The sequence below is a fragment of the Saccoglossus kowalevskii genome, chromosome 3, assembly GCF_978046115.1.
Source record: "Saccoglossus kowalevskii chromosome 3, keSacKowa6.1, whole genome shotgun sequence".
In the NCBI taxonomy this organism is placed as follows: Eukaryota; Metazoa; Hemichordata; class Enteropneusta; family Harrimaniidae; genus Saccoglossus; species Saccoglossus kowalevskii.
The window spans coordinates 30,296,046-30,368,134 of record NC_140643.1 but is presented as its reverse complement, the minus strand read 5'-3'; the positions used below and the strand labels follow the sequence as shown (position 1 = coordinate 30,368,134).

The 72,089-nt window shown below is 34.2% G+C and overlaps 4 protein-coding genes and 1 long non-coding RNA gene across 6 annotated transcripts in view; 2 read left to right on the top strand and 3 right to left on the bottom strand.

The window, feature by feature from the left end:
• LOC144358454 (uncharacterized) overlaps nucleotides 1-8,089 on the bottom strand; it is an 8,397-nt gene extending 308 nt beyond the window's left edge. The window contains exons 1-2 of the long non-coding RNA XR_014928981.1: nucleotides 7,843-8,089; nucleotides 1-1,066 (exon numbers count right to left, since the gene is read on the bottom strand). The exon at nucleotides 1-1,066 is cut by the window's left edge and continues 308 nt beyond it. This is a non-coding gene — a long non-coding RNA (uncharacterized LOC144358454). The remainder of the gene's footprint in view (nucleotides 1,067-7,842) is intronic.
• A 4,455-nt stretch (nucleotides 8,090-12,544) lies between these two features.
• On the bottom strand, nucleotides 12,545-32,669 carry LOC100366318 (splicing factor 45-like). 2 transcript variants are annotated; one of them, XM_085497032.1, is made up of 12 exons: nucleotides 32,518-32,669; nucleotides 31,009-31,116; nucleotides 27,457-27,641; nucleotides 26,471-26,673; nucleotides 25,879-26,111; nucleotides 25,436-25,522; nucleotides 24,782-24,995; nucleotides 24,393-24,541; nucleotides 23,780-23,916; nucleotides 22,853-22,951; nucleotides 20,719-20,791; nucleotides 12,545-13,017 (listed from the first exon to the last, which is right to left on the bottom strand). In XM_085497032.1, exons 2-12 carry the CDS (start codon nucleotides 31,085-31,087, stop codon nucleotides 12,917-12,919), a joined length of 1,560 nt encoding a protein of 519 aa, XP_085353158.1. In that variant the 5' UTR covers nucleotides 31,088-31,116; nucleotides 32,518-32,669; the 3' UTR covers nucleotides 12,545-12,916. The 2 variants fall into 2 exon arrangements, with proteins under 2 accessions (XP_085353158.1, XP_006820703.1); XM_006820640.3 differs by having other exon boundaries at nucleotides 31,009-31,266; nucleotides 32,518-32,665.
• On the top strand, nucleotides 32,605-38,224 carry LOC102805552 (ribonuclease P protein subunit p14-like). The gene is made up of 5 exons (XM_006820643.3): nucleotides 32,605-32,756; nucleotides 33,578-33,675; nucleotides 34,459-34,617; nucleotides 34,718-34,796; nucleotides 35,561-38,224. Exons 2-5 carry the CDS (start codon nucleotides 33,617-33,619, stop codon nucleotides 35,615-35,617), a joined length of 354 nt encoding a protein of 117 aa, XP_006820706.2. The 5' UTR covers nucleotides 32,605-32,756; nucleotides 33,578-33,616; the 3' UTR covers nucleotides 35,618-38,224.
• LOC100366471 (cyclin-Q-like) lies at nucleotides 37,201-42,962 on the bottom strand. The gene is made up of 3 exons (XM_002738132.4): nucleotides 42,440-42,962; nucleotides 39,787-40,147; nucleotides 37,201-39,405 (listed from the first exon to the last, which is right to left on the bottom strand). The coding sequence occupies exons 1-3, from the start codon at nucleotides 42,712-42,714 to the stop codon at nucleotides 39,319-39,321; spliced, it is 723 nt and encodes a 240-aa protein (XP_002738178.1). The 5' UTR covers nucleotides 42,715-42,962; the 3' UTR covers nucleotides 37,201-39,318.
• A 71-nt stretch (nucleotides 42,963-43,033) lies between these two features.
• LOC100378584 (uncharacterized) lies at nucleotides 43,034-56,996 on the top strand. Its single transcript, XM_002738127.4, has 13 exons — nucleotides 43,034-43,158; nucleotides 43,509-43,593; nucleotides 44,208-44,287; nucleotides 44,446-44,537; nucleotides 44,839-44,947; nucleotides 45,259-45,437; nucleotides 46,186-46,301; nucleotides 47,880-48,013; nucleotides 48,841-48,909; nucleotides 49,927-50,082; nucleotides 51,790-51,876; nucleotides 52,565-52,765; nucleotides 56,409-56,996. The coding sequence occupies exons 1-13, from the start codon at nucleotides 43,144-43,146 to the stop codon at nucleotides 56,511-56,513; spliced, it is 1,428 nt and encodes a 475-aa protein (XP_002738173.1). The 5' UTR covers nucleotides 43,034-43,143; the 3' UTR covers nucleotides 56,514-56,996.
• The last annotated feature ends 15,093 nt before the right edge of the window (nucleotides 56,997-72,089 follow it).

Genomic DNA, 72,089 nt, shown 5'->3' with positions numbered 1-72,089 from the left:
TGATTACAATCACACATATCGACATACAAACTAGCATGGATACTATGAAAAAAAACAATCATTTTTGTTTGAATCTTGTAAAAATGACATTCACCAGTAACCAGTAAGTATGCATGATCATTTATATCACCCTGTCCATCTCTGAGAAACAGTTTAGACAAACTAGACAAAATGGCTGTAATTTCCAGAAATTTGATCAAATTACAAAATAACACAGCCTTCTTTTTTTTTTAGCAATGAGTATAGTAGTTGTGTGCGAACAAATATATAAGTAAAGTGAGTAAAATGAAAATCGCTATCAATCGGCCATTTTCTCCTAAATTTTGTAACAAAAACACCTGTAAACCAATAAGCATTATCACGATACAAATTTTAATAATTTAGCAATTTTTAGCACCAATAATTTCATATACTGATCATTGTTATATGAATATTTTTTTTGTAATACAATCACAACAATAAAGGTATGTACGACTTTGACTGACATAACATGCTGGCATATAATAATTAACAAACTGTCTGCTGAAAGCGTCCACAAATAGCCGATATGAATCGTATATAACAAAGTCAATAGGTGGTGTGTAACATATTATCAAATACAATTATTATAACTGTGACATATGGATATCTTCTTTTTGTTATTTTTCTTCTCTTGTTGATTCTTCTAAGCATGTTACCAATATTATACTGTGGCAGCTGCAATGGCTGAAGTACTGAATAATCCCAAGGCTTGTAGAGCGGATAGCGATGTTGTGATCAGCGTACAGATGTTGGGATCCCTACACATCTGTTGTAGTGACGTTATCAGCTGTATAAGTACGTTAGTGATCGACTCAACAATTACTTTTCCTAGTGCATACGTCTTGTGGATTAGCTCGAGAGCCACATACTGTAATTTCTGAATAAATTCTATAGCAACGCTTCCTAGGGTTTCGATAAGGCACACTGTGACACGGTCAACAACCTGCAGCAGACTTTCGCCTAAGATGACAAGCGTAGATGACGGTACATGTATATGGCCTCCATGATAGCTAGAAATATCCATTCTTGAGCAGGAATGCCTGATCTGTAAATAAAGTAAACAAATTTATTAGTATGTGTAAAATTTCAGTTAGCACTCAGATGTTATACACAGGGTATTACGGAAGTGTGAATTTGTTTTATGGTCATTTATAAATATTGATAAAAAACATTTAACCCGAAAGATTCTCATGCTTCATTCAAATCCAAATAAGATGCTTTAATTTGCTGTACCATTTAACGCCAATTACCCATGAGCCTTTCAATCATTGGCCGATTTAATGCTTGAAATTACAGTGATATAAATTTAAATGAATGCAAGTACAAGTAGTACCTTTACTACCTTTATTATAAGAGAGCCAGTATCAAAGAAGAGGTTAACTGACTGCAATGGAGTTCTATACAAGTTGTATTCATCCACTAAAGCATATGATTGGTCAAGTTACTTTTTAATCGCCATTTGAAATTTATAAACATTTTAAATAAAACAAATCCAGCCATGAAAGCTGGTATTGTAGTGTAATAAGATATTAATAACTTAAGACTTTAAAGTACCTGTGAAATGCCCACCCACACGTTTCCCATTTAAGATCCGTTTCCCACTGAAATGGACAGTTATTGATTTTTGTTGTTGAAAATGATTACTCATATCCAAGTAAATTTGAGATATTTCTTGTGCTGTAGCTACGCCCTACTATCCTGAAACGTTTGACTGATTCCAGATTCCCGTTAAAGCGCGCCACCAAATGCCAAAATATGAGAGGAGGCCATACTCTTGAGTCATACTTTTATAACACGGCGTCATTCAACATACTTTTAAACGATATACATTTTTTGATCAGCGTTTTTATTTTCTCCTTACAATGTCATATGTAGTGTCCACTTTGTCTTAGATTCTTTTTTCAAAAAACTGTCCTTGTCAGGGATTTTTTTAAACAAGGGAACAGGGGCGCAGCGCCCTCATGCCATGGCCATGCGCTCCCATACCCTAGGCAGCAGGTCCTATGGCAACCATAAAATTCTAATTTACCAGGGATCACATGCGGCCAGTCTTCAACTGTGACCTGTCTGATAGTAATTTTGGCCCCAAGGAAGCCATAGAATGCTCCATTTTAACCTAGAATTATCAAAAACTCCACACCCTGGTAGGGAGCACCCTATATCCTCCACTTGGTGCGTCACTGAATTGCAGTGCTCCCTCTTGCAGTTTTTTTTGTCCAGTAAAACCCCTGCTCATGAAAGAATAACTAGGTATTAAAGAGAAGCACCGACAACTTAAACCTGGCACAATACCAACACCTTTTGAAAAAATAGATTCCGGACCAGCCCATGTTCACCGAGGCAGATTTCAGAAGAGAGAGAGAGAGACGTCGGGTAAGTGTTTCAAATGATTTGACTTTTTTTGTGATCCTGAAATAAGCTTTATAGAAACAATTTAGTTCGTGTTATGTATGAGGAAGTATTAATTTTGATAGTGACACGAAAACGAAGCAACGGACAAATAGGAAATTATGTAGCACTGCTAATAGTTTTTCTTTTCGCAGGCTAAAAGTTTCTGAATTGTTCGGTGATTGGTGTTGATTGACGAATTCACACCTCTGTTACCTTTACTTGCAGCTTGATCTGCGTAATAATTTATGGAATAAGAATCGTAGCTTTGGCTGTCAATGTGTTTTACCAAGTAAATTTTTAATATGTTATAATTATGACAATCACGCTAAATCCACTCTGAATTTGTCAGTATATGTGTCGCTCTCAATTATTTTTGTTATCCAATCAAACGACATGACACGTTTAACAGAATGTAAATTCATTTCCAGGCGGCTGTCGCTTATTTAGTAACTTTTTAAAAATTATTTCTCTATTTTATTGATCAGTTGATTAGTTAAATGTTTAGAATGTCAAAATACGTTCTCTTTTTTTATTCTTTATTATTTTTTTACTCAGACAATCGATGAAATAAAACATTGTGTAGTGACATGCTTAGTAATCTGCTCAATCTGATTAAAATAAGATCCTAGTTTGGGCTTTTTTTTTTTTTTTTTTTTGGTTAATATAATATTCATATTTTTTTTATATATTTTACTATTTTTTTTAAAATTTATTTGCTGTTTTTTTTTTATTTTTTTTTTAAAAATAGTAAAATATATGAAAAACATATGAATGATATTATATTAACACAAAAAAAAAAAAAAAAGCCCAAACTAGGATCTTATTTTAATCAGATTGTAACCTGCTTGATAACGAGATAAATCAAATTTGATTTTGACAAACTTAGCGATGATCGTTATAGGCGTAGAGAGTTCCATGGAAATAGAAGTTGACACTTTGACTGACTACCACATAAGTAATTGTGCAGTCCAGACCAACCCGTTGTAGTCCAGCAACAATGTAGAAACGTGTGCCGGTGACGGTGAAGATCACGGTAACATGCTATGCCAGAAAGGACATATTTCACATCTAATATTATGGCCCATTCTTCCTTGACGAATAAGTACATAAGTGGCAATTTAGTCAAAGATGAGAAAACTTAACAAGAAATGTGTCTTATTTACACGTATCAGCATGCAAGCTTCCCAGCAAGTTCCCCTTCTAAACGTCACAAGGGGTATTTCTGTATGCAAATGAGAACCTAATGAGGAGCCTCGTTTTAAAATACACAAAAATGAAGTTGCCGTAGTCAGAGTTTAAAACCCATTTTTTTTCAAATATTTTATGCTTAGAAACAGAAAATGAATGATTTTAGGCAAGAAAATAGCAGCCATTCCACAGGCACTTGTAAATAAATAAGGGTGCAAATAAATATTGTGAAGTAATGACATGCAATTCACTGATTAGCATTTATGTCAACATACCCACAAGAACAAAACACTCCAGCCAGATTTTTGTGTAATATTAAAATGATTAATATTAAAAATCATTACAACACATGAAATCCAGCTAGATATTCACAAGATCTTGATATGATATTGGATTGATATTGATCTTTGGATTAAATCCAACTGCAGGAGTAGCTAAAAATACAACACATTAAAAAATCCTTCAAATGAAGTACTTAAATACTGGGAAAGGGGGACACATGCGCCCCCAAACATATACTTAACTGGGCGGAGGATGGGAGGAGGATCTTCACTGCTCCTTGATGAGAAAAAGTAGCGAAAATGAGCAGATTATAAAATCATGAAATTTTACCAATGAACCAAAGCTTTTGATTGGTTGTTAACTGAAGTGGTAAGACCCTTGTTTTGATTGGTCCATATATTCATAGCAGAAAAGATAAATTACAGGCACTGTAAAGTATGTTTTTTGCCTTGTGGATTCTTCCATAAATTGCTGAAGGGTAGTTGTGTCTCCCTGAAACCCTATTTATATGCTGTCTGTTTCTTACATACTAATATCATTGGACAATTGTAAGTCACCAAGTGGTACATGATTTATTTGCTTGGCTAGATTTGTATCATAAAAGAAAGTCAGCAGAAAGGCCATTGTGTAATTAAAGGATGGTAGTCGTCGCATAGATTTATGGGTCTCATATAATGTTAAGGATGGTGGAATAAGAAAAAGAATATGCAAACTAAGAATAAGTGACCATCTCTTAATGATTGAGAAAGGCAGGCACTTAAGGTAGCGGGACTATTATTTGCATACTTGTTTTCATCCTCTAATTGTGATAAAATGACTACAAATAGACCCAGGAAAGTATATATTTTTAGAATCGCCAGACTTCAAGCTTTCACAAGTGTATTTTGCATGCCCGTATCTGCATTCTACGACGCGTTACTCAACCAAAGGTGAAAAATTACTTTTTCTGTAAAAAAAATAATTACGCATTTATGCTGGCGATAAGAAGTATTTTTTTCACTTTTCCTATTTGTTCAATAATCTGGTAAATTGAATGTGTCTGGTCAGTTTTATTCAAGCAACGCGTTTTAAAAAATAGTGTGCTAAATTTCAATTACTGTTTTAGTCGCATTGCCCCCAACTCAAACCACAACTCGTTGGTAAATAATCGATGAAATAGTTTGTCTGGACACATTCAAGTTCCTCTCACTGTCACCTTAAAGCTGTGAAAATTTGGTGTTAATCCAACGACAATAAGTATATGTTATTTTTTGTTAAAAACCTTGTATTTTGAAAAACATAAACTCCTAGAAAACGTCCATGAAGGAACAGCAAAGATTTTCAAGCTTGTTTATCGGCACAATCAATTTGTTTTCTCGTCAAGGTCTGTTTTAACATGTGTAGGGACATCCAAATGTGTAAGGCTATTGGAAACCAAAAAAATAAAGGAATGGGATAGCTATAATTGGATAAATTCGGCATATGAAAACACCAAAATCAATGATTTTTTTCAGTGGCTGTGTGACCTTGGGTCTGACACATTCATATGCAAATGACTAATCTGTGAAACAAATAGGGGCGGAGACAAACCACTAAAATGTTTGGAAACACTAATTGTGTGTCAGATAGCTACTGATAACACATCCTAACATTGCTTTGTCTTGAGTTTCTTTGAAACTTATAGGCACACAGATTAAACCTGTGTTGTTGATTTTGGAAAACACTACTGAGGCTGCCTTGCTTCCCTTCAGAAAAACTACATTTTAACCAACTTACATGACATTCTATGTTATGTTGACTTTATCACATGAAAGTTTATAGTGCATTTCATCAATTAATAAATAAATGTGAAAATCGTAATTTTCAACACAAATAATAGTCTCGCTACCTTAAGGCCAAAGGTTAAAGTTGAACACAGGATTTGTACAAGATGCAACACAAATTCAATTGAGGATGAATTCCATTATGTTATGAAATGCCCACAACATATTACAATTAGGAGCAAGTTGTTTGACTCAAATAAAAATAAAACTGTTAATTTCCATTTGATGGATGAAGATTCAATATTTAAATACATTATGGGCAACACTTCCACATTAATACAGCTTGGTATTTTTATAAAAGAAAGTATGGTAATGTGATACAGTAATTATCAATTCCCTGATTTTTTCAAGCCCTTTTGTTAAACTGTTTTAGAATGTTTTTGTTTTATGTATTTAGGAATTGTTATCTAGTTATAGATTGGACTATGTTCTATTCAAAATAAATAATGTCAATAAAGTTAATGACGACATTGACTGTTGCGCAGATCTTCGAGTACAAACTGAGAAGCTTTAATTGAGCATTTTTTAGGTGATTGGAAGGTACAGAAGGAGTCACCAGCAGTAATTTGTGCAAGTCGCGCACAGGTCAAACCTCATACCTGTGATTTCCGTTAGAAGAGCACATTGGATTGTGGGAGAATCAATGTTTATCAATACAAATGTTGCACAGGCGCAGTGCGATGACCACAGCCCTTTACAAACAGTTTAATACACTAAAGACCATGCCATATAACATTCTGTTGTTTGTTATAAAATGAGTAAAAAGATTAGTTATGGTGTATGACATAGAATATACGAGCCAGTCTGTCATCTTTGACCGAATCACGAAAACAACGCACGTGCGCATATGTATCAGTTTAGGGTATCCATGGGGCCCGGGGTATCAAGAGCGTGTCCGAGATAAAGTTTCGGACGCACGTACAGACACACGCAATGAGACTAAACCATAAACACTTCGTTATACATATGTCCCATGTAGACCATGAGCAGGGGCTACACATGTAGTATTAGTCTTCTGTAATCACTGCTCACGTCAAAACACACAGGGAACAACAACCGACCTCGAAATGTCGTCGTAACCGTGCCAGCTAGGCACACGCGCTGTTAGCTGCGGTTCCGTAGCTCTTTGGTGCGACCTACAATCGAATTTCGCCCTAACAATTTCATTTGGACGTCTTTTTTTTAATTTTGTAGTTGTACGTCGAACATAGAGCTACGGGATCTATCACAGTTTAAAAACAGAAATCTGGCATACGTAAATTAAATCGCTTTTGCTTTCGATTACTATGGTGTGACGTACCTTTATTGTGAATTGATTGCTGGATGAATAACATACAAACTTTTGTTTGCAATTTGTGTTTATAAATAAGCAATAATTTGTGATATTTTACAATTACCGCGGAAACCAAGCAAATTACGAGAAAACGGCAGCCATTGACATCCCACACTCCCTAGCACAGAATAAATGTAATCTCGTTTGGCGGTCATGTGATACAGTGGTGGAAGAATAAAATTCACTCTTCCCGTTATTCTAATTGTTCCAAGAAAGCAATCACATACAGTATTTATAATTGTATGATTTTTGTTTAATAATAGAAACTAGTTGCATAAACGCAATTTATCTACTGATTTCGGTCACGTGGTACAAAATTATAGGTCTCGCGTAATTTGCTATAAACTCTGGAATACAAAATGGCGTCTTTCGTCTTGTTATTTTTCTGCGACTCGGTGTACGGTAAATAAAGTCAATTTTTTATGACCACCGTCATCATTTCACAGCGCAAATAGGTTCTGGTCATTGTTTGGAAGTAAATAAACATAGTGAGTACTTTCGAAGGTCTTAAAATGTGATTTTCGCGACGACCAAATTTGGCATGTGGATTTTAACCGGTATTCAGTCGCACAAGGCCCCATGGGCCGGCCAGAGTCAGTCACGTAAATAATGCGGTCGGCAACATAGGGCTATGATTCCACAGCTAACGCGCTGTGTACCAGGGGCGACAACACTCAAGTCAAGTCTATCTGAATCCTGCAACGTAAATTATAATCCTAGCTACATTATGAAGTTATTTCGTCAACAATTATGCATGACCATGATGATAATAAGTAGATAGGCCCATGCCATTTTACAGATACAGTTCAAACGAAAAGTGCTTACCTAAACTCGTGGAGATTGCAGCGTGTTTGAGAAAAGATAACGTACTACCTTATAGTTGAGAAATAACATTCAAGATAGTGCCAAAGCTGACTCTAGTTGCAATTCTGAAGATTCAGCTCGATCCAATTGCATACAAAGGAACGGCACGAAATGTGACAGTCAGAAATAGAAATAGTGACGAGTGGGAAATTCAACTCAAAGGTCGGGGATTTCCAAGAACTTTGCACAATCGCTCTCACGTGACGGATCATTGGATTTGATTTACAGGAACACGTGAGATACCCGATATATCGACTCACAGGCACTCGACAAAGGGAATTTAAACAAAATGGGAAAAAAAAAATCGTGAAATAATGTATTGAAATGATTCTATGGCGTGAAGTTGTACCGGGCTGAAACATGCCGCCAGTTAATGTTGTCGCCAGTGAAAACCAATTTCGTATCAAGTTTTTGAAGTACCGTAGTAACAGTATAATGGGGAGAAAGAAATATAATATTCAAATAGTTCTGGATTTATTATCATTATGAACAACTTTTTTTCCTATTATACTGTTGCTACTTTAATATCTTGTAATTAAAATTTTCACTCACGGCAGGTGACTGGCGGCATGCTTCAGCCCAGTTGAAGTTGTATGTGTTGTGGAAAACAGTGAAAAAAAACTTTTTGTTCTGAATTATTTCATAAATATGAGATTTAAAAAAAAAAGTCAACAAATACAATTTTTCTTATCTTTAACTTTGTGTTCTATGGAATGCTATTCCATGGTGCCATAGGACTATAGCTCAGTGATTTTACATAATAAACCAATGAACATTGTCAATCAATTTAGGACCAATTTACGAGTAAAGTTTCCACTTAATTTTTTTGTTGTTGCAGATATATAACATACAAAGATGATGATGGCATTAAAGTCACTTGTCTGTTCTTTTTGATAAATTGAAATACTGATTTGACTATGTGGAAATATATAACTTATCTGAGGCAATGATATCTCAACAAAATCCCTAATCAAAGATGTGAATGTGGGTTACTGTAGTTTCTTGTTAGGTGTGTCACAAAATACACCTACATGTATAATGGGTCTGTGAAGCAAGTTTGAGAGATATCACTTAGATGTTTTCATTATAAAACAAGAAATTAAATACTGATACTGAAATATGATCCAAAACTCATCCAACTTGTTTGTAAATGTAAAATACTAAGCTAATGACAAACTAAACAGTAACTGTTACTTAAAAATAACTTTCCTATTGGAAAGCATCAACCAGAAGCAGTTAATTAAAACAGGAAGCGAGATAAAGTATTTACAAATTAATCAATTGTAACTGTATAAATGGCAACAGGAAGATAACAATGGTAATCATTCTGTTTAAAATAATCAAAATTTTTCTGTAATATTCTGGTGTAATTGTCATTGGTGTGCATAAGGAATATATTTTTGTTTTGGAATATTTTTTAATATATTTCTCAATTTTCTTGTCAAAATCAGCCGTTTTCATTTTTTTTTTATTAGAGGGACCAGGGAACTCTACAAATTGCTTAAGCCTGACCATATTAAGCCAAAATACCCAAATCTAGTCTGATGACTAGCAAACTGTTTAACCATGTCCACAGTTGCTTTGCTTGCAGCTGCCTATTATTAGTCAACATCACTTTAACAGGAACCGACCCAGAAAATAGTTTTGAGCCACAAAAGGAGTACCGTAAAATCTGTATTAGAAGCCGCATCCCTAATAAAAGTCGCACCCATTTTTTTTTAACAATTGAGAACGAAAAAAATCACATTTTCTTATTACCGGGTAGATGTTCTAATAGAAGCCGCATCCCCTCTGTTGCATTGTACCATTTTAAGAGAAACCGTGGCTTCTAATGCAGATTTTACAGTAGATTTTATAACGAGATGTTCGGGAAATCATTTGCTTCACCTACTGACATGTTATCATTGGCCGTTTTCTTTTCACAGATTTCTCACAATGTACATGCAAGACCAGTACCAATACAATGTGCATGTGAATACCACTTTCTTACAATGTACATGTGAATACTAAAATGTTACAAAGTACATTTCATCCTGCGTGCGTGTGTGTGAAATATTCTCTTGTATTTAGTAGCAATTCAAAGGCAATCTAAATGCCTACAATACAACAATCACTGTTTGGTGCAAGACCCAGGGAGTTAACAGAATGTATGTTGGATTCTGGACAGTCAATACAAACGGGTCAATTGATTTGACCTTATTATTATTTAATTTATATTTTCACACTTGAAATAACATTCATTCAACATTCAATATTCAATATTATGAAGACATTTTTTATTTTGATATTTTCAACAAAAAATCTTCTGTGGCAAATAGATTACTGTTGACAAAAAAAAAGGTGTACTGTAGTTCCGAGGGGGCAAACAGAAAAGGCAAAACAATGTTATTTAAAATGTTATCTTGAGATACAATAAACATTTACATGTACCTGATATTACAGTTGCAACAAAAACCAGTGAGCCATCATGGCTACAACATTTCCCTTCCATAACATAACATCCAAGAACCACGTGATAGCCAAGCCATCTTTAGTGTTATTTTAAGGCATGTCAATGATTTTTCTGAAAGTTATGTCAAACAACTATAATGGCCTACTGCACAAGTACAATTTACTGATTGTTCGTTTCTGAAAAGTATGTTACTATCAGTAATTATTGAACACAATGAAGGATCTAATGACGAATGAGTACAGCACCGTTTCTAGTGTGGTACACAAATTTCCTTGATGGGTTTTTTAAAAATTTGCAAAACTCAATGCACAAGGAATACCAAATATAAAATAAGCTGCATTGATTGATTGAAATTTAGCCACAACACAAAAATCATACCGAAACATTTGGTGTTTTGGGAAATCTGCCAATTATATACTTAAACACAAAAGGTGTTGAGCATTGTCAGTCTTGAGTTCAATAATTATTGCAGTGCAAATCCATAAATACCATTCAACTACAGGTCAAAACTAAAATAATCATTACTCATTTAAAAAAAAAAAAAAAAAAAAACAGTATGAAGATGGTTGACCAGTTAAATAAAGCATTCAACATAACTATGTACAATTCTGGAAGATACACCTACACTTCTGAAATAATAAAGTAACAATTGCGAATACTTTGGCAGTTTGATTTGAGATTTGAACTGCTAGACATATCAGAATGTATATGCGTTCTCAAAAAGATAACTGTACATCCCTGGGTTCAAACAGTATTTGTTGTGTCTACGTAGAAAGAGTGATGCCTTGTACAGTAATTCGTATAAGGTGTGTGAAATTAGCAAAGGACTAAGCTAAAAATGAGACATGGAGGTGAATAACACAATATTGATAACAGGTGTACAGCATGCATCTTTAGACATATTTCGACATTGCAACAGAGCGATACCAAACCTTTCATTTTTGGTATGTTTACTGGCATTATATGGTTGTCGTTAGTAGCTACAAGTTAAAATAATAATGCCCTTGGGCTCTCTTGACTAAACACATTTTGTACATTTGAAGAGTTTGAGAAAAAACTTAAATGCTTTTCAAATACCTTGTTTGTTCTATTAGAAGTGCATTTTTTATAGAAGCCAACAAAATATAAAAATTGCTATAATTGTATGTTGGATCATTAAAATAAAATCTGTCCTTTAAATAAACGAATGCGCTATTATTAGAGCAAATAAGGTAAATGAAATACAAATGACTATGAAATCCAACAGCATACTCACCCAATCCATTGCAATAATAATTTTAGTGCAAGAATTCTTATGCAAAACTTGTTAATACTTACCTGTCCATCATTCTGTTGTATATTTCAACCAACCAACAGAGTTTTTAAGGATGTAGTAGAGATTTTCAGAAAGCAAAATTCACATGAATTTATTTTCATTAGATTGTTTTAAACCATATCTAACTAAATATATTATGAAAGCTCATAATTTCATTAAAAATCAATGTTACATTAATTAAGTGGTCATGCGACTGCAAAGTAAATAAAGTACTGTTAAGAAATTTAAAGAGATACTATTTTTTATTGAAAAATGTAGAACCTAACAGTCACTGCAATTTTGGATAACTTTTTCATATTTTCAAATTTATATTTAAACCAGAAAATGTTGTTTAATTTTACATTCAGATAGTGAATTCAACAAAAATCGCTATGACTTATGTTCATATATATTACATCTACAATTTCGGAAAAACTTCTGAAAAAGATCTGATGAGTGCCTATTTGATTGTCAGAATTAAAACAGATATACACTAATTTGCATATGAATAAATGAATAGTTGGGTTGCTGCATTGTTTATGAAATCTTCTGTGACTAATGTTTTGATGCCCGGTGAATTGTAGAACAGGATGTGCAAATTTAGTCATTACAACAATGCAGGTTGGTAATTTGGACCACCTTTTTAAACATGTTAACATTTTTCGTCGTATAATTAAATATACTTGCAGATTCTATAAAATATAAAAAGTTCACTTTGAATAACATGTGCCAAAAAACTCTACTACATCCTTAAATTTGACATCTGTGACACTATCCAACAGTGAGCACATAACACATGTTAGACCCCCCCCCCCCCCAGCAGAGCACACAGTAGTGTCGCCCCCTCCCCAAACACCCCAATAATGTAAAGAGACCCCCCTTCATAAGAAAAATTGTATTGGATAGAGTTCATGTCATTACTTTACAAATCATTTTAGTTTTAATATCACAACATCCTTTTTTTTTCAATACAGTAAATTTGAAAGTGAAGGAAACTGCCCAATATGATATATATATATAATTTTACGTACACACTGCATTTTGATGAATTTGGGTATGCACGATTCCTGCGTATGACTACACAGTCTTGGAAAAAGTCTTTAGGAACGGTGGCAGTAGCGTAAAATGATTAATGATGCAACAACTTGAAATTTGCATGTGTAATGAAGTGATGATGAATGTCTTCCATACTGGATCATCTCTTTCCACAGTCCATCCAACTAGGAATTCACAAGTTATTGTTTATTTTAAATCTCTGCTGAGCAAATTGTATATCACCCACACGCCTCTTAGCTTGGAGCCAAATCATATCTTTTGAATCTATCAGGATCAAAGAAGCCTGCTTTTACAGTCCGTCCTCCAAAATATCTTCCATTAAGATCCACCACAGCTGTCAAAGAGAAAACAGTGAAAGACAAATGAGTATTGTAGACTTTAGAATGTCCGCTGAGCTGGCCACATGTGAGTTCATTGAATGGTCATCATGGCCTCAATGTTTCAACGGTTACTCCAGTGAACCTTAACCACAGCTGCCACATGGCAGTTGGGTTATGGTGTCAGCCAGGTCTAGCCAAACACACCAGCAAACCTCAACCCCGGCTGCCACAGAACGATTGTGGGTTTACCAGGTCAGGCTAAAGACACCAGTAAACCTCAAACACTGCTACCCATATCCGAGGTATGTAAATGTTCGGTAAAACAGCCAGCGTCGCTGCAAATTCGCAATGGCGAAAAAACAGGCGATTGCGATTTCGCAATGGCAAAAAAACTGACGATTGAGAGTTCGCAATGCCACAAAAACAGTCGACTGAGAGTTCACAGTAACACATAAAACGAAAGACCGATTTATATTGTTGAGCATTGCCGCAGTGGAAAATAGAAAACAGTTTTGAAACGTGAACCATCAGAGGTATGCCGACAGTCAACCAATGGTAGATGTGGATTTATGCAACCCTGCTGTTACATTGTACCAAACATGAAGCGGAGAGATTTGACACGGCATAATAAAAGTCAAACTCTCTTGCGAGGACGTTTCATTTGGTGAATTATTTGAGGAAAAAACGTTGTGACAGGATGTAATTCACAGCGTTCGACAGAACCATTGTATCCATAGTTTGAATTACAAAACAACCCCGAACGTGGCGTACAGTCTGCAGACAGCGGTACGTTTCACCGGCAAACTGCACTGCAATCTGAATCATCACAAATATAAAAACCTGGGCGTCATTTTATTTTTGTTAGAAATAAATGATTTGTACACATTTCCCTGAGATCACACGTAATTGTAATGAGTGGCCCTACTAAGTACTCCAATATACGACATTCATCTCCGATGCGTCTTTTTTACGAAATTGATAATTTTAAGCAGTCTAGAGCTTGATGCAGAAATGGGATTTCCCAAGCGGTTCAATTCATTTGCGAATGCAAGCGGAAACGTGTCGTCGCCATTTGTCTCAGCAAATTTACCCTCTGGTAAGTTTTGATACCATGTACAAATTTCTACGTTCCGGCCCTGGTTTGGTCGATCCAGCCTTGGTATAAATTATATTCGATACGTGTTCGTATCTAATGTTAATATATTAAATGTACAAATGTTTGACTATCTTGTTTAACAACTTATTTTTTGTCTTTTGCATTTTTCATGATTTAACACCGTGTTTGACAGTGCATGGAGCTCCATGGACAGTGCAATAGATGTATGTTCATGTATTCGCCGCCGCCTGCGTGAACCGCAGACATTAGAATATACTATACATCTAATACAATCTGTTCGAATGTCAGGGTTCGAATGCACATTCATGGTGTGTCGCGTAATGAATGTTAATACATTAAAAAAACAACGAATGTATCGTACACATCTTCCGTTCGGGCATGATGCAAAGTACACACAATCATTGAAATGGTAATGAGGAGTGTAGCAAACAGGTCACTTGACTCCAGTGGTATCATCAGTCACGTACTTAACACCTTCTTTGGGCCGTGAATTTTTACCTTTAAACAATGATCTGCCGTCATTGTTTGTAATTTTGCGTATAAAGTACGAGAAGTCAGCCGTGCATTTAACAAGGCGACAAAGTGAGGCATCTTGCTACATTGTTACATTCCGACTTCTGTTCTTAATTTATTTACGCAATTCCCCGTGGAAACACATTCAAACGAACCACAAAAATACAGACCTTGAGCATTTGAGCATTTGTAAAAATATGTTCAAGCAGCAATTTTATAGCTCAGTAAAGATGATAAAACTCTATTTTGAAATGCAGAGGGAGACTTTCACCTGCTTACTCAGAGAGTATCTAATACGTATAATATTTTAACCTTTATTTTAAAAAGTTACTGCCATGACCGTAGACTACATTGTTTTGTAATTTGGAAGACCATGTTTCAATGTGTGTCAATTCTGTGGTAATTATTCTTTTGAAAATGCCTGTTGTCACAAATAGAAACTTTGTTGCCTGGCCCATTTATTTTATGTCACCCATGATACAAACTGCAAGCTCGAACGAACTGTAAATGAACTACTGTAAATATTAAGGCAGCTGGTGTAACAAAATGAGGAGAGTGTCCGCTCGCTGATAAAGACGTCAGGTCCTAAAACTGAATACAGCAGCGTAGAACACGTCACTCTAGACGAAACTGAATATACCCGACTTGGAATTCGGATTCTCACAAGTTGCCTTGTCGCCAGAAATGACTTGTTTATTTTACTTCACGCAGTTTAAACACACAAACAATAAGCGTGCATGCTGACTACTGTAGAATACTTTATTTTCGCTTGGAATTTATTTTCGTTATTTTCGCTGAATGGATGATTCCGTGAAAATAAAATCCAGCGAATGTACTTTTTTTCCTATATTTCACATTAAATTCATCAAACATCAGTGAAAATAAGTTCCATACAAAACGCCCAAAAAGTCTTTTCAGCGAAAATTAATTCCAGCGAAAATAAAGTATTCCACAGTATCTGTGCACAGAGAATGTTTGCTGTACTTGAATAATCAGTCGAATTAAAAAAAAAACTAAGGTTCGCCCATACCACGGGAGGTAAATGTAGATCAATTCCAAAGGTAGCTTTGATGTTTCCTGTTCAGTTTTTGTGTCATGACGAATGCACATAGTCCTATATGATCTGTTTCTGAAACTTGAAGTACGTAGTTGGTAAACACCCAACAACTATCTCATCGAAAAAAGATCGATCGCGGGCCATATGCAGAAAACAATCGTTGAAAAAAAAACTATATGCTAAAAAAAAAACTTATCAACTGGGCATGGGATCTCGCCAACGCGTCAAGTGATTATCCAATCACAGACGTGAATTCACGTAGTAGGCGATGAACCCCCCGATGAACTCAACTTGGTCTTTTGATGTGTAGCTTTCTAACAGTATTTTTCACGAAACATCGTCTCAAATATATATTATCTTTACTATTTCTACGCATCAGTTGTAGCATTTATGTCGCCAGTAAGTAATGTTACAATTTCGAGGTTGCGACCGAGAGTGAAGAGTTTGCTTATTGTTTACCGTAGCGAACACACCAGCGTGCATATATTACCGGTCATCGTCGTGGCATCGTAGTTCAACAATACAAGGATGGCAAATATATAGGATACGTAACAGGATACGTATTAGCTCCGTTATAAGTTCTGTCGTTACGAAGTGTCTCGTAGCTCTGATCAATATTCTATTGAAGCATCCCTGACTGGACCGCTATACACATTGACGCTTCTGGCGATTAGTGATAGCTGTAAATAAATAAACTACGAGGATTTCTGCAACATATGCAAGTGATTAGTAACACCTCAAATAAACAACTACCCCGGGAACTGAATTGACTCAATTTTTCGCGACAATCGTAGATTAGACCATGGAACAACGGGAGAACAAAAATAAAATCACGCCCAGGTTTTTATATTTGTAATGATTCAGATTGCAGTGCAGTTTGCCGGAGAAACGTACCGCTGTCTGCAGACTGCATGTACGCCACCGTTTGGGGTCGTTTTGTAATTCGAACTATGGATACAATGGCTTTGCGGAACGTTTTTTCCTCAAATAATTCACCAAATGAAACGTCCTCGCAAGAGAGTTTGACTTTTATTATGCTGTGTCAAATCTCTCTGCTTCATGTTTGGTACAATGTAACAGCAGAGTTGCGTGAATCCACATCTACCATTGGTTGACTGTCGGCATACCTTTGATGGTTCACACAACGTTTCAAAACTGTTTTCTATTTTCCACTGCAACACTCAACAATATAAATCAGCCTTTTGTTTTATGTGTTACTGTGAACTCTCAGTCGACTGTTTTTGTGGCATTGCGAACTCTCAATCATCAGTTTTTTTGCCATTGCGAACTCGCAATCGCCAGTTTTTTCGCCATTGCGAATTCGCAGCGACGCTCGCAATGGCTGTTTTATAGTACATTTACATACCTGCATATCCCCATCGTTTATAAAGCATGTATCACACAAAACAGAATATAAAACTCGTTCAAAAAAATCTACATTTGTTTTCTCTCAATATCATAACCACCTTAAGGTAGCGAGAAGGGAAATTTTCATTTTTTTCTTGATTTTTCAAAAATTGATAAAACGGTTACTTTAGACCTTGATACATCACCCCAGGTTTACAAAAGATCGAAATTGCGAAATAACGTTGCTTAAATTAGTGTTTTAAAACACTAGCAGAAAAGACTACACCTGCCGTTTCGTGGATATTTGCATAGTGTTTATCTTTGGAAGGAATTAAATGATAACATCTTATCTGTAACTCTGTTGTTGACGATTCTGATATAACGGGTGATAAGCTTCCAGTTGCAAACAATGTGTGTTTATCTAACGTCCATTGTTAGCATTATTGTCAGTCGAGACTTCGTCGGAGAAACATGGTCACACAGTACTCATTTCGCCCAACCTTCCGCTTTTACATCGACCGCTTATCGCTTAATTTCCGACCACGCAGTCTTGTCCGACCGGAAACCGACCGCATTTTAATCGCATTTTTTTTTTCGCTCGCTCACTCATTGAAAACATTGACCGCTCGCCCAAACACTGAAAACTGGCACATGGGTGGTCGAAATGGTGGTTTTGATAGTAAAGTGTGAACATACAACTAGTATTAACTATTATTACATTCTGAACGACACTTCAAATCTAATAGCTGTATTACACTTGTATCGTGAAAGCAACTGAACTGGGACCTCTTGTTACGTGTTTTGGGTGCTTGTTCTAGATGTAATATTTTTATTTTTATTTTAATGAGACAGTTACGTGAAAAAAGCCTAGGTAACTCCTTTTGACAGAGCAGAGAAACGAGGAAATGTTAGTGATTAATTTCAAAAATAACGATATCGAATTCACATCGGTCCATGTCTGGTAAAATTTGACATTCAATTTTTAAAATTAAGTCACGATCATTGAATGAGCTCGGTCTATACCGTATACGTACCGCAAAAGTGTTCCCACAAAAAATATTTTCGACTAAAAACGGCCACATGCCCTGAAAAAATCGAACAGAGCTTGACATGTATGAATAATTTATTGGGCTTAAAAGAAAAACGTGTCAAATTTAGTTATAGCCATAACTATTTGGTGGCCAGTCGATGAACAATTCAAAGTCCTTCAGGGCTGAAAATCATCGACGCTACTCTGGTTTACTTTATTTCACAACTTGCAGAGAAAACTGATTCGCGTGAGCTCTAATGTATCTTAGCCTAGTATTTTCTTTTTGAACTAAGGTCAAATTCCATCAGTTTGTCAAAATATATGTTTTTCAGCGAATAATTTTGAAGCCTGTCACAGCACAAACAACTATGTGAATCGACGCCGGTGATTGGATTGTACGACGACCCTTCAATTAGCGTCAAATATGCTTTGTTACAACATCATTGATTGGCTGAGAGAGTCACCTGATCGGAGCACGAACTGGGTCACAGAACCATATTTGTCCGTATTATAAACAGGACTTTGCAAAATAACCACACCCACATTTTCAATCTTTTTTAGCGCGGAAGTTGCCAACAAATGTAAAAAAAAATCGTGAATTTCATGGATTCGAATAAAATAAAGCAAGCGATTGATAAGGATGATTATTAATATTTTCCCCGATGCTCTTCGAATTTTTATTTTTTTTATTTCAAGGTAAGAAATGTAAAATAAAATATATATTAAAATAATAATACTTGATTAATTATTTGGGGTTTCAGCCCACAAATTACGGACATGATCTCCATGAATTACGGTCAATGTTTGTCTTCTCTCAGCTGATTGTCACGGTGTTGATCGACGCCCTTCCTAAACTCAGTATGGAGAAACCAACGGGGATTGACATTCCAAACAAACAATCGAAATTATCAACGAAAGACGAGATTTTTCTAGATATTTACAAACATACTGTCATGACAAACATATGTAAAATTAACAAATACACAAAGAGGTGTAATATTAGGTTTTATTTTAGGCTTAGAAATATTTTCTTTCACTCAGCCCATGCATGTAACTGCCATTTAGCTTTAAGGTCCTTCAGCATCGGGGGAAAACAACAATAATTATACAAAACACATTGCGAAGACTCAACAATCAGGAAAGAAACCCCAGACAACCCTGTCGTACTTGTGTTGAAATACATTTTGTATTTCACGTCAGAATATTGTTTAAAATAAAATATTCAGTCCAAGCCAAATCGAGGTCAAAGGGTCAGGTTGCGTGCATATAATTATATATAGTTAAAACAAAAAGTATTTGAACTTTTGTCAGCTGTTCAACATCTATAAAAACCAGAAAGACAATTATAAGGCAATGTGAACCTCGTAAATTATTCTGTTAGTCCGAATTTTAAATGCGCGCGAGCGAGCAGGTGGGCGGTGATATTTCGGGGTTTGCACGGTCGAAAATAAAGCGGAAATTGTCCGGTCGAATTCAACAAGCGGTCGCAAAAGCGAGAGAAAAAGGTGATTGGAAAGCGGAAGCAGGCGGGAGGTTGTGCGAAAGGAGTACTGTAACTTTGCACAACTTTTTTTTAAATCGTTTTATTTTCCAAGTCAATATTCTATTTTACTAATACATTTTTTTTCTAACGCAATGGCGAAGAAAAGAAAGAAAGCGTCGCACTCTGACACAGCAATTTTTTTTCAAACATCGGCCATTTTGTTTCACCATGAAAACCGTTTTATTAGATGTCTTATCTGAGACACTTGAAGGATTAGCTTGTTTGTAAACTGTCAGCGTGTACAGTGAGACAGTAATGTTTGTCAGAGGATCATCCTTCGTTGTTCGTTTGCATAACAATGGAAAACCCGAACGTTCCTGGAGTACTGACTCAAATGCCAGCAGTTTTCTTCATTTTTCGCGCTCGAGCTTGAAATTATTCATTATCTGACACTCTTTATGAGTTCTATGATATCAGTGGTTAATATGTTTGGCCATTTTTAGTGTATATTTATAATAATGCAGCAAATCTACAGTGTTTTATTAACCAAAACTGTTTTTCGCGTTTTTCTCGAGTTGAAGTTTTGATCGAGAACGACTCATTGGGACCGCCGCCAAATCAAGTGCGTTCGGACTTGGACATTCAAACTCGCAGTTATCGTTCAAAAGATAATGATGGTGCGAAATATGTCTGGGTTTTTAAAGAAAATGCTTTGTCACAGAATAATAGTCTGTTAAAGGTGCCAAGTATGAAATAATTTGGGGACAAAAAAACAAACCTGCATAGAAATCGGAACAATAGGTCTTTTGATTATCGGAGACGCATTTCAATGGACTTGATTACGGACAATGCATAACTTAAATTTCACCAGGAAATTCCGCAGTGTGCTCTCGCAATCGCGTACTTAGTCATTTTTACAAGGTTCGCCATTTTTGATGTCACGTGATAATTATGTAAACAATGTCTGTCCAGTTTGTGCGAACTTGCACCTCTATACTTAGTCTTTTGATATATATAACCTAAATTACTGTTCTGAACGAGACAACAGACAGAGAATGTTTTATTTAAAAACGTCACAAAACCTTCTCGCTACCTTAAGCAGTGCACTGAAAATGATCCAAATAACTGTGACTCAAATAAGACAAAGCCAATGACACCCTGCGCTTACCTTTGATGGCAGATTCTAATCTTTCAAATTCCACAAATATTCTCACTGCTTCATCTGGTGCTCCTCCAGGAATCTGCACAAAAGAATAATTATAAAATAAAGGAGGCAAATTACAGTAAAATCAATTGCAGGAATACTTTTCTCTACGCATCTGTATGTAGCCTTCATTGATTAAAAGTTATCAGTCAACAAGTCATTGTCAATGACACGTCCCCGTTCCGTTCATATTTGAGTGACATATACATTCAAAGCAGATCATGACCGAAATGCACCTGCATATGTACAACACATTGTGCTAAATCTGAACAAAATCCATCCATGCATGACTGAGATCTGGTTCTGGAATTGTGAAAATACGTGATTTTGATGCATTTTCGGCCTTAAAATGGCCATCATTTCGCTATTGTTAAGCAGATCATGAAACAAAGGCACATATCTATTTGTGACATGATGTACCATGTGTGTGTGAAGTTTGAACTTGATCAATCCAGACATGTCTTGGATACGGATCCAGAACTGAATTCTTTAACAAAATGGCCGCCAGTCGGCCATTTCGAACTTGATCCGAAAAAAAAAAGACGTGCATCAAGGTCCTATTATGTTTAATGTATGTACCAAATTTGAACAAAATCCATCCATGCATAACTGAGATACGGGTCCGGAATGGTGAAAATGTGCGATTTCAATGCATTTTCGACCTTAAAGCGGCCGCCATTTGGCTATCGTTAATGAGATCATGATACAAATGCACATACATATTTGTGACATGATGTACCTTGTGTGTGTGAAGTTTGAACTCGATCAATCCAAGCATGTCTCGGATACGGATCCAGAACTGAATTCTTTAAAACAAAATGGCCGCCAGTCGGCTATTTCGAACTTGATCCGAAAAAAAAAATGACGTGCATCAAGGTCCTATTATGTTTAATGTATGTACCAAGTTTGAATGAAATCCGTCCATGCATAACTGAGATCCGGGTCAGGAATGGTGAAAATGTGCGATTTCAATGCAGTTTCGGCCTTAAAGCGGCCGCCATTTGGCTATCGTTAATGAGATCATGAAACAAATACACATACATATTTGTGACATGATGTACCTTGTGTGTGTGAAGTTTGAACTTGATCAATCCAGACATGTCTCGGATACGGATCCAGAACTGAATTCTTTAAAACAAAATGGCCGCCAGTCGGCTATTTCGAACTTGATCCGAAAAAAAAAATGACGTGCATCAAGGTCCTATTATGTTTAATGTATGTACCAAATTTGAATGAAATCCGTCCATGCATAACTGAGATCCGGGTCCGGAATGGTGAAAATGTGCGATTTCAATGCATTTTCGGCCTTAAAGCGGCCGCCATTTGGCTATCGTTAATGAGATCATGAAACAAATGCACATACATATTTGTGACATGATGTACCTTGTGTGTGTGAAGTTTGAACTCGATCAATCCAAGCATGTCTCAGATACGGATCCAGAACTGAATTCTTTAAAACAAAATGGCCGCCAGTCGGCCATTTCGAACCCGATCCAAAAAAAAAAATGACGTGCATCAAGGTCCTATTATGTTTAATGTATGTACCAAATTTGAACAAAATCCGTCCATGCATAACTGAGATCCGGGTCCGGAATGGTGAAAATGTGCGATTTTGATGCATTTTCGGCCTTAAAATGGCCGCTATTCGGCTATCGTTAATCGGATCATGAAAAAAATGCATGTGCATATGTCCCATATAATGTGTGATGTATGAGTGAAGTTTGAACTCAATCGGTCCATGCATGTTCGAGATACAGGTGATCACGGACGCACGGACGCACGGAAGCACGGACGCACGGACGCACGGACGGACGGACGCACACAGGGCAAAACATAAGTCCCCGTTTTCGGACTGCGTCCGAACGGGGACTAATAACTGCAACATATTATAGTACAGTTGTGGTCAGAAGGTTATTAACACAAGATGGTGACCACAACTGTGGCCTCGACATATATGCTCAAACTTATGTAATTTGTATACTTATTGCAGGAGCATTCATCAATAACATTAATAGAGTTTTGGCAAAAACATCAACTTTACAACAATGTTACAGCAGCCCACCCCACCCCATCCCCAACTAAAATCAGGGAAGCTTACCTCAAATATAAGAACTCTTGTTACTTTACCATATTTAGTACATTCTTCAGCTGTTTCTGGTTCTAGATCATCGTCCACTTCACCAGGACCAACCATATTCTGATAAAAAAAAATTTAATTTACTCATCAACTTTGTGCACATATATATACTGTGAAATACTTTATTTTAGCTGGAATTAATTTTCGCTGACAAGACTTTTTGGGTGTTTTGTATGGAATTTATTATCACTGATTTTTAATGAGTTGAATGTGAGACAGGAAATTTGTTATTTTCAATGAAACATCCCTTCAGCGAAAATAAATTCAAAGCGAAGATAAAGTATTCTACAGTACAAAGCAGCCGATACACATGAGATGGCAAAACAGAAAGTGTGTTAGACAAGAATGATTCTCAAGTTTCCAGATTTATGGCGTAATTATATGAGAAATGAATTTAATTTGAGAAATCTGTCCAGGGCTCAAAATTAATATTTCTTAAAGCATGGCTTGACTGCATGTTCAAAATGTCATAATCCCAGGGTAATATTGAGTAATATACATCTATTTTAGTTGGTGCTAGCAGCCATGCAAAAAATTGTGCATAGGATTTCTCAATTTAAATGGGGTGTCCATAATTTTTTATGAATTTTAAGTACTGTGGTTGCCCATTTCCAATAGAAGTGCATATGCTAACAATTAATTTGGGAAAATATTAGCCCTCGTACAAGAATTTGTAGTCAGTGTGCAGGTTACTATTAATTTCGAGAATGGTGGCCGAAAAATTGGTAATCTGTGTAGCTTGGGATAGCATTTAATTTTGAGCGCTGGTCACGTTGATATCGAACTCCTCGCATACAATGTTTGTCACCCTGGTAATAAGGTCCTGGGTCATAGCTTGAAATAACAAATCACTGCCATTGTTACCAAAAAATTAATTATTCTACTTACTCTGAGTAGTACAACTTTACTAGGATTTCTCATTGCTTCCGTGAGTGCTGTTGCAGCTATTTGTGATTTTGGTGGACCCATTTGATCAGCTGATTGAGGCGGTGGTGGCGGTGGTGGAAGAGGTTCTACTGGCATAACTTAATAAAACATAGTCATATATATAGGATATACTATTTTTTATTTAGAAATAAAAAAAAAAAAACAATCTGGAACAAAAACTATACATGTCTCTGTACAAAGCATTAATAAAACCATGCAAGAATTGTTTAAAAGTATCTGTATGTCAACAAATATGTCAAGCAGTACGTCAATATATATGCATGGTGTCAATAAGATGAATATTAAGTATTGCCTCTAATTGTAATTTTCTTTAAAGTCACACAAAACTAATTTTATCAATTCACCTTTCCTGTTGACAACCAGTTATTCCATCCATCTTACCGTACTGACATTCAGTTATCCCCACTCACCTTATCTGCCGACAACCAGTTATGCCATCCATCTTACCATACTGACATTAAGTTATCCCCACTCACCTTATCTGCAGACACCCAGTTATCTCACTCACATTACCCTGTCTCAAATCCCCTAACCGAACCAGTGCAGTACTCACCAGGTTTGTCACCAGCGATAATTTTGCCACCTCTTTTACTCGTTTTCTCGACTTGTAACGCAGAACTCATGCCCTGTTCTGATTTTCCTAGACCTTGGCCTTCTTTAAAACCATATTTAGCCATAATTTTGGCTGCAACTGACCCAGCACTAAATGCACAAAAATGGGGAAGATAAAGTATAAAGATATGATATAAGGTAGAGTATGTAAATTCAAATCAAACAAGTTACAGAATGTAAATCACATCTGTGATGTAAAATTATTGATACCGTTAATAGCAACGGGATGTATATCCTAATATCTACTAATAAAAAAATAATTTTAACAATCCTGGCATAATTATTTATTCATTGTCAGATTAATAATCAAGTGACTTGATGTAAACTTACCCTAAGCCTATAGGTGCTTGGAATGTACTGACTTGTTGTGGTCGTGGTGGTTCTATAGGGCTAACAATGGAAGGAGGAGGGGGTGACATATTTCCAAATGAACTACCAGGTGGTGGTGTCGTAGCTCTCTCTGGATCAGCATCATAACTCGGTACTAATGATTTTGGTGCTAATGGTTTTGGTCTTTCAAGTAATGGTTTACTTGGAGGTATAACTGGAAAATGAAAAAGATGCATGTTATATATAGCCTCTGATATTCACTACTGCAATGATATAAACAGTCAAGTTTTATACAATGAGAACTATGAGAATCTGCATTCGCAAAATACAATTTTTGAAGTTGAGTAGCCTGGGCACTACAAATTCGGATCAGTATGGTAGCATACATCGTTATAGCAACCACTGGGTCAAAATAAGAAACTAGACTATTCCAAAATATCAATCTATATTTGAGAGAAAAATACTGGCTTACTGGCGTTTTTGCTTACTTGTTTAAAGTTCAAACAGGTTTGAAAATGATTAGATAAAAACTAGTTATTGAAACCACAAAAAAAAAGTTAACACCAAAGACGACGGCATTTCTTCTTTGTATACCTTTTTTTATTCGTCTAGAGTTAGGGTTAGATAACAACGCATAAATAATGGACAACTTACATCTGTCTTCGTTGTCATTATTTGCTTGAAAATCTTCTTGTATTAGTGAAGCTGGTGGTGCTATGGCTGCTCCATGTGATGGTAAACCTTAAAGAGTGACAACAATTACCGGGTAGGTGAGTGATACAATTTATTTTCACTGGTGAACAGTTGTGGTAATTAGAAGTCTTACCATAAGGAACAGTATCTTTAATTACATAATATGCAATATTTTAGAATTATAGAGGTCTGAACAAGGAACTAGGGTTAGAGATTGATATCAAACATAGTTCAAATATTTAAAAAATAAAGGCGTATATATATGGTACAATTCTGCTTGGTTATTGCAGAGCTACGTCTTGTTACCATGGCGACACTGTTCAGAGAGTAAGATTTAAAGTGCGCCCTCTATGGCAATAAGTATCAAGTTTGCAAAACTGAAGAATCATGCGATTCAGACAAACCTGAGCGTCTTCGTTCTCGTGCCTTGTCACGTTCTTCAAAGTCATATTCGTCTTCACTGTCTGGTTTTCTTGAAAATCCCTTTGGTGATCTGTCTCTAAAATCCATCTCCAAATCTCTGTGTCTATCTTGATCCCTATCTCTTCTGTCTCTGTTTCGATCTCTGTCACGATCCCTACCCCTTTCTCTATCGCGATCCCGATCTCTGTCACGGTCTTTCTCTCTCCTCCTGCCACTGTGAATGATAAGAAAATATATGTCAGAATCAAAAGAAAAAGTCCATTTTTTTTTTTACCAGAAAATGTTGAAGACATCTTTCACACATATAATGAAATTTCATTGATTTTAGGAAAACGTAACCCTGCCCTGCAATCTGTAGATTGCTATGTTTAGAATAATTATAAAACAATAGATGTTACTTCTATTATTTCAGTCAAATCAGCAATGACTTCACTCAAACCTCAAGATAAATAAATAATCAACACCGGATACGAATAGTTGATAATTTGAAAAATTAACCAAAAATGTGTTAATCGTTTTTTGTGTGTGTATTTACTGTACTGTTTTTTTGCTAATAAAAGGTTGGATCAATACCTGTCTCTGTCTTCCACGTCTCTGGATTGTCTTTCAAGTTCTCGCTCTTTTTGTCTTCGTTCCCGCTTGGCTTTTATAATTTTCTCATATTCATTTGGCCATAATGGATTGTACTCGTCATTGGCATCAGGGTATGATTGTTCTCCTCCAGTTATAAAGGGGGAGGGCTTAGAGAATTGAACCTCTTCTTCAACAACAGGCGGCTATATAAACATAGTAAATGTTTACACAATGTAACCCACAGTCAAATACTTACAATGTATTTTGATCACTGCATGATGTATTTGGTGTCATTCCAATCTGATTTAATTCACATGTAGAAGAAGCTCAAATTTTTCTTTTCATAGTTCGTATTAATTGCTATGTTTAATACATTTTTCATATCAGGCGAATGCTGTACAATATTAAATATTGCAAAAATGATGGATAAAAAGCAACCCCCCCCCCCCCCCAATTTTGGAGCCATGACCTGCATCAATATATTTAATCACTATGGGTGTTGCCTCTGCCAATCTACAAAGCTGATGAGAAGAGCTACAGCTGCACAAACATTCGTTGTAGAGTTGTGGACATTACAATAAAGCAGTAACTTCATTTAAAATGCTAAATGAAATTTTAAATTTTAGATGGTATTATTCTAACATTCAGTTATCCCACTCACATATATTTGCTTGTTACAATCACTATTTCACTGACATTTTTTTAAAACTTAACTTGGTAATGGAATTGTAGTTTTCTGTAAATTCAATCATGATGATAACTATTCAAACAATGGGAGACACATAAGCACCAGTACAGTGCTTAGCATGTTCCCCTTGCATCAGGGAGGTTCTAGGTACAATTATCAAAGCTAACTGTGTATCCAGAAGTATAAAACAGTGTACAGTCTGCCGTGCTGTTCAAACAGGCGACCATCAGGTGCGGGGTAAAAATAAAAAATAAAATTAAAAAAAATTAAAAAAAAAATTAGGAAGTCTAATACCTACCTTGGGTGGTTTACTGTACACAAGCTGAGGAGGTGGCATAAAGTCACTTTTTTCTTCATTACTTTTCTTTAAATCCACCACAGGTGGTAGAGTGGTGTGACGTATTCTACGTTGTGCCTCAGTGAGAGCTGCTTTCTTTATCCTCAACTGAGACTGCATTAACCGTATACCAGTTGACCAACCAGCTAAAATGTACAAATACACAGAAGGGTTCAGATATTCTTCAGTCATGTCTCAAGTAAGAAACAGGGGAACAACAAAGTTCCTAAGCAAGCTTCTATAACAAACTATATATCATCTGAAATTTTAGATATAGCCAAATATTGTAGTGCATATACTGCACCAATAGTCTTTTAGATGCTGTATTCTCAGGGGCAGAGCTAAATCACAGAATGTTCTATGTTGCTAGGACGCGCAACACTGCACAATGCATTTCTAATGACTATGTGAGCTGCTGTGGAACGACAGTCAAAGAGGTACTGGAAACAGCTTACGGTAAGTAAAGTAATTATGTTTAATCCACTTTTCAGGAGAGTCTCAACAACTAGCCATAAACTAAAGTTTGAGAGTTTCAACTGTTTTCACTAGTTGTAGTTGTCAGGCGGTGAAAAAGCCCAAATAGAAAAATAATAGAAAGTACCGGTATACTAAAACATTGTCTCCTTATCACATAATTGGCCCACAGAAAACAAAAAAAGTTTTTGGTCAATTTGCATGTTTTTATAAAATGAAAGTTTTCATTAAAGGGTGACGTACACAACATATGTAAAATACATTGTTTACATGAAATTTGAACATACGATGCAGAACGCCACCACACTTTTGATTTTTCATGCACATGAATATTTTTTTTTTGTTTACCTAAAATTTTGCCAAAAACAACAAAAAAAGCTGTGTTGAGCATGTTTGCAACTGTGAGTGAAATGATTAGAAATATGGGCCTAAGTCATGCCAGCACATATCGATTAAATTATGCCATACATATATACAGATACATTCATGAATGCAGTTGGGCTCTCTAGACCTGGAACACTTATCAGTCCAAAACAATACAATGCACATTTCTAGTACACACATTTAACACTTTGATCTAAACTATGACAGAGCTTGAGATTTCACAAAACAAAATGGCTACTACCTATAGTCACATGACCAAAACAAGCAGCCTATCGGCTGAGATAGCTCCGCTGTTAGCAATGCACATTTCAATTAAAGAACTGAAGACATCATTAGAAAATGAACAATATGTATGGTATCAAAGCAATCGGACTTACAGTTTTTAACAAGAAGTCGAAAATATCACTTTCTACCAAAAATGACAAAAATTTTCACCAAAATTAGAGAATTTAAGATATCATCAAGAAATGAACAAATCTGAGAGAGGTCTACATGTAGTATCTATATATGTAATATCAAAGCAATTGAACTTTTGGTTTTTAACAAGAAGTCGAAAATATCACTTTTTACCAAAAATGACAAAAATATTCACCAAAATTAGAAAATTGAAGATACCACAAAATGAACAAATCTGAGAGAGGTCCACATGTAGTACCTATATATGTAATATCAAAGCAATCGGACTTACAGTTTTTAACAAGAAGTCTAAAATATCACTTTTTACCAAAAATGACAAAAATATTCACCAAAATTAAAGAATCTAAGATATCATCACGAAATGAACAAATCTGAGAAAAGTCTACATCTAGTATCTATATACATAATATCAAAGCAATTGAACTATTGGTTTTTAACAAGAAGTCGAAAATATCACTTTTTACCAAAAATGACAAAAATATTCACCAAAATTAGAGAATTGAAGACATCATCACAAAATGAACAAATCTGAGAGAGGTACACATGTAGTACCTATATATGTAATATCAAAGCAATTGAACTTGCGATTTTCAACAAGAAATCAAAAATATCACTTTTTACCAAAAATGACAAAAATATTCACCAAAATTAGAGAATTGAAGATATCATCATGAAATGAACAAATCTGAGAGAGGTCTACCCAAGGTACATACATATACACCAAGTATCAAAGCATTCAGGCTTGTAGTTTTCAAGAAGAGGTCGAAAAAGTAAAACATTGACACGGACGACGACGGACGACACCGGACAATCACTCATATGATAAGCTCCGCTCGACAAAGTCGACAGCGAAGCTAAAAATATCATGATTGCTAAAAACAGGCACTGCAAATGGAATGTGTTTTTTTCTCCATCAGATCGCATTCTGGAATGCAAAAGGAGTCCAAGTCACGTCATTCACTGCACCAAACAAGTGCCAGCCAGATGTAACGCTTGAAGAAAAGTGATTTAGCATACAACAAAACTGGCAATCTGAATTAAAATGATGAGAGAGGACAATCAATCTGTTTAGATCCAGTCATTCAACTTAGCTGTCAGTAAAGCAGAGAACAAAGTAACTGATGTTGCATATTATTCTAATAACTCAGCAAAAACTTTTGAAAGATGACATCAATCACTACCATACAATAAAAATGCATTAATTGACAAAACATGTACACTCAATACTTACATACATGTAGTTTAGTAAAGTTAACAGACCAATTTTGATTATATAGGTAAAATAATACTGAGTACTATCTACTCTACTCTACAATCATTTATATATGGGTATCTCTAGAGGCAATTTGCAAGTTTTTCTGCGACTTTTGGTGACTCGAAGGAAAACTTGCAAAGAGGCATGACTCGTCTCGCAAAGTACCTCTTGAGATACCCATACATAGCTCGAACAATCCATAATCATGCCAACACAATTGCCAGGTTTACATGGTAGCATTGAATCAGAGCCAAATTATTGCTCCTTTCTCAAATTAAGATGAGATTATGGGTACATGTGGTCCAAAATTCAGCCTGGTACATTAGAATCAAGATGGAATGATGTGAGTTTTGGCTCTGATAAAATGCTGTTTAAACGAGGTACGTGTTTATATACACATGTATGGGATGGAATGGTACAGTCACAAGTAATATTAATTAACAGCAATACTACTTAAGATAAAATTAATTCATATCACAAATCATAATAAATTATAAAAGTTGACATTTTTTGGAAATGTGTAATAAATCACTAAAGTGCACCAATATGCTACTTGAAACAACACAACACAAACTTTCTGTAATGCACTGCACTACATTACACTACATTACATTACACTACACTACACTACACTACACTACACTACACTACACTACACTACACTACACTACATTTTCTAAGCATGCTTTGCACACAAAAATATTGATTTTTATTAACATAATGCCTGCTGAAAAGCCTCGGCAGATAGTCAAAATAAATGCGAGAAAAACTGTGTCATCAGGCATTGTGTTACACTCCTCTTTAAAGAGTAGATTTCAATGGATGGATAATAAAAGTTTTGATTAATATGCAGTGGATTTTTTTTTATATTCTAAACTGCATATTGATATATGAATGTGTTCTCCTTACAAATAATCATAATGATACTTTACACACAAACCTTACTATAAATTCAATTCACAAAACAAAAACAAATTACTCACCAAGATCGGATTTCTTTGCATCAGGTGTGTCTTCCTTCTTGGGGCCTGTATCTAGCCCCAATCCATCATACAATGACATGATGGCTACTCAGTCTCTGTTATAAAACACTGAACATGTGGAACAATGGTGAAATCTCTCTACAAAATCATGGCATGTATGAAACATTCTTTGCTACACAAATCAACACAAATCGGCAACTACATCATTGTAATACTATGAATGTGGATCTATCGCCAGCGATGACCAGTCTCATATATCTGCATGGAAAAATGGAATTCAAAGAGATGGAGCAGGGGCGGAAATTATAGGGACTGGTAATAGTACACTACATTCGTGTACATGTATGAATGACAGTATAACATAAACAAATCGCAAATTTGACAAAAAAGAAGGAAGTCAAGTAAATTTTCATCAAAGTGCATTTGTAACCCACTACCTGTGAAGTTCATGTACTTTTAAATTGTCCTGAATAAATAATTGATTACAATTGATTACAATTGATTGGGGTGAAGTGGCATTTTCCAAGACGAAAAACGGCCACTATTCAAATTTCATCAAAACCAACCAACAAGCATTCATTCATTTCGTTGTATCAGTCAAATGGGAAATTATGCCCATTTGATCCAAAATTAACAAATAAATAAAAAAAACAATACATGCAAGGGTACAAAATCTTACATCAAAATGTTGACATTCAAATAGTTGATAATGAATCACTGCTCTGTAGTTACTCAAGAACATGTGAACTACCAGTATATCATAGTTGAACTTGTTTGTTGTAGGTGATCCGATAAATGTTTCTCAGGGCCCCTCACCCACAACTCTAATTCCTTGCCCTTCTCCCATTTTAATTACATGTGCCCCTCTTCAAGTCACATATAGTTATCTGGAGGGGCATATACAATTACACTGGGAGCTGTAGTGTTAGAGTTAGGGTTCAGGTTAGTGGTGGGGGCCTAAAATTAAATCTTCACACTGTTCGAATGAAGTAGCCAAGGGTCAGCGAGCGAACATTTGCGATGACGTAACATCAATATATTTTCACCAATTTCATTGTGGAAGTCGTGGTGTTAGTGTCTGATACATTGATAAGATTATATGATTGATAAAATTGCTCTTGTTTGCAGTTATCAAACAATACCAACTGCAGATTTATTGTGATCGCTTTACAGTAGCTGGATAACTCTTGGGGCAAGTTGTTTGTATGTGCATTTCCAAAACAGTTCTATCGTATGCTCTAAACGACTGGTTCATACAAATGATTGATCATTTGAAAGGATAGTATCAATATCCTCAAATCGATAATTTCCGCAACGTGATAAAACCAGGAATACATTTTGACAGAAGCGTGCGTTTTCCGAAACAAATTAGCGCCACCATTCACCATGCATTGAAACGCGAGTTCGTTGTCGCTGTCGTTCGCTGTGCATATCAGGTTTGTTTTCGCCGATTTTACTGGATTTATTTCCACACTATATCTCCTGGGTACACAGTTAACCTATACTTACGGTTGAGTCGACTCGAAATCTGAAAATATAGTCGTAAATAACAGCAAACTCTTGCAACCTTCTTTTATAGTAACCAACTTTGGCAGACACACAGACACTGATCAAACTGCACATGCTCAGAAGAAAGTTTAGCTTCCGGGTTATGTTTACACGTGTGCTGGAGAGGTCACGAAAGTATTGGGAAAACTGTCGATAATACTCAGGATTCCGCATATAAGTTCTTTCCAAGGAACACTCCGGTATTGATGTAGATGATCATATTACGTTATAGTAATAACTAGTTTTATTGATATGAAGAAGTGTAACATTTTCTCTAAATCTGAAACTAGTGTTCTAATATTTAGGTTTTGAATGTTTGATGAAGTTTACTTTTAGGATACCCTGTGTGTTACCAAGACAACTGCTTGGCAGACTGAGCTATACCTGCTCGGATATATAACATATATTTGTTATACGCTCATAGGCTACTAGTATGCTAGAAAGAGTTATCCTTGTAAATGGGAAGGTGGTAGTTGTCAGCAAAATGTTAATTATAGCCACAGTCCCTATATCGCTGGTGTGCAACACAATTCTGAATAATAAAAAAGCTACAATATATATATACATGTACTACAAATATTTTTATATAATCCTGTGATATTTTCTCTTAGTTTGACACCATCAGATCACAAGCGATCACTGTCAGGCTCGGATTGATACAAAATTCTGGTGGTAATCACTGATGTCTGCTGGCGTCAACCTGAGAGAAAATATTGTGGGAATATATATTTATCCCATGTATATTTCCACAGTATGAAATAGTGAAGTTGCAGAGTGCTGACAATGGAACTAATTCTGAAATAACACTGAATATAAATATATCGTTGCACGTACCTTGTCGTTATTGTTGAAGCTATAGTGTTCTTTTCCAGCGAACGCCTTGCTGCACTTCTCGCCCTTTATTTTTATATAGATAACCGTCTAAGTTTATGGAATGTCCTGATATTGTGTTAAAATAACTATAGTTTTTGGTAACTTTTTATCATACTGACATTGTTTATATTTTACAAATTTTTTGAAGGATATGACTTAATGCAGTACTATAGATGTACTACGCTTGATGATGGAGAGAATTGTTAGCAAGGGCCCGGCTGAATACTTCTACATCAAGACAACTCTGTAAGTTCCACATTTTTTTAATTCTTTTTACACAACACTGACTTTGGAAAGTACAGCAGAAATAAGGTCCCTACCGTACAAGTTGAACAATATTGTATACACAAGCATCTAATTACAAAGTTACATTTACAAATAACAAAATTCACCAGTAATTAGACATGCGAAAATACATAATATTGCATCTATAAATATAGCTGCTTCACAGTTATGACTAGCTTTGACAAAGGTCATGGTTCTTGTTTGCTAGGGGCAACTTTATAACATCGCTTCCGAAAACATGGATTTATATTATATTCCAAGTATAAGCTTGGTTGGAAGATATTTAGAAAGCTAGAAGTAAATGTGCATCTACAATCGCATAATTATATATGGGCATAATTAATTAGGTTATCTGACCAGCTAATTGATTCATGTCTGCTTCAGTGTTTTCAATTTTGAAATTCATATCAATCATATCTCTTGTCAGATCGATACCTTCATTATAGCACTGGTTGTCCATAATTGTTAATTACAATTTGTCCCAAAAATGAAACACAAATTTCAAGTGGCAATTCCCTGTATTAATGTTTTGCCTTTCATTATATATTACATATTGGGAGTATGGCAAACTATAAAAAAAAATGCAATAATTTTCGTAGACAATCTATCCTATAGTCTGTTAATTATTTAAATTGCATTCAGCTTTACTACCCAGAATTATTTTCACAATTTTATTAACAACACCGTAACTACACAGTGTTCTTTTTATTCCAATTAATTCTTCATATTTTTTACTCTTTCTAGAGAGTTCAAAGATGAAAATACCAGTATAGATGTATTGTTATTTAAAGCTATTATTGTCAAGGCCTTACTATCTCTCTATGGTGAGGTAGGAGCAGCAATTACAGTGGATGTCTTGAAATTTAATGACAGATTGGAGGCTATTTTACGAGTACATAACAGGTAGGTATATATATATAATAAATATAAATATATAAAAATGGGAAAAAAATTTAATCTGCCATTCACATTCAAATTTTGTTTCACATACTTTTGCTTTCAGTGGTTTCCGTAAATTATGGAGTGCTTTAACCCTGTATAGTTGTTATGGCGACAAGCAGTGTGTATTTCGAGTACATCAGGTAGGCATGACTGAGAGTCAGTCATCTCAAATATGTCATCTGTTTTCAACTGAAAATTCATATTGGAGCTAGAATATATCTATGTATATTTCATGATAGACAAGACACATCAGAATATTTAGATATTTGGTCATTATGTCCAATGTATGTACCAAGTTTGAACAAATCTGTCCATGCAAGACTGGAATTTTGTTTTGAAATAGATCATTTATCCCTCTATAGAGGGACTGTGATTTTATATATTACACTACATAGTATAATGTACCAGTATTGCACATGAGTTAAATTTACAGAGATGAAAGACAGTTCCTTTCACATAGAATTTTTTTATTTCAAAATGCATAGACTGGTTCACAGAAAATCAAAAGTGGAGCAATGTTCAGAAGTCTAATTTAATGGTTTGCTACATTGATTACAATGCAAAGATGAACTTTGTTTTTTTCTGTTACTCAGAGTATGCTATATCCTGCTGTCCTATATTCAACTCTGCAACCTCATGGATGGACTTCAATGGAAATCTTCTATAAATTTCCATAAACAAATATTCACACCACTCTGAATATAATTGTATGGCAACCATTTACCAGAGTGTTTTTTTTCTGTTACTCAGAGTATGCTATATCCTGCTGTCCTATATTCAACTCTGCAACCTCATGATGGACTTCAATGGAAATCTTCTATAAATTTCCATAAACAAATATTCACACCACTCTGAATACAATTGTATGGCAACCATTTACCAGAGTGTTTTTTTTTTTTTGTAGGTATCATCCTGTCTCATGGCACTGGCCGTCAACACAAGACAAGATGCCATTCTCTGATCAACATTTATTTGATACTTTACATAAATTGCTTTTTGAACGGTGAACAAATGCAACTACTGTTGATTTGTTGTATGGGGAATCAGGGTTAATGATGTTTATGTTGGGGTGGCTAATCATGTACCTCTTTTGGTCATGTGACATTCATTCCAGTAAATCAACACATCTCTGCCTTTCATTTTTATTGTAAACCAGCTACATTTGTATTGATATGTGTAATTGATACAGATAACTGTACCTTACACCTTGGCTATTACTGTACAGATTTACTTCAAGTGCAACATTAACAAGGAGATTGGGTTACTGTAAAGGGGGTAATTATTCACTGGGTTTTAATTTAGCTTATTTCGCTGACTGGAAAAATGCGCTAAATTAAAACACAGTGAATATGTAAAATTTAGCATAGAACACATTATCTAAATGATAAAACCGTGAATTTAAAACCCACTAAATATGCCTGAAATGGTAAATCAGTGAAATTTAAACCCAGTGAAAATTAGTCATTTTACAGTATTCCTCAACTATTGGAAAACTTGGGCAAGAGTGTTGTGCAAACTCACTACATCAACCATAGTATGTAGTTTCTTAGAGACAACGTCAAAAGGTCGATGTCGGATAAAAAACTAATTTGCTTTAGTTTGGGGGTGGGGGGTTTTCACCTCAAAAAGTTTCCATCCTACAAAAATGATTTTATTTTTTAATGAAGTCAAAACAATCTTGGAGTATTTGTAGTTCGTTTTTTTTTCTATCCAATCATGGACAAAAATAACAGAAAATAGCCAAGACTGTAAATATGTGTGTCAAATGAGGTCAATTTCAGGGCATGGACCTAGTTTACACCCACCCGACAAGCAACTGCTATGCCATACTACTGTCCGATTATCAATTTGTATTTGTATTTAATGGTGAATGTAGTCTGACGACGTGATCAATATTTATTAAGTTTCAGTGGGGGTTGGGGCGGTTTGGGAAAAAACTAAAGGAATTAAGTTTTTTATCCTACATTGAACTTTTGATGTTGTCCCTTACCATTTAGTTATTGTAGATTCCAATAGAAGTTCTTGATAAATAGATGTATTAGAATGGTCATTTCAATGTCATGAGGTGAGCTATGATTATTTATGATCAAATGACAAAGGCTACAATAGAAACTTCATATTAATGTGAATTAATCTCTGTTCTTCTTTGTGCACAGAACAATGAACCAGCTTGCATAATCATTGCATAATCATTCGTCCAAAACACTAACATGATTTTTATTTCAAAGTTGAGTTAATTGCATAGGGCACCACACAGTGTTTCTAATACAAAGTGTCACCCCAGGAAATTTTGTCAAGTTTAACATGTAGTACTGTGGAATACTTTATTTTCGCAGGAATTAATTTTTGCTGAAAAGGCTTTTTGGGCGTTTTGTATGGAATTTATTTTCACTGATTTTTGATTAGTTTAAAGTGAAATATAGGAAAAAAAGAATATCCGCTGGATTTTATTTTCACAGAATCATCCCTTCAGCGAAAATAGCGAAAAAAAAGTATTCTACAGTATGTGTACAGGCTTTTATTGTTTATTGACATCAAGATAAATTGTCATAGAAATATTTATTTATTTAGCACTAAATCATAACAATCACTGAACAGGTAAATCAGTGATAATAAAAATTTGACTCAACTCAAATTGTGGTTTTCAGTGAAAGGATTAATTACAGTGAAGTATCATGCTTAAAAGATTCGGCTAAAGTCTTTGTACGTCAAATTTAACCCAATAAAACAATCTGTGACTAGTTCAAAATCGTCTGTGCCACTAAGGGCGCTGTAGCAACATAACTGGATTACAGTTCATCACTAGGTGGCAGTATTTAAAGACTTGAAAACCAGTCTATTTTACACACAACTGCATAGCAGCTGCTGTGTTGTTACTAAGTCTAAACAAATGAAGTTACCGGTAATTGTTTTCTGGAATTACCTGAGAATTTTAAACAATTGATTTCTTTTGCTACGAAACAAAACTTGATAGTAGAGCTGATTGATACAATGTACTGTAAAGTGACTAATTTTCACTGGGTTCAGATTTCACTGATCTACCATTTCAGGCATATTCAGCGGGTTTTAAATTCATGGTTTTATAATTTAGATGATGTGTTCTATGCTAAATTTTACATATTCACTGGGTTTTAATTTAGCCCATTTTCCAATCAGCGAAATAAGCAAAATTAAAACCTAGCGAATAATTAACCCTTTTACAGTACATGGAATGTCATAGACACACACCACTACGAGTATCAACCAGCTGTACAAATAACAACTATTACTTTTGTATCATATACCGGTATATTCTAATTGTCAAAAACATTGCTATATATTGTTGTTTTAAAGGGTGATGGTCATTGTGCAGCATCCTGTTCAAAATGGGACAATGTACACAACATTGTAAAATACATTGTTTACATGAAATTCAAACACGCACTGCGCGACGACAACCGCTCTCTAAAACTAAGATATTGAATCATAATACATTGCTCCTAAAAAAATTGGGGCCATGCATATTATTTGTGGCAGAGTTGTACAGAAATTTTTTTTTTTTGGAAAATAAATTTTTTTTCAACATTAATATATAGTACCATTTTATTATTTTGAGCAGATATTATTTGTTTTAAAACAATTCTGCCATCATATGATTTGATTGTTTTCCTTGCACTGTTAAAACACACAATTTTTTTTTGTCATCGAGGCAACATACTGAGCCAAAAGGAACTGTGTGATAACAAATGAGTAAACACTAGAAAGTTTTCATTTAAAGGGGAACCTTCCAAGCCCAGGGATTGCACCAAAGAATCATGGGACACTAGTGTTTACGTTATTTACAAAGTTAATCTATCTTTTGTTATCAATTGTAATTTTAATACAGAAAATAAATTTGTTGTGAGATTAGGCTTAACTGGAAGTGCTTCTTTAACAGGTTTTATCACACAGAATTAGAAATGATATTTTACAACTGAAAATTATATACACCATAGTGTGTGATAGATGTGATACTATCAAATACATATACATCACCATCTACCTTAGTATTGATGTGCTGTTCCCATTTATACACCACTCAAATAATGTCTAGGAACAATGCTAGTAATATCTCATTGCAGTCAGCTTTGAACCTCAAATTGTGTTGCTTGAATGATAAAAATGTTGTCAACATAACTTTTTCAATCATCTGAAAATCATAGTCATGTAGAACCGCAATGGCGCTATATTTAAACTGGCCAATGAGTATTAAAATTGAATTAAAATATCTTCAAAGTTATATGGATTACCTCAATTTCCTGGGTCTTGATAGTGGAGTACAGTGATCACTCGCCTCAGAAAGTAAGCTCTGGATATCCGATGGTGTGTGACATTAAGCATAAATTGAAATTGTAATGAGATATCACTAGCATTGTACCTAGGCATTAGTGGAGTGGAATGCATTCGCAATGCCAAACAGCGCAAGGAACATTCTAGACTAATCAACTCCTGATTGACAGTTCTTCGAGCTGGAAATATTACACAACTATGTCATTCAACGCAGAGAAAGGCTGAAAAACTGAGATGAACACAAATTTTGACTTCTTATACATTTCAAAAATGATGTAAACATACAATGTCTCAAAATATCACATAATTGTGTGTGGACTACATGTACTGGAGTCTTAGTATTTCCATATCAGGTCACACATTCATTTCCATAGCATACATGTTAATAAGTTCAACTATGATAGATTGAATTTTACTTTCCACGATGTCTTCGCAAAATACCTAAAAGAAACAAAAATAACCCAGTATTAGACTAACAAATAAAATTGTATCTTGTTCGTGTGTACCTGTGATAGTAACTATTAAAAGTAGCTGTTATTGATGTGAAGAATGCCAAGTGGCTGTCTCATATATTTAGTTCTATCATTTTTATCCAATGAGCATGCATGTATTAAAATCCAACTGCAGTCTGCATGTATGAACACCATGTCATTTCACTTGTTGCATTTGATACGCGCCCCACGCAACGTATACAACACATGTGAAAATCATGTGTACACTTTGATGCACTGCTTTAATTTCGAACTAAAGTGACAAAATTACAGTGTTATAAAAGTCAGCGAGCGAAAAAATAAAACACGTATATTACAGTTATGTTTGTACCTGCCACCACTGTTTGTCAGCATCGTCATTGAAAGGAACTCCAACACCATTGCATTGTAGTGAAAAATAAAGTACGGTCACAGCAAGATGTTGCGGCTTCACTCTAAGACACAAATCACTGTGATAACTGTCGCGTAACAACGCCCAGGCAGTTTTGGCAATCGGTGTATCCGCCCACACTGAAGGACTCAGCCAGTCTTTCAGTGAAACCAGATAATGAAGTAAATATTTATGAGGTAGCTCAAATGCTATTTGAAATTTCAGAACTCTTAACATTAGTAGTTCACAGTTGGCGAGGCTTTCCCTCAGCTCCCAGTACTCATCGTTGATTTCCAGTGGAGGCCTGTCTGTATGCAATGTCCTGTAATAAAAATGCATTAATTAGCAACAGACAGATATCTCATCACATTGTAATCTAAAGGGTGGTGGTCATCATGTCCATATCATGCTTGATATGAAACCCACAAGAATGTAAACAATCCATGTGAAATACATTGTTTGTTTACATGAAATTCAAACACAGCATTGCACAACAACAAATGCCCTTAAATTAGGATTATTATAAAAGCAATTATTGAAGCATGGAGCTCATAATGCATGCAATTGCACTGTCCACCTTACTCTTTATTAACCTTAACCATTCAATTGCATTGGATAAACATTTTTTCTTTTATTTTTGCAAAACAAGACAGGAATGTCATAGTTCTTGTAAATGTAATTTGAGAGAGAACTATAATTTATATTTAGCAAAGAATATCTTTATTAATAATATGCTTTTATACAGCCACCTTGTGTAACAGCCAAAATTTAGTCTGCAATTGCATTAGCTAATATATTTTTGTTTTACATTTATAAAGAATTTTTTTTAATATGAAATATAATTTAAAACATGTTTAGCACTGAACAGAAAACAACAAGAACATATGGAAAACACTGACAAAATAGTAGTAACATAATATCCACTATATGGGACCAAAACATAAACCCTAAAAACCTTAAAATCACATCGCAAGCAATTTATAATAGTTGTGAAAGTAGGATTTAGGAACTAACTCAAAAACAAGCACAGTTCACATGCTTCAACATTCTATGGTTACATCAGTGATATTACACACTGTAAGCGGTATTATGAGTGAATTTCACTAAATTAAATCTGTGTGATCATAAAACTCATTAAAGGCCTTCGCGAAATCAGAGCGAAATGCCATGGGCAGAATTATTGAGGTGTGGCTATTCAAATTCAGGTTGCTAATTCACTATCTGCTAAAACATCAAGACTGTGTACAAGTAAATAACAAAAACCTAACAGTAATTACTGTGGTAACTTTACTTTTTCTTCTTGAATCTAACCAGGTTTTCAAGGAAATCTTGACCAATGCTCAAGTAATCATTATAAATTTGACAAACCCGTACAATCAGTATTCTGATATTCATAGTTGTAAATTGCTGAAAATAAACAGGCATGTTTTCTTTATCTTTTGTCAGTGATTTTGCAAAAGCATGTACACTGATTAAGGTAGATCCATTATGATAGCCTTTGTTCTGGGTCCCTTAAATAGTCATAATGGGGATTTAATTTACTGGCCAATTGTGGTAATTTACTTGTTCTATATATCATAATCCCTTAAAGAAATTGATGCAAAATTTCCGCAACTGGTATGTTGTGCCATGCCCTCTATAGTTGTCACCACGATTTTGAGGTGATAAATATGCTAATGAGGACCGGGAATTGTAAACTGCCAACCAATAAGAGAGGCAGCTTTTGATCTGACTTGTTCTAAGCAACTACAATGCATGCATGACCTGATACATAGAATCTTCTGCGCAAGTGTACATTTACTTTCCTTATTTGGAAGTGTTCCACGTCCCTGCATATACTAAATAATAGCAATTAAGGTAGAAGCCTAGTCATAATTTTTGATAAAATTGGTCATAAATCGCATGACAATGTTCATTATTTTATTATGTACAAACATGAAGCTAATGTCTCATGATACAATGAAATAGCATTATTTTGTGTGTTGCAGTTATTCTTTTTGAGAAACGTGTCCTAATATTTTTTGAAAATTGCTATTTTTAGAACAATTCCATAGAACACAATGTTCAAGAAAAATTGCATTTTTTGACACCTTTCAAAACCCAGATTTTTAAATAATTCAGAACAACAACAAGTACTCCATCATTAACAATATATGATTTTTTCAGCCTATGTCACCAGGCTAAATTTTGAGATATTGCATAATATCTCTGCCATAGAAACCTATGGTAAAAGTGTTATAATAGTGTCAAAATGGCGACTTTCCACTAAAATACAACCATCAATTTCTCGAAAAAAAGGCTGGTGACCCCCAACTTTTTTAGGTCAATATCCTTATATTGCCTTGGAGTACATTTTATTACAATTTATGAGTAGGCTTCTACCTTAATATGCCTCAGAACAGACCATGGACCACAATTTAAGAAAAGGTAAAAAAGACTACAAAATTGGCATGGCTGGGCCAGTCTATGATCTACTATACAAATGTAATTATTTGAATCATGGAACTAAAAAATGCGTTTTTATTTTTCATGTTTGAATTAACAGACTTCAAGCATACTAGTATTAGTAATAGTGTGTACATGATTCAAGTGACTGTGCGATGGATATACCGACCTATAGCAAACATTGAGTATATCTCGCAGTCGGATTTGTTGTTCACATACTTTAGCAGCAAGATATATAGATGACGATGCTATGAGGTAAGGATCGTGGTTTTCCAACAAACACTCCTTGAAGAAACGGTGATAAATTAGACAAGCAGTTGCCATGGGAACAGAGTCCATCTGAAGTTTGGTGCCAGACTCCAGCATATAAGTTATGACTTTAAAATGAGTTCTGGTTTCTCGTGATGTAGACCTTGCCACCGTCATAGATCGACATTCCGCCATTTCTGGGTTCTGGGTGAAGCAAATGTGGTAACCGATGGCGCGCGGTGACTTTGCGTCAAGGAGTTATTTACCGTACACCAAAACACCTCTTTCACGACATTTCCAACTATAATTTTCCACTCAACACTTGTTTTAAAATGTGTGAACGCGTACATCAGAAGCTACCAGACAGCAATTAAAACATGTGAACGAGCTGAGAATCTTTAAAACAAAGAAAATTCGCGAAACTCGTTTTCTCCACCGTGGGCTGACATCTTGAATTTAAAACGAGGCTCTGCACATGCGCATAGGTAGGACCGCCATTTTCAACAGATCTAAAGTTTTGCTATGCTGCGTGTCTGTTTTGATTTTTAAGTCGTGGTATTGTGTACAAATTTTCAACTGACGTGTGCATTTATTAACAGATAGGAAGTCAGGAATTGATTCAAGATGGCCACAGTACTTGTAAGTAGACGCTTAATTAGCATTTCCCATTTATTCTTGAACTACCATTCAAAACTTGCGTTTGACATCTTGTTTCTACATGTCGTAACCCGAAATAGCGTTGTTGGACTGTGTCTAGATCATGTTATTCGACAGATAGCTGCTTTAACTGAAACATATAGCATCTGAAATTGTTCGTAAAACTCGAGATTGATATGGTGAGTAGTATCAAGTAGATTAAATTATTTTTTTCTCGTGATGGATATGTACCACACGAATGATGCTTAGAATGAGATCTGTGATTGTTGTTTTCCCCGAAGTACACCCAGTTTTGGAAAGTTTAAAACCATTGATTTTTATGTTGTTTTCAGGAGGATCCAACACTAGAAAGGATGTTCAAAGGACACCGTGATACCGTGACGAGTGTGGATTTCAATCCTAATATGAAACAGCTCGGTAAGTACTTTTGATATTTCGTTCACCTAACCCTAAATGAGTTTGAACAAAATAGATGGGACACTTCGGTTACTGAACTGTGATAGACGTTATCGGCTTATCATCAAGTATAAAATTGGCAGCAATCAAAATGCTTCACAAACCCATCATACCAGTGTCGGAAATGCTTACCTCTATTACAGTCATTGGGCCCTCTGAGCCAATATGACATGCCACTGACCATGGAGGTGCTAGAGACACTGACACACAAAGATTTGCTGTGAGGCAACAAATTGTGCTACTAGTAATTCACTGGCACAGCAGAAAATTGTACATTGATATAGTGATCTTGAAAAAACATAATACTATAGTTATTGAATTTAGTAAAATGGAATTCACGTTTTATAAACAAAATATGTGTAAATACAAAGGGGGCAACATCGTTTTTGTTTGTGCCTCAAGTTGCCTATAAAGTCGCATATAATTATATTTCTTTCTCAAAGATCGACCTCTCCAGGAGTCAACAGGCTGACTTCACTTGATTTGGGGGGATTCAATTTAGATTCAGGATTCTTACAAAATCAGCCGTGTTATATAGTTTTTATAATTTTTTTTCTTGCTTCTTTGTCTTGCAGCTTCCGGAGCGATGGATTCAAACTTAATGGTCTGGAATTTCAAACCACAAATGAGAGCATATCGTTTTGTAGGACATAAGGTATGAATTAAAAATATAAGATTCTGAACTTTTATGTTTGTCAACACAATTGAACAGGCATAAATATAAACAACAACCAGATAATGCCATTTTCCAAGCTGATATTTGGAGGATATTCATCTACTTGAATGTCTCACTTCTTTGTGTATCTTCTTCAGGATGCTATCATGGGAGTACATTTTTCACCATCGGGTCACTTAGTGGCATCAGCGTCAAGAGATAAAACTGTCAGATTGTGGATACCCAGTGTGTAAGTACCCATGAACACTAGCCTTTTTTAATTTTCTATCTATCTGTTCACATCTTATACTTTTACATAGACTTGACCACATAAAATTTAAATGCAATATTGGTCTGTATGGAATGTATACCTGTAAAAACATGTGTATATTTGGATCCCTTCTCTTTTATTCAGTGTGAATTTAAACAAAAAAAAATTATTATAAACTATTACATTACCACTTTCATACTCTTTCTCAGTATACTAATTTATTCCGAGTTAAAGCAAGGAACATTCCCAATGACATTTTATCATATGTTATTTATTTCAGAAAAGGAGAAAGTACTGTTTTTAAAGCACACACTGCAACTGTTAGGAGTGTAGAGTTCTCACCTGATGGTCAGCATTTAGTGACAGCATCAGATGATAAAACTGTTAAGGTAAGGGCAGAGGGAAATTTCACAGGGGTCCGAAAAACACAGAATCTCAGCGAATTTTGTAAAATGTTGTCCATATGAACACCACTAGTCAACAAATAATGAAAATTCTTAGTTAGCAACTGCAATTTTGGTTACTGCCCTCTATGGTACTAAAGTATGGTTCATTTGTTTTTCTACTCTTCAGTGTTGTAAATATGCCAGTGGATTCGAAAAGCTATGAACATCCATAGCGATGATTGATTTCATTTTTACTAAATCATGTTTAGTATATATAACGTATATTATTATTATTATTTGGAATTTTCTTCTAGATATGGGCCGTGCATCGACAAAGGTTTCAGTTCTCATTAAGTCAACATCAGAATTGGGTACGTTGTGCTAAATGGTCTCCAGATGGTCGTCTTATTGTGTCTGGTAGTGATGATAAAACAGTCAGAATATGGGACAGGACAAGTAAAGAATGTGTACACACCTTTTTTGAACATGGAGGGTAAGATAAATGAGATATTGAATTCTGATGTTAAAACAGTGGTCTGTTCCATTCTTGTCTATTGCTAGAATATAACACTAACAGGGTGAAGATAAGATGTTTTTCCTCCAGAAAATGTTGAAATGTCACATTAACTAATATGTATGTGAAATTAGATGTTAATTAATTAATTAATCAATCAATCATTGTATTGTAAGGCTTTTTGGTTAAAATAATTTTAGTCATGGTGTCTATTAAATTAATGGTTTTTGTAGCCTGTTCCTGGTTTGTAAAATAATATTATGCAAGATCACAATATTTATACTGATTGAGTTAGTCTCAGTCACTGGCTTATTGACTTCAAAGTATTCATAATTGATCAAAGTACCTTTTATAGTAGTGGTATAATCATTGCTTGACATATTTTTTAAAATCTCTTTTCCTAAATGTATGTTGCTTATATATTTACTAATCATTATATCCCTTTATTACAATCTCTAATAATCATGGATACTTTTTTTTATCATGTTCTTATTAAAGCAATTCATAAAAGAATATGCTCATCATAAAACGTATGCTCAGAATGCCAAAATATTTTTTTTAATTTGTTATCAAGACCTGTGGCTGTTGGAAAATAATGTCTATTTGGATCAAAAATAAGCTAAGAATTTATTAAAAAAATACATAATGGTCCAGTTGTTGGCATGAAATTCTACTTTTATGTTACAATGAAGCAAATGTGTGATATCTTTCTATTTATATTTTACAGGTTTGTAAATTTTGTTGCATTCCATCCAAGTGGCACATGCATAGCTGCTGCTGGTACAGATAGCACAGTTAAAGTGTGGGATATTAGAATGAATAAATTATTACAACATTATCAAGGTAAATAATTAATACAATCACTACTTTCATCACTATCTGGTAGTCTACCGGGCACTCAAAAGTTTTTTAGACAGGTTAAATGTCAGTGACAACTTGCATTTCAACAATTAGTGCGATTGAGTGTTTGGGTTATAAACTTTGTTGATTTTAACATCCATGTTTTTGACATCAACAATTGTAGTTTTAAGAAAAGTGCGCACGAGCATATTTTTACGAACAGATGTTTCGCTTGTTCTTGCTGTGACTATTGAAAATACTAATACTACCGGTATGTTCCAATGTTTTTGTAATGTTTTTTTTTAATAGCGCCCTCAATGTTCACAACAATTTTGTACCACAGACAATTTCACTTTTTTTATAAAAACGCTGTGTGGCAACAACTTTCACTAAACGTTGTCCTCAAAAAACGCAGTAAATCATCAAATCACGTAATCCTTACAGTAAGTACTCAAAATAAAGCATCTGTTTATATAAGTCAGTGTTCTCCCCAGGCCAAAACAGCGTCGCAGGCCGCGACGTGATCGGATTTGCCCGCGACGCTATGTGTTTCCTCCGCGATGCTATTATTTATCCTGTGATCTGATTTATTCAGTCTCTCACAGACTGTTAAGTTTCCTGGCTAACTAGTTAAATCTACAAATGCATTGTATTAACGCCAATTTCCCGGGATAATTCCCTGTTGTTTCTCATTGGTTGGATATCGTTTAAAAAAAACAAAGCAGTTCTATAAAGACAAAGCCGTAAGCCCCAGTGTCAAACTCTTTTTGCCAAATGTATATTCATATGCAAATGATATAGTCACACTTGGGGTCAAAAGCCAAATGTTTCCAGTGTGTACGAAATGTATTTTCATTATTATTTTTAGAAATGTAGTCGTACTATTATTCTAGGTTTTGATTTTTATCAGTATTTTTGATATTGTATTTTGAGATCAAAATGTGAAAAAATATATATTTATGATGTAAACAATTTTGACCTCGTGATCGTGAATCCAAGATGGCGTCATCCACGTAAGATCCAGCGAGCGTGAACCTCCCACTCGGATCGCATATCGTGCTCAGATCCGGATGACATTAAGATGGATAATTTCAGCCAGAAAAACTATTATTGCTCGAACATAGTAGTGTAAGTATCGTGACTCGTAACAGTTGTTGTACTTAACCGGAAAACAACAGAAACGGAAGACAAGCACTGAGAATCAATTCATTAACCCCATGTTTAATTTACCAGGACTGAACAGGGTTTTATAGAGTTGCTGATTGGTGGGCCAAGCAAAAAAACAGAAAACTCAGTATTTCTGCGGGACATTTGCAATACTAAACATGCAGTGCACTTTTATTGTATACAGATTGTACATAAAATAGATAGAAAAAAAAAACTGGTCTTGTTTTATTTTTGCCATATAACAAACAATATGTTAATTTATGTTAATTATTTGCTAATTATTATGCAAATTAGCCGCGACTCTATGAAAAATTTCGGGGGAGAACACTGTAAGTGCATTCATTTTTAAACTTTATAAAGTGGTATATTTATCAGTTCATTTAAGTTATAAATTAATTTGTTTTTTTATTGCAGCACACACCAGTGCGGTGAACAGCCTATCATTTCATCCGAGTGGCAATTACCTCATCACAGCATCTAATGATTCTACTTTAAAAATATTGGATTTATTAGAAGGAAGATTATTTTACACCCTCCATGGCCATCAGGTATGTTATCAGTAATGTTATGTACATGTTTGCTGTGATCTTTATAAAATACTGCCCTCTAGTGGTAATACTTGGTCATGCAGGAGTATCTTTGCTCAGTATCCCCCACAGATGCAAACCAGATGAAAACAACTGGCTTAAAATAAACATTATGATACTTTTTATTCAAAATAACCACACCCATTTCACAGTTAGCTTATCCTGTTGTTGGTACAATTCTGTGGGCATTCCCGTAGAGTCAAAACACTCTTTCTCACATTTTATTTACTGTATGTCACTACCTACATTCCTGTTTTACTTCTTTCAAGGGAACCAATCATCCTGTTTATATTGTGTCTTCCGAACATACACTCTATTCTACTTGAAAATATTTTAATATTATGCTTTTGTCTTTTGTATATATATATATATATATCAATATAGCAAATTTTCTTGAGTTGGCAGTGAATGTTTCTCTGGGCTCTTACGACACAGAGTGTCTGACTTTTGTAAAATTTTGCCTTCATGAATGCCATAAAATTCTGAAATCCAAAAATGTCTAGAGTGAAAATTAATCAAACAATGTATGAAAATGACTCAGAATGCCAACCAATAACATATAAAGTAAATGTCATAATGTTATGAACAGTCAAGGGAAAAAAAGTTTGGTCTATTAAAAGAAAATCTCACCTCTGTAATTGACTTAAGCCCATGTGCTACTAATAGAGTAAGTATGGTGGTCACAATGGATACTAAAATACACTTAAAAATGATAAAAGTATCTTCCTAAAAAATATGGTGTTGGCGCAAAAAATGCCTTGTTACAAATTTTGTATTTTGTTTTTCAGGGCCCTGCTACAGCTGTGGCATTTTCGAGGTCAGGGGAATATTTTGCCTCCGGAGGTTCAGATGAGCAGGTGAGGGATTACATGTTATGTAGATTATGTAAACTAAACTTGTTTCCATGTTGGCTTGTTACTTGATAAGCAGGAACTGTGTTCTTATATTTCACCCTCACCTCAGGATGTGCTTGTAATGCGTGGTATTTTAACGATATCATTTGAGCTCACTCTGAATCTCAAAGAGCCTAACCATTTTTATGAGATGTGGAATTCATTCAGTAGTGCTGGAATTTAATTTGTATTTGCACATGAATATGATACTGCTGTGTTTTCAAGAACACTAAGTGCTATGTAGGGTGGAATCCACTCGAATCAACAGCATTGTTAGTGCACTTGCAATACAGGATACAAAGTTCCTGACAAGAGACAGTCTGTTCTGGCAGATTTCATTTCTCTTGAAATATGGGCTTGCTGCTACACACCTACTGTGTGAAGTAAAGTGATGTTTTTTTCCTGTACTGTATATTCTGGTCTTATTTATATTTTTCTCATTCAACAAGTGTTGTACATTTGGTTCATTTATACCAGACTGCCGGTGAAAGTAAAATAAAATTAAAGTTGTACAAACTGAAGTATGGAAACTTTGGGGTTTGGATCAAATTTGAAAATTAAATGTAATTTCCTTACTTGCAATAATATAAGGTTATTACGAGAATATCATGAAGACAGAACAGCTGGAGTATCGACCGACATGCAACAGAGGTCGATGCGTGGCGTACTGTCTGCTTACGCGCGTAATCATTCTATATTTGGAATTCGCATTTCCTTATATGGTATATCGTTGTTATACGATAAATGACCAAAAAACAATTACCCAACATTTTTTTAAGAAACTTTTAGTTGTCTAATAAATTTTCTTTTTTTCATGTTTTGATTTCTGTTATTATTTCATCACATAGAAAATTTTTGTCTAAATTACAAATATATATATTGACATTGTATCATACATGTGCTCATTTTGAATTCAGTTCAAAACTCCCCCAAGTAATTCCTGTATGATGACTACATTTAATTTGTGTCCTTACAACACAGGTAATGGCATGGAAGACTAATTTCGACCAGATAGATTACAATGAGGTTCTACAATCACACAGAGTACGTACCTTAGAAGAACCAAGACCACACATTCACGATATCCATCCAAGATCACCGCATTCTAAACATGCTACTAGAGGCGGTGCACCAAAGGTTGGTTTTATATTGCATGTTTTATCCACATACAGCAGGGGGTTTTCTAGAAAAAAAACGGCAAGAGGGAGCACTGCAATTCAGCGGCACCACCAATTGGGGAGATAGGGTTCTCTCTACCAGGGGGTGGAGTTTTTGATATTTCTAAGTTAAAATGGAGCATTCTATGGCTTCCTTGGGGCCACATGTTATCCCTGGTCAATCAGAATGTTATGGTTGCCAGAGGATCTGCTCCTCAGAGTAAGGGGGCGCAAGCCCATGACATGAGGGCGCTGTGCCCTTATTCCCTTGTTCAAAAAAATCAGGCATTTGTATTTTTGCATTGTACATTACCCAAAGATAACATTTCTAATGTAATGTATTATTAAACAAGTTCATTTCTAGAATCTATTCTGATTATTTGTTTATTATTTGATTAAATAAATTGTAATCTTTTAAAATGGTGCTGATTTGATAAAGCAAGTGTGGTACATATCAATCAATGCTTTGCAGTTTTTACTTTATTGCTTAGTTGCTTTTCAACCATTAGAAAGTGCCTCATTTGTACTGATCTGTGATGTGTTCTCAGCTTTACTTTATTAATAATGTATGACAGATTGCGATACCATATTTAATCTATTAGCAGCGCATTTTAGTATCCTTGCTCATCAAAGAATGTAATATGCGCATTTTGCATTTTCGAGTGCCGCAAAAAGAACCGCTCATTTCTATTTTCCTCAATAAAAGTTCTTCAAACACCAAATGCGTTCTGTGATGCTATTGGTTAGAACTACATTTGTTTGCTGTCTATGGGATGGAATCACTTTCAAACTGTCACAAAGCATAAGAGTTTGCTTCTTGTAAGATATCCATCACTTCAGTCAAAATTAAATGAGTGGTTCAAGCGTTATCTTATAAACACACCTAGATGAATGGATGCCAACTGTCACCAAGGTAACACAATAGAAATACTATCAACATTTAGGATTTATTCTTATTTTAATATAATTATTTATTGCGCTAATTAGTTGACAAACAAATATTACACATCGTATTTGCCCTTATAGTAACGCATGCTTTAATGTCAATTACAGAGTTAATTATCAAAGTAGGTAACAGCCAATGCAATTTTTGGCGTATATGCGCTTTTAATAGAACAAATATGGTATTGATGCTTAAAACCCCCATCATTGATAAATAAGTGTGAGTGAATGTACGTAAAACCTCAACAAAACATTTTGGGCTTTTATGTACTTCATTTGGAAATGCACTTCATTTGGAAATGCACTTCATTTGGAAATGCACTTTGAGTAGAACATATGTGGTACAGCAAAATATGGAATGAACTTGTCGTGCTTTCCCATCTGAAGTAGCATGGTCTTAACTCATTAATATTCAGTAACTGTTACCTCACAGATTTTTCTATTCTTGTCATTTTGGATTTTACGAGAATGGCAGGGGTGCCGTGATTTGGTTATGAAACAGTGACAAAGTAACAGCTTTGACATTAAACACAAATTTGATACTTGTTTACGAAACATTGTTCTTTGAGTAATAACTATATCTGCAAAGACAATTAGAAAAGTCTGGTGACCTTATCCCATGCTCCCGCTAACGATGGAAATGGAATCTTGTTTCTGAAAGATATATATGTATGTAATCCATATCTCATAAGTGGCATGCCGAGATATATTATATAATTTGGTTTTGATTTGCTTTTCTCTACAGATTGATGCAAGGGCAGAACCTCGTAACATGGGGGCGCCATCTCCTAATGTTACTAATGTAGGTCCAGCACTATTTGTTCAGCCAAGGGTGAGTTGTATGATGTAAGGTACACTGCACTGTACAATAAAACACAGATTTACTGATGGAATAAAATAACTTGAATTTGTATTTTATTTTAATTGATACCATATATTTATACAATTGTGCCAATGTTTGCCTCACAGTCCTGACAGTGTCGAACATTATAAACAAAGTATAGATTAAAATAGTTACCTCGTTTACCTGACAGCATTTTATTTGAGCCCAACAGACAACTCAAACCAGAAAAAAATTTTGTGTAAATGTATTCAGCTCCAAAAAACCTTCAGGGTTAATAAGACAGAGTCCGACATGGCCCGACCGTCTAAACGAAAAACCCCAGTCAAGGGTGCTGTTCCAGCTCGGCTCTTACAAACCATGCTGAACTTCAAATCACAACCATATAAATGCGCAAGTGTAACTCTCATCTTAATTTGGGGGCGGGGCAATAATTCAGTTCCGTGCTGCCGTGTAAACCAAGCAATTGATTTGTTAAGGAGGAATGATGACATTGCAAATTTCACTCAATAAAAATGGCAAATGATTAAAACACTTGAAAATCCCACAGCAAGTACTGCAAATGTTTCCTATTGTTTTTACCCCCTGGAGAGTGGTTACTAAGCTTTAATTCCCTTATCTGACGGACAGGAAATAACTTATTGATAATTCAAATAAACCTTATCTCTCTGCTCCACAGGTGAACGATACCACTGGCACAGGGTTACATGACCTTGAGATGACCTCTGCTGATATTGACAAACGAGCTATGTCAAATGGTTTAACCCATGCCCCTCATGCGGAGCCATCTATGACCACCCCTCTCGAAGAAAGGAACATGCCAACACAGCTTTCAAAGACATTAGAACAGATAATCGGGCAGTTGGATGTTATTACGCAGGTGGGTGGAGCCAAACTGTCTTCGATGACTAGTTGTAGTATGTTGGACTTCTGAGTAACAAAACACTGAGTACCTTAAAGTTGCAATTCAGTTTGTTCATTTATAACATCTGTGTTTTCAAGCGTGGGAAAACTGCCTGTGTGTGTAATAATTATTAAGTCGTCTTTGGTTATTTAGCCTCCCGCTAATTAGAACTGATAAATATGTCCCCTACATCGACAGTATCTGAAGAAGCATACTTTATATTTTATGGCATCTCTGTGCCAAGCTTAGCTTCCGTGGAATTGTCATTAAATCAGTAACACACTTTTTGACATTAATTGCATTTAACCACCCCCTCTCTACTTGCATAAATGTATAGTCAATTTGCCATCGCTATATTTAGCAGTTACTTGACTGACTGACCGACCGGTAAGCTTGCCAACTACTGAGTCGTTAAATTTATAGGAGCGTGAAAAGTTCCTCAGGTGGCATACCAAGAATGATGAATTATTTGCTAGCAGGAACTACCACTCCTTGTTTTTTTTATGTAATGTGGGCACATGTCTTCAAGGTGAAATGATGACACCCAGGACATAAGTAGAAAGCATACTAACATATTTTGTGAACAGCTGCTCAGACTTGTGTGAAAAACTTTCCTTTAATACTGGTATCCATTTATGGTGTAATGTGTCTCTCTGCTATTGGAGCTCTGTGTATCTTATATGATTAATGAATCGGGTGATATACCAGTCTCTGGGGGATTCAAAACTTTATCTTGATAATAAATCTTTTCCAAAGTACAGGGGAAATAAATTTGACTTTTGTGCCTTTTGTAGGACTTTAAAGGACAGTATACAGTGGCACAAATGTTCAGTGACATTCAATCACTTGACCTTGACCTTACAGAGGAAACTGAACACAAATACAATTTGTTTTGGGTAATTTCTAAATAAACGAAAATAAAGATTTTCCCAATACCCGTCTCAGTTTCCAAAATTCACTGAGTTAACCTTGATCTTTATAGAAAACAGGAAATGTTTTTATAGAAAATTGAAAACCATGAGAAAGGGCAGCTAACTAAACGTTTAAGACATAAAGCAGGAAACATTCCATGGTTGTTTGTGAATCATTATAACACATGTCACAAAACTAGAAAACTGTGTTGAGATTTCACAGTGTTGTGTATCAGAATTCAGTTGGCATAAGTCATGTATGTGGGTGGTTGCTACTGAAAAGACGATCTAAAAATAAATAAATTCAGTCAACTCGCTTATACGGTCAAAAGAATTGTACCATGGAGGTAATACGGGAGGTAATACGGTAGGAAAGGGGAGAGAACGCTATTGTTCTCCCCTGTTCCATGATCGCTTCGATTTATTTACTTGGTAAACATTCCCGTAATGTGATTACTGGAATAATAAGCTTTCAGGCCAGTTTGGAAACAGTCGGAAATAAATTGATACCAAAATCCCACAACATGACCAAATTACAGACCTTTGTAAAGTATTCGCAGTGAGCACGTTAGAAATAGTGACCCAATAACAAGTTTCCATAACACTACCAGAGTCGTATTTCACACATGCAATCTATTTAAAAATCAGTTTGCACGAAAAGACCCGGACCGGAAACAAAATGGTGACCACGTAATCAACTGAGCTTATCTGAAAGTGTCTGGTACAAGACCCACTTGGACCTTTCAAATATTTCAGGGGAAAACTGAGACTTGGTACATTGGTGATTACTGTTTTCACTGACATTTAATTTCACTATTTTAATGTTTTGAGCATGTGTTTTTTTAATTTCATGAAATTGTCAAGTAAACAGTGAGTTTTATTGCTATTTTTTACATATAAATTTAATTTAGCGAATTTTATTGATCAGCAAACATAGCAAAATTAAAACCTAGTGAATAATTAATGCATTTACAGTACTTTAGGGTTGATATTGATGCATATTATTAATGTTCAAATTTGCATAAATTCAGGCAACTTTCTGATATCTCAACCACTCATCAGATTTGAAATTTAAACTTGGTGCATCGTTGCTCAATCAAATTTGAATTCTCAAGTTTCCTGTTAGTATTATAAACTCCAATACTTGCGTCTATATTAGCTGATATCAAGTTTCCTGTTAGTATTATAAACTCCAATACTTGCGTCTATATTAGCTGATATCAAGTTTCCTGTTAGTATTATAAACTCTAATACTTGCGGCTATATTAGCTGATATCAAGTTTCCTGTTAGTATTATAAACTCCAATACTTGCGTCTATATTAGCTGATATCAAGTTTCCTGTTAGTATTATAAACTCCAATACTTGCGTCTATATTAGCTGATATCAAGTTTCCTGTTAGTATTATAAACTCCAATACTTGCGTCTATATTAGCTGATATCAGTTTCCTGTTAGTATTATAAACTCCAATACTTGCGTCTATATTAGCTGATATCAAGTTTCCTGTTAGTATTATAAACTCCAATACTTGCGTCTATATTAGCTGATATCAAGTTTCCTGTTAGTATTATAAACTCCAATACTTGCGTCTATATTAGCTGATATCAAGTTTCCTGTTAGTATTATAAACTCCAATACTTGCGTCTATATTAGCTGATATCAAGTTTCCTGTTAGTATTATAAACTCCAATACTTGCGTCTATATTAGCTGATATCAAGTTTCCTGTTAGTATTATAAACTCCAATACTTGCGTCTATATTAGCTGATATCAGCTAATATAGACGCTAATTTGAGCTAATTTCTGTTTCCCAGCCATAGATTAATATTATTATTATTTATCAATATTTATTAGTTATTATTTATTGCTGTATTGTTATTTTTTATGTAATCTATGGCAAATAAACATTATTATTATTATTATTATTATTATTATTATATCAAGTTTCCTGTTAGTATTATAAACTCCAATACTTGCATCTATATTAGCTGATATCAAGTTTCCTGTTAGTATTATAAACTCCAATACTTGCGTCTATATTAGCTGATATCAAGTTTCCTGTTAGTATTATAAACTCCAATACTTGCGTCTATATTAGCTGATATCAAGTTTCCTGTTAGTATTATAAACTCCAATACTTGCGTCTATATTAGCTGATATCAAGTTTCCTGTTAGTATTATAAACTCCAATACTTGCGTCTATATTAGCTGATATCAGTTTTGTTAAAATGCTTAAATTTCATTGCCAATTTGCTTGAATTCTTCGATTTGTGTAATACTATACACATATGGCATTTGTGGTACCATTGACAGCACATGGGGAACATGCACATGTAAAAAAATTGACCTAGACAACTGGGATATTCATTTTTGCTTAAAGGGGCACCTCCAGTTAAGTCTAATCTCACAACAAATTTACTTTTTGGATTAAAATTACAATGGATAACAAAAGATAGATTAACATTGTAAACAACATAAACAATAGCGTCCCATGATTCTTTGGTGCACCAAAGGGCTTGGAAGGTTCCCCTTTAAATGAAAACTTTCTAGTGTTTACTCATTTGTTATCACACTGTTCCTTTTGGCTCAGTATATTGCCTCGATGACAAAAAAAAAAGAATAATCATGCTTCAAAAAAAGTGCTATTGACTTTTAGGCTAGATCCTCGACTATTACGGTATATATAACATTCAATATATTTTTTTTTAGACTGTATCTATTCTGGATCAGAGGTTGACAATGACGGAGAACAAACTGAGAGAATGCCTTGACAATCAACAGAAAATAACGTTGCAAGTTCGGCCTAATGAGTAAGACTAAGTCATAGATTGCACATAAGAAAAAAAGAGAGAGAGAAAACTGCCATGATCTCTTCTCAAACAAATGCCATTAAGATGTTCTTTTTGTACATATATTTATAGCTAGGTGACTAAAACTGTTGAGCACCTCAATTTCTTTTGATACTTTCAAGTGTGGAGCAAGGACAACTTTCAACAATGTTAACTGGTAGTGATCAAAATAGTTGATGGATTCCCATGGAAACAGGCAAATTAAATTACATTTGTGTACGGGTCAATAAGTTGGAAATGATGGTGCAAGCTCCTAGTACTATTTCATTGTGATTTATTTTGTACTCAAAAAGTCAAATTTATTATTGTTTTAGTACATACAGTATTTTCAATGATTATATCTTTTTTTAACTTTAAATCACAGATTGTAAAACTATTGCCTAGCTTTTGTTCACAAATTCTGTTATTTCGAAATTCAACATAAAAAATTTTAGAAAAATAAACAAAATTGGTAGGAAGTATTATGTAGAGTGTAATATATTGAAATGTTCACAACTACCAGCGCTGCTGGTGCTTCTGAAAGTAATCTTTTGACTAAATCCAGTCATTTGTCTGAATTTACCATATTAAATCTCAACATGATTGCTATGTTAGTTTGTGATAAATCATTATTACAACTGTTTATATCGACTATGGATTAAATTTTATGGTAATGTGGTTTTATTCATTTGTTTATTCTCATTATATTACTCTCCCTGATGTTTATATCATATGGTATTATATTTATTGTGATAATAAAAATCAGTCTGTTTACCGGTGATCCCATTTTAATGTTATGACTATAGTTGTAACAATTGTAACTAAAAGTAGTCATTGTCTTCACTTCATTTTGTGTTCTTCTGGAACCAAACAAAATCAAATTTGGTAGCTGTTTTTGAAAAATATAGTGTCGTTTGTGTGGTTGTTGATTGCTGTGAAGTGTAGTCAACTCGCTCACAGTGCAGGCTTCTTCAAAAGTTATGAATATTGTTGTTGACGAACATCTACAGATGATTTTTGTTGCACTTGACAGTGATGTATCAGTGACAATGAAATACAAGGAAAATACTGATAAATCAGTTAAAAAACATTACGGCTTTTAGCGAATTGCATCTAAAATAAAATAATTAATATTTTTGATATTAATAATTGTATTTTTTTGTTCATCACCAAATGATTGCTCGTAGTTAAATGTAGTAAGCTGAGTCAACAAAATATGTCAACAAATTAGATGTTGATGAGTAAACAAGGTAATTATTGTGTTCACATTTTTAGTTTTGTTTCCTTTTTAATCAGTGTAACTTATGCAATCGAATAATGTGAACACATTACACTAGTGTATTAAGAGGCTTATTATATATGGTGAGTTGAAAAGCCTCCTTGGAGAAGGGAGGGCAGCATCGGCAACCATTAGTAAGTGCTTTGATGTTCGAAACTGAATTTTAATGCTACAGTCACAGTATTTGCGTTTTACATATTTTGAATTAGATACTTGCAATATGTGTCAATTTTTAGACAGCTTAGTTTGTAAAATTGATCTGTATACGTTGTTGAACTCTAAATATGCTGCTTGATTCCAACAAGTTTATATGTATGTATGTATGTATGTATATTATTATGACCCGTTGCATGACCCATTATTGCTTGTTTGTAATGCAGTAATGCATTGTCAACCGAAATATTGTCGATCTGAGAGTTGACACCATTGTGGCATTATTCAGTTACTGCCATATTTATGCCTCTTGTAAAACACTAGTGTGAACACAAGATTATGAGATCCTTATCTGTAATTAGGGGTCGACCATTTTAAATCATGGGGGTGGTGGTGGTGGAAGATTTGTTGCAGAAACAAATTGAAGCTAGATACTAAAAGAAAAGAAAATTACGTGTTACGTGATGTACAAAAAAAATGTTGGCACATTCAAGAAAAACAAAAATGTATGGACAGACAGAACACTGCAGAAAAAAATAATTAAACCCTTGATTTAAAATGGTTGACCCCTTACTGTAGTAACTTATGCCAGAATAATTTTTCCTATTGAAAATGTGGTAATTGTTGCCACTTTCTAATAGTCATTTTGTTTTCCAATTGGGAATGGCAAACACTGCTATGTAAAGAAGTATTGGACACAAATATTGTACATAATATTCATTCCGAGTCATTTAGGAAATTTACAATCTCTATTAGTTTTTATAGTTTAGTAATTGCGTCAGATGCTTTGTCAGATTTCTGTAATTTCAGTGATGTTCAATGATTTACAATTAAATTCTCATTTAATAAATAAAATGTATTTTAACAACTAATTATGTTCATAAAAATAAATATGAGATATTCTCCAATATTTATGTTATTGTTTACCCAAATGAGGTCCATATATTCTCTGCACTGAATTAGTATCACGCTTATCAACTGTTTATTTTATATCTTGTCCTTGGTGGCTCCTAATCGTGGCGACCTAGACAATTGTTGCAGGTCATTTTGTTTATTTTAATTTAAAATTGTCAGTAAAATGGAGCTTATGTGTCAATTTTTTTATAAAAAAAATTTTTTGCTGAAATATTGACTGAAAACCTTAAAAAATATATATATAATGGCTCATCCGTGCTTTGTGACAACTATGATAGATTGAATTTCTGTGACTTCATAACACGAGTACTGTAAATGTATTATTTATTCATAGGGTTTTAATTTCGCTATTTACACTGATGAAAAACATCCGCTAAATTAAATTTACATGGACACGTTAACAAACAATATAACTTGTTGTTTCTCTGCTAAATTTATGAATTTAAAACTTAGTGAAATGGTTGTACAGGTTACAGGACTAAAATTTACCAAAATTGACACGCTGCCTTCTTAACACATCATCCACTAATGCAGTATTTCATTCAGGCTTTCAGCCGACTGTGTTAATATTTGTCACAGTCTTGTAAAATTAAAAGTGGCGTACACTCAAATACTTGTCACTTAAGTTTGGTTGTTGGAGACGAATATATATCCTATATTTCAACAGAGTGCCACAGCATTACCTGTTGATGATTGGAATCTGCACAATTACGCGTTACATGGTAACAAGGCTGCTGAGATCAGCTGATGTATTTAATGCTATATAAAGGTTACCACTGTGTATCATGCCATGTGTTACCAACATTAGTCTGAATTACTACGTTGTGTGTAAAATATACTCAGTTCTAAAGCTTACAGTAAAAACCACCAGGATTTCATTAAAATTGCTCTGGATGTTTTAAGATCAGAACAATTGCTTACCTAATTTGTTTCAAAATATTGTGTATTATCTGCAGAATGTTTGGCACCAGTCCAGACGTATTCATATTGTTTGAATATATTAATATGTCTGCAGGTAATCCACTATATTTTTGAAACAGTGCGTAATCCATTGTTCTTATCTTACACCCAGAGCAATCTCAGTAGTTTTCACTGTATCATTTCAAAGAAAGATCTGTCGTCTGTATTTTTTTTTTTATTTGGCAGCCATCCAGATTTTGCTGCTAGACATCTGGCTTCAAATAATTTACGGGACTTAAACCTAAGACCATGACTGAACACGGTTTTAGCTTGGTTACTAAAACTTTTTTAGTGGCCGTGGTTTTAGTAACCGTGGACTGAATGAGTATGTTGCGCAGTCGTATACCAAAAATACAACAGAAAAACGTGGCAGTGGTTTGTCTGTTTATTATACTGAATACCATAGGTCTGTGAGTTATCACGGAATAGTGTTTATTGCTTCCGCCACTAAACGCAATCACCTCGATTATCTGTATTTACCGTGTTGTACCAACCACAATAGGTCACTGTTTGTGTCTACAGTATGAATGAACCCTTGCCCTGTTTTGAGTTCAGCTAAGTTGAATGAAATTGGGGCAGGGGACGAGACTATCGAGACAGGACCTTAGTTATAGGCGGCGTCCATATATCTTGTAACTCAGAATTCGTGAAGACGCGATTCCAGTTGCTATACTAACTTGAAAGCCGTTAACGCCACTGTGTAACCGGGGTGTAACCTTGTTATTCTCAGTGTTTCAGTAACGTGGTCAATTCTATGGAAAACGCCATGTCATCCCATTTTGACAACTTTTTCTTACCAAATGAATCGAAAGATAATTTTTTTTTTAAATCCGACAAATGTCTTTTAGATCGAGTACAACATTTGCACTAAAATAAATTAATTAATAAGTGTTGTTAACGATTTGGCACAATAACTAGAATGTGATGCAGGGACAGGAGAATAATCTCACACGACCAGAGATTCCAGGCTAATTTCACGTCACTGGGAGAATTCCTGAACGATACTCATCATTTATTTCCTCATTCCTGACTATACAAGGATAGTCCGACATAGCCACAGTGTAGCCAGGTATTCAAGGCTGATCCATTCACTGATATGATAGTGACGTGGCAATTTAGAAGTTTGAGGAACGCAAGCTCAGTGCTACCAACATGCATACTTTCAACACCCATACACATTATCGGCAATACCTGTTGAATTACATGATTTCGTTGTACATCTGTATCCAAATTTCACTTTCAGTATTTATTCACGTGATTACATTGCGCAGAAACAATTTCCAAGAAACCTACGCCAAATTATTTCTGACGCCTATTTCTAAAGATAGCGCATATTAAAGTGTATTGATATGAGTCACTGTTTATTGATAGAATAATATTGCTACTATGACAACCATCATACGAAAACGTGATTAACAAGAGAAAAACGAAAGGACCGTACGTGCTTCGCTGGTTTTTGTTCCAGAAGTCTCTGGGGGTATTTGTATCAGATACTCGTACATCAATTGTGTATGAACACCTTTTCCCAGAATAGATGTTGTTGACGCAAAAAGTCACATTTCCTGATGCTGTTATATTTAGGGCAACAACGACAGCAATCAACGGCACTATAAACTACCCAGAATTCTCCGCGTTTTCTGGTGTATTTTTTTTTTCAAAAGTACGTTTCTCCTCTTTTTATTGGAACTTATTAAATTCTTAAGGTGTCTGTTGTATTTTTTTTTTCAAAAGTACGTTTCTCCTCTTTTTATTGGAACTTATTAAATTCTTAAGGCGTCTGTTGTATTTTTTTTCAAAAGTACGTTTTGCAATGAGTGATCAAAATGTCAAACCTGTCCCTAAAGTCTGGTAAAAGACAATTTATAGAGCTGTTAAGAATTCTATGAATCTTTGGAGATTATAGTCATCGACATAAGTTCTCGCCCTCATTACCTGACAGCTAGTATACATATTTATTTGTTTCTTTATTTACTAGTATTTAAGAATTACACTATTTACGAAAAAAATATTAACTACTCCAGCGTCAGAATTCAAGATAAATTATAATTTAACACAAACAATATCAATTATTAAAGTTGGTTCTTTCTATATATCGATGAAAAGCGTTATAAGTAGTCATTCAAAATGTTAATTAATATTCAAATTAGTATGCCCATATTTGTACCAAAACTGAACAGACCCTGTCTTGTCCGCGAGGTTATACTGAAACTTGTTTTCAACAACAAATGATTTTAAATTATCCACACGTGTATCTTGACTAATCTATGTCTGAATTTTGTGAATTTCTTTCGCATAATTCCGAAATCTATGTCAGTTCAACTTCAAACATTCTCCAGTACTGGGGTGCGAGTGTGCTAGAACCACGAACATATATTCACAGTTAGTCAGAACATGGAGGTTTATGGTCAGAAAGTCTTCTGCATGTTCCGGTAGCCTAACTTTAAAGCGGGAGGGTCGTCACCTGCGCACGCGCGGGAATTGAGTCCCAAGTGACGATAACGACACACACTAAAAACGCAAAGGCTCATGGGTAGACGCTTGTTTGTAAACAGCGACACGCTATGGCCATCTACGCATGCGCAGGTGACGACTCCCTCGCTTTAAAGTGCCTGAGGAATGTCATACATAAACTTTCTTTTTTAAATGGGCCTGGCCCTAGTTTATATGATTTTGTAGCAAATTTACGACAACAGAATGTAAGCTATGGTCGACACAGTACAGTCAGTGAGAATATTTGTCTGGTTTGAAATTACATTTTCAACTAGGTGGAATTACAATTCTTCCCAGTAATCTTACAAATGAACTAGAACGATGTTGCCACTGATTAAATAAGTATTCTGTTTTGTTTTCCCTCCTTTGATTTCACAACTGAACCAAAATACGAGAATCATATTAATTTTTTTTTCTGTATAAAACTAACTGACGACTGTGATAAAAATGCCAAACAAATGGGCAGTCCATATGTTGGAGGTCCAAATACAAATGATGATCTGTGTCAATAAATACACTGTATGCTACACCCCCACCGTGCAATGTTTTATAAATATTGGTATAGATTGGAAGTTCCGTGAAGAATGGAATTACGATCATATATCTAATGCCTGGCTTCGTCGTAGATTAACACATGTATACTGCAGCTATTTGGTGTTTTAAATATACAGATGCAGTTTTCTGTGTCAATTTGCATGCAAGCGATACATGTAGTGTGGTGCGCCCTTGAAATGTATACTTTACTTTTAAATTATTATATAATATGTAACGTTTAAATGTAGCAAACTTTAAACCTTGAGGAATCAGAAAACCGCCACACAAATGTACTCTCACTGAATGAACGTATTGTCTTATTGTATTTATGCAAGTTCTCTCCTATACAGTAGACACAACAAACTTTCTAGTATTACATGCCTCGTCCTTCGCATTATCTGTAGTGTATTCATATCGCTATGGAAACATTTCCACCTCAGGATACAGTTGACATCGTTATATGTCGACTCGGAAAGGCTGACCCCGTTATATCGTAACAAAAACAGATGCTGCCAGTATCTATAGATTTGAGCTCAAAAACGTGTCACCGGATTTAAAATGTTAGTTTTTATCTTTCAATATAGTTGCCATGGTTACAAAGGCAACAAATGTTGCCAGGTGCGGTTCACATGTGCGTCGCAGAAAAAAAAAACATGTTGATTATAACTGTGACAGAAAATTTACTGCATTTTAAAATAGTTTGTGATTTTTGTTTGTCTGTCTTTATTATTATGGCAATTGCGACACACTGGCAGATTGAGTCATTATTAGTGCCCTCTACCATAAAATTACGACAGCACACATTTTGTTTTATTATTTCACCATTAAAAAAACAGTGCAGATTCGCTTAGTTTTGGACTAGATTTGTTATCCAGATTGAAGTTTCTATATATTTTTTATTTTATTTATCCCCTATCAATTTGTTCTTCCTCAAGTAGTCACCCCGGCCCGGTGTTTTATTTATTTATTTATTTATTTATTTATTTATTTATTTATTTATTTATTTATTTATTTATTTATTTATTTATTTATTTATTTATTTATTTATTTATTTATTTATTTATTTATTTATTTATTTATTTATTTATTTATTTATTTATTTATTTATTTATTTATTTATTTATTTATTTATTTATTTATTTATTTATTTATTTATTTATTTGACATTAGAGAAGCGTGAGTCGTATTTTTGTTGCCAATATATTCATAACGGCTTACTATACATGGATTAAAAAATGGACTGATGGCAATTAAATAGCGGTAATAAAAATACAATAAAGAGATAAATGATATAGACATCACATCGCACGGTAAAAAAATACAAGTGGTGTGAAATATACAATAACGATGACTTCGAACTGTGTTGGTAATTTATTACGTTATGTTATTTTTTAGGATTGGGATCAGAGTATACGACTGCCAGAGTGCTCATTTAGTTAAACAGGCTGTAATATATTTTACCTAAATAAAAAAAATACTAGATCGATCCATCTTCTGTGAGAACCCGGTATAATTAGCACTGTTATAGTATAATTATCGAGAATCTAATTATTGCGTGTGAATGTACGGCGATAAAATAATCTTGAAATGAACCTCATCTGTTTTAAGGATATTTAATGTTTATTCCTCATAGACGGAATAACATTCAAGTACGACATGACCTTGTTCGAGTACGTGTGCAACTCACAAACATAAATAAATATTGTTAATTTGTAATTGTCACGTATATGTCTATAATTAGTATACACATGTAGTACCAATACGTGACTATGCGTGATATTAATATAGTTACAATACGTGATTTTTTGTAATATTAATATAGTAATAATGCGTAAATACGTGTAATATTAATATAGTAACAACAGGTGACTATGTGTTATATTAATATAGTAAATATACGTGATTATTTGTAATATTAATATAGTAACATTACGTAACAATGTGCAATGTTAATATTGTAACGATGCGTGAATATTTGTAATATTAATATAGTAACATTACGTGACTATGCGTGATATTAATACAGTTACAATACGTGATTTTTTGTAATATTAATATAGTAACATTACGTGACAATGCGTGATATTAATATAGTAACAATACGTGACCATTTGTAATATAAATATAGTAACAATACGTGACCATTTGTATTATTAATATAGTAATAATGCGTGACCATTTGTATTATTAATATAGTAACATTACGTGACCATTTGTAATATAATATAGTAACAGTACGTGAATATTTGTAATATTAATATAGTAACAATACGTGACCATTTGTAATATTAATATAGTAACAATACGTGACTATGTGTGATATAATATAGTAACAATACGTGTTTTTTGTAATATTAATATCGTAACAATACGTGACCATTTGTAATATTAATAATGTAACAATACGTGACTATTTGTAATATTAATATAGTAACATTACGTGACTATTTGTAATAGTGATAAAGTAACAATACGTGACTATGTGTAATATTGATATAGCAACGATGCGTGACTATTTGTAATAATAATATAGTAACATTACGTGACTATTTAGAATATTTATATAGTAATAATGCGTGATTATTTGTAATATTAATATAGTATCAATACGTTACGATTTATAATACTAGCTTATTATCATTAGTGTATTATGTGACTGTTCGTAATATTATTGTAGTAGAAATACGTGGAATATGTTACTATCCGTAATACTGACATAACATTAATGATATGTGACTGTGTACGTTTAATATAGTTACGTGTAATACTAGTATTTGAGTATTCGTAATAACATAGTAGAAATACGTGGAATATGTTACTATCCGTAATACTGACATAACATTAATGATATGTGACTGTGTACGTTTAATATAGTTACGTGTAATACTAGTATTTGAGTATTCGTAATAACATAGTAGAAATACGTTGAATATGTAACTATCCGTAATACTGACATAACATTAATGATATGTGACTGTGTACGTTTAATATAGTTACGTGTAATACTAGTATTTGAGTATTCGTAATAACATAGTAGAAATACGTGGAATATGTTATTATCCGTAATACTGACATAACATTAATGATATGTGACTGTGTACGTTTAATATAGTTACGTGTAATATTCGAGTATTCGTAATAACATAGTAGAAATACGAGTAATGGGCGATTTACTTGTAAAATCATTAAATGTCTGAAACCATTCAATTCGTATAATTGATTCTCTGAAATATATTGACTGTGGTAGATCGATGACTACAGGCGTGACATTGTTGGGCTTCCGCGAATATTACAATTTCTTCTTTTTTTTTTGATCGTGATATTGTTCTCTCTCTGTGACAAACTGTTGCAGATCGAGTTATATTATTGGGATATAATTCTTTTCCAAAAAACTCGTTTTAATTGCAACTTATAACCATGGGGTTACCGTACGTACATACAACTCGTCGTACACGAGATACAAGCGAATAACCCCAAATTCATTGCGGAAATGTCGACTAAATTTTTATTGGAAACCTTGAACATCGGGCTATTATTAGTCTGGCACGCTACGTTCTGCATTCATCCGGATTTCTACATTAGGGACTGGCCACTAGAAGTTCTGGGGTTCAAAACAAATCGGCACGGAGAAACGATTGACAATATTTGAAAGGAAAAATGAATGAAACAAACTTAACGAAACTACAAACAACTGATGTAGGGGACATATAACGATACTAGAATCCTAAAAAATCAACCTCCCCGGGGAATCTAATGGTCAACCCTTAATGTTGATTCGCGTTACATGCATTGACTGGGGCTTTGCCACTAACAATGAAGGCTATACTGGGAATACGGTGCCAATAAAACACAGGTAATAAAATACTTCCTGTATATTGTACTGTAGCGATAATAAAACACAATGTACTTCCCATTTCGTATCTTAGCAGTGTGCGTAAAATGCCATGTCGCGATGCTTTAGTCGCAGAGGCCGCGTATTCTACAGCTTATTTAAAAACGGCAATTGTCAACCACGTAGTCATCAAAATAAAGCAGCCATGCATAACTTTATTTTATTTGTGATGATATAATACATGTTGTTGTTGTTGTTGTTGTTGTTTTCACTTGCAATCCGTTCGGTGTTTAAAGGGCGGCAGTCGTCGTGCCGCGTCCTGTTCGATATGGGACTCATAGCGACGTATACAACGCGTGTAAAATTGTTTATTTACATAAAATTCGAACACGCACTGCGCGACGACCACCGCGCTTTAATTACACCAGTATGGAAACTTGCTGTGAACTGGGTATTTACATTAAAATGACAAACCAAAACAATTTTGATCACTGATTTAGCAATATACTCCCGGATATTATGAATAAAAGTTTTTGCTTCATACAATACATTACCGTAGTACTTTTGATGACAGTGTGAATGTTTCAATTAACACACTTGCCGAGCCAGACAACAAATATGTCGATCACCTGTTGAATGACTGTGAACAGTCACGTGTTAACTACAAATACGCACTCTGAATCGGTATATTACCATAAACTAGACAGTCATTAGTTGTCAGTCACTCACATATAAATAATGGTAATTTATTTGTAAATAATAAACATGTAATTGTAAATAGTAAACAGTCAAGTGTTAACCATAGATAAACACTCTGAATCGGTATATTACCATAAACTAGACAGTCATTAGTTGTCAGTCATCCATATAGAGAATGAGGTTACCCTTTGCCACAACTACCTCCAGGCCACCCTTGGGCAAGGTGTAGCACCTGTGAGCCTTGGGTGCCAACTTCCCATATAACAAGTTTGGTTGACGTCAGTAAAGGCACACGGTCGTAAAACTCCTGCACAAACAAATCCGCACAGGTGGACAATTTTTCATGCAAATATGTATATCTTAGTTTCAGTTGTTCTTAGCATTTGGCAGGGAGGATCGTAACCTCTTGTGGTGAGAACCAATGTGACTGGCCTGCCAACGGGGTGCTAAGGATTTCATTGGAAAAGTTATCAGTTACATCAGTTAATGTAATTTCGTTTTACATACCCGTGAATCAAAAATCACCATAAACTAGACAGTCATTAGTTGTCAGTCACCCATATATAAATCATGGTAATTTATTTGTAAATAATAAACATGTAATTGTAAATAGTAAACAGTCACGTGTTAATCATAGATAAACACTCTGAATCGGTATATTACCATAAACTAGACAGTCATTAGTTGTCAGTCACCCATATATAAATCATGGTAATTTATTTGTAAATAATAAACATGTAATTGTAAATAGTAAACAGTCACGTGTTAATCATAGATAAACACTCTGAATCGGTATATTACCATAAACTAGACAGTCATTAGTTGTCAGTCACCCATATATAAATCATGGTAATTTATTTGTAAATAATAAACATGTAATTGTAAATAGTAAACAGTCACGTGTTAATCATAGATAAACACTCTGAATCGGTATATTACCATAAACTAGACAGTCATTAGTTGTCAGTCACTCATATATAAATCATGGTAATTTATTTGTAAATAATAAACATGTAATTGTAAATAGTAAACAGTCACGTGTTAATCATAGATAAACACTCTGAATCGGTATATTACCATAAACTAGACAGTCATTAGTTGTCAGTCACCCATATATAAATCATGGTAATTTATTTGTAAATAATAAACATGTAATTGTAAATAGTAAACAGTCACGTGTTAATCATAGATAAACACTCTGAATCGGTATATTACCATAAACTAGACAGTCATTAGTTGTCAGTCACCCATATATAAATCATGGTAATTTATTTGTAAATAATAAACATGTAATTGTAAATAGTAAACAGTCACGTGTTAATCATAGATAAACACTCTGAATCGGTATATTACCATAAACTAGACAGTCATTAGTTGTCAGTCACCCATATATAAATCATGGTAATTTATTTGTAAATAATAAACATGTAATTGTAAATAGTAAACAGTCACGTGTTAATCATAGATAAACACTCTGAATCGGTATATTACCATAAACTAGACAGTCATTAGTTGTCAGTCACCCATATATAAATCATGGTAATTTATTTGTAAATAATAAACATGTAATTGTAAATAGTAAACAGTCACGTATTAACCATAGATAAACACTCTGAATCGGTATATTACCATAAACTAGACAGTCATTAGTTGTCAGTCATCCATATATAAATCATGGTAATTTATTTGTAAATAATAAACATGTAATTGTAAATAGTAAACAGTCACGTGTTAACCATAGATAAACACTCTGAATCGGTATATTACCATAAACTAGACAGTCATTAGTTGTCAGTCATCCATATATAAATCATGGTAATTTATTTGTAAATAATAAACATGTAATTGTAAATAGTAAACAGTCACGTATTAACCATAGATAAACACTCTGAATCGGTATATTACCATAAACTAGACAGTCATTAGTTGTCAGTCATCCATATATAAATCATGGTAATTTATTTGTAAATAATAAACATGTAATTGTAAATAGTAAACAGTCACGTGTTAACCATAGATAAACACTCTGAATCGGTATATTACCATAAACTAGACAGTCATTAGTTGTCAGTCATCCATATATAAATAATGGTAATTTATTTGTAAATAATAAACATGTAATTGTAAATAGTAAACAGTCACGTGTTAACCGTACATAAACACTCTGAATTGGTATATTACCATAAACTAGACAGTCATTAGTTGTCAGTCACTCATATATAAATAATGGTAATTTATTTGTAAATAATAAACATGTAATTGTAAATAGTAAACAGTCACGTATTAACCATAGATAAACACTCTGAATCGGTATATTACCATAAACTAGACAGTCATTAGTTGTCAGTCATCCATATATAAATCATGGTAATTTATTTGTAAATAATAAACATGTAATTGTAAATAGTAAACAGTCACGTGTTAACCGTACATAAACACTCTGAATCGGTATATTACCATAAACTAGACAGTCATTAGTTGTCAGTCATCCATATATAAATCATGGTAATTTATTTGTAAATAATAAACATGTAATTGTAAATAGTAAACAGTCACGTATTAACCATAGATAAACACTCTGAATCGGTATATTACCATAAACTAGACAGTCATTAGTTGTCAGTCATCCATATATAAATCATGGTAATTTATTTGTAAATAATAAACATGTAATTGTAAATAGTAAACAGTCACGTGTTAACCGTAGATAAACACTCTGAATCGGTATATTACCATAAACTAGACAGTCATTAGTTGTCAGTCACTCATATATAAATCATGGTAATTTATTTGTAAATAATAAACATGTAATTGTAAATAGTAAACAGTCACGTGTTAACCGTAGATAAACACTCTGAATCGGTATATTACCATAAACTAGACAGTCATTAGTTGTCAGTCACTCATATATAAATCATGGTAATTTATTTGTAAATAATAAACATGTAATTGTAAATAGTAAACAGTCACGTGTTAACCGTAGATAAACACTCTGAATCGGTATATTACCATAAACTAGACAGTCATTAGTTGTCAGTCACTCATATATAAATCATGGTAATTTATTTGTAAATAATAAACATGTAATTGTAAATAGTAAACAGTCACGTGTTAACCGTAGATAAACACTCTGAATCGGTATATTACCATAAACTAGACAGTCATTAGTTGTCAGTCACTCATATATAAATCATGGTAATTTATTTGTAAATAATAAACATGTAATTGTAAATAGTAAACAGTCACGTGTTAACCGTAGATAAACACTCTGAATCGGTATATTACCATAAACTATACAGTCATTAGTTGTCAGTCATCCATATATAAATAATGGTAATTTATTTGTAAATAATAAACATGTAATTGTAAATAGTAAACAGTCACGTGTTAACCATAGATAAACACTCTGAATCGGTATATTACCATAAACTAGACAGTCATTAGTTGTCAGTCATCCATATATAAATAATGGTAATTTATTTGTAAATAATAAACATGTAATTGTAAATAGTAAACAGTCACGTGTTAACCGTAGATAAACACTCTGAATCGGTATACTATATTTCCATAAACTAGACAGTCATTAGTTGTCAGTCATCCATATATAAATAATGGTAATTTATTTGTAAATAATAAACATGTAATTGTAAATAGTAAACAGTCACGTATTAACCATAGATAAACACTCTGAATCGGTATATTACCATAAACTAGACAGTCATTAGTTGTCAGTCACTCATATATAAATAATGGTAATTTATTTGTAAATAATAAACATGTAATTGTGAATAGTAAACAGTCACGTGTTAACCGTAGATAAACACTCTGAATCGGTATATTACCATAAACTAGACAGTCATTAGTTGTCAGTCAGCCATATATAAATAATGGTAATTTATTTGTAAATAATAAACATGTAATTGTAAATAGTAAACAGTCACGTGTTAACCGTAGATAAACACTCTGAATCGGTATATTACCATAAATTAGACAGTCATTAGTTGTCAGTCACTCATGTATAAATCATGGTAATTTATTTGTAAATAATAAACATGTAATTGTAAATAGTAAACAGTCACGTGTTAACCATAGATAAACACTCTGAATCGGTATATTACCATAAACTATACAGTCATTAGTTGTCAGTCACCCATATATAAATCATGGTAATTTATTTGTAAATAATAAACATGTAATTGTAAATAGTAAACAGTCACGTGTTAACCGTAGATAAACACTCTGAATCGGTATATTACCATAAACTATACAGTCATTAGTTGTCAGTCACCCATATATAAATCATGGTAATTTATTTGTAAATAATAAACATGTAATTGTAAATAGTAAACAGTCACGTATTAACCATAGATAAACACTCTGAATCGGTATATTTCCATAAACTAGACAGTAATTAGTTGTCAGTCACCCATATATAAATAATGGTAATTTATTTGTAAATAATAAACATGTAATTGTAAATAGTAAACAGTCACGTGTTAACCGTAGATAAACACTCTGAATCGGTATATTACCATAAACTAGACAGTCATTAGTTGTCAGTCATCCATATATAAATAATGGGAATTTATTTGTAAATAATAAACATGTAATTGTAAATAGTAAACAGTCACGTGTTAACCGTAGATAAACACTCTGAATCGGTATATTACCATAAATTAGACAGTCATTAGTTGTCAGTC

Coding starts and splice junctions, on each gene's coding strand:
- LOC102805552 (XM_006820643.3), top strand. CDS start 33,617: ATGATGGAGAGAATTGTTAGCAAGGGCCCGGCTGAATACTTCTACATC. Junction 33,676..34,458: donor TTCTACATCAAGACAACTCT/GTAAGTTCCACA, acceptor TACTCTTTCTAG/AGAGTTCAAAGATGAAAATA. Junction 34,618..34,717: donor ATTTTACGAGTACATAACAG/GTAGGTATATAT, acceptor TTTTGCTTTCAG/TGGTTTCCGTAAATTATGGA.
- LOC100378584 (XM_002738127.4), top strand. Junction 44,538..44,838: donor AGATTGTGGATACCCAGTGT/GTAAGTACCCAT, acceptor TATTTATTTCAG/AAAAGGAGAAAGTACTGTTT. Junction 48,910..49,926: donor CCGGAGGTTCAGATGAGCAG/GTGAGGGATTAC, acceptor CTTACAACACAG/GTAATGGCATGGAAGACTAA.
- LOC100366318 (XM_085497032.1), bottom strand. CDS start 31,087: ATGTCATTGTATGATGGATTGGGGCTAGATACAGGCCCCAAGAAGGAA. Junction 26,674..27,456: donor TGTACAGTAAACCACCCAAG/GTAGGTATTAGA, acceptor ATGTTTATATAG/CCGCCTGTTGTTGAAGAAGA. Junction 26,112..26,470: donor GACGTGGAAGACAGAGACAG/GTATTGATCCAA, acceptor TATCATTCACAG/TGGCAGGAGGAGAGAGAAAG.
- LOC100366471 (XM_002738132.4), bottom strand. CDS start 42,714: ATGGCGGAATGTCGATCTATGACGGTGGCAAGGTCTACATCACGAGAA. Junction 40,148..42,439: donor ATACTCAATGTTTGCTATAG/GTCGGTATATCC, acceptor TTTTTATTACAG/GACATTGCATACAGACAGGC. Junction 39,406..39,786: donor CTGACAAACAGTGGTGGCAG/GTACAAACATAA, acceptor TGTTTCTTTTAG/GTATTTTGCGAAGACATCGT.